We start from the raw sequence: 72,089 nt of genomic DNA, 5'->3' as shown, positions 1-72,089 counted from the left end.
CTTATTGAGTGTTGTTAAAAGAAAAGGTGATGTAACACAGTGGTTAACTCTGCCTCTGTCCAATCTTTTTATTAAAGTTTATCAGTTTGAACATTAAATATCTTGTCTTTGTAGTGTATTCAATTGAATATAGGTTGAAAAGCATTTGCAAATCGTATTCTGTTTTTATTTACATTTTACACAACGTCCCTACTTCATTGGAATTGGGGTTTGTATTAAATGTTTAAAAAATGCATTATTTGTGATTAAAATAATGGTTGTTGGTAATGTATTAGATTAAAGACCCACACAGATGGGAGCTCAACTCCCATTGGCTACCACGTAACTTGAGCCCTGCTCCTGTTTGTAGGCTTTCAGGGACGCGATGCACCGCAAGGCAATCTCCATTTACTGATTCATTCGTTTAGTCTGTCTGTTAGATCAGCGGTTCCCAAACTTTTTAGGCAACGCACCCCCGTTGTACATCCTGGTCCTTCCGGCCCGACACATCTCTCCGTTTCTCTCACTCTCCGATTCTCTCTTTCTCGCGCCTCTTTCATGACTTATAACTTTAGATGTCCCACCTGACAGTTTCCCTGATTATAGCCAGTTGTGCATATTTGTGTAAATAAACTATTTCAGCTAGCTAGTAGACGTACATAGGTAACGTTGAAGCTAGTAATGTTACACTACACGTACGTTACGTAACTGACTGACAGGAACTGAAGTGCATTTTGGGTAAATTTTTTCATTTGTAATGAAAATGTAGTTTTTAATTTAAAATTGATAAAGCAAAGTTTAAAAGAAAATTTTAGGTTTTTATTTCATGAAAAATACCACTAAAAAAAACATGATGCAACATAAGTTCAGCTGTTTCTTTAGCAGATGGTAATTTGGGCAATCGAACAAACTAAGCAGATTGAGGCCACGTCCACACGTACCAAAACAATCTTTTTCCCCCTGTCTTCCCTGGCATCGTTTCAAGAATAGTTGCGTCCAAACAGATCCATTTGTAAATGACTCAACATGCTACTTTATTTTCACTAGACACACATTATTATAACATTATATATTATAACACTATTATAATATTATAACACTTTCAAAATGACAATCAGTAAACTATTCTGCCTAAATCAGGTTATGACCTACTGCTAAAAAGTGGAGTTCAGAGGAGAGCAGCAGGTAGGAACTGATGACATGTTTTATGGAAAGACTTGAAATATGTTTCTCACTGTATCTGGTACATTGAGGGAGATTATTTGATAGGTACTATATATATATATATATAGTACCTATCAAATAATCTCCTTCTCACTCTCTTTCCTTCCCCCTCATTACAGTCTGTGATGTAGTTGTTGCGTTGTATTGGTGGCTGCAATTCATTATCACATTTATTGTTCCCAACACAGAGTGATCAGCCACAGTCTCCTTACTGTCCTCACATAAATTATGGAGAACAAAGCAAGCGTAAATTACATGGGGCAGGTCCTGCAAATTGATGTCCATCCCCTTAGAAAATCTATCCATGATAGTAGGAATGGTGGTGTTACCCTGTGTGGGAGGCACTGTTGACAAAGTTGTGTGAGATGTGTGACCATGGACGATGAGGATTGGGCAGTGGCTGAAGAAGGCCTGAAGGGGAATGGCGAGCGGTCTTGTACTGAGAGCTAATCTGGCAAGCAGTGAAAAACTCCTTGGTGTCCTCTAGGATGCACCATACACCCGGGTAACAGACTAAGCCAGAAGAATTTCTCCACTGGAGAACCTGAGAGATGATTATTAGGGCAAGCACTGGGAGCCGGGAGGATACTCTCAGGTTGTGTGGGACAGTTGTCATACTGGAACTGAAGGGAAAGGATCTGGTTTGATGTTTCTTGAACCTAGGCAATAGGACAGGGTAAAATCGAAATAGTTAAAGAATAATGCCCATCAGGCCTGACGGGAATTCAATGCTTCGCTGACTGGATGTTTTCCATGTTTTTGTGGTCTGTCCACACCAAAAAAGGATGCTTCATCCCCTCCAACCAGTGCCTCCACTCCTCAAGAGCCATCTTGGCAGCCAACAACTCATGGTTTCCAACATCAATTTCAACAATTTCTTTCTGCTGGGGACAACTTGCGGGAGAATAAAGCAAATGGATGTAACTTTTGGTCCTTCGCTGACTGCTGAGACAGGAGTCTGATGCATCCACTTCCACAACAAACTGACATACTGGATCTTGAAGGAAGAGAATGGGAGCAGAAGAAAAAAAAAAGTATTCAGTCACTCTCCGACTCCCCTGAGCAGGTTAAACAGTCCGTGCGCAGTCTCTCGACGAGGCGTGGCATGATCAAACACCTTCCGTCAAGAGATAGTGAGGCAAAAACAAGAAATATACAATGAAAAACTAAAGCCTGGCTGAAGTTGTCACACTTTCTATGAAATATTTGTAGTCTATAAGACCAGGTCATGATTATCCTGATATCATTGATATGACATAATTAGGGCCCGAGCGCCGACAGCGGCAAAGGCCCTATTGAAACTAAAGGAATTATTATTTCATCAAATGAATTGCCTTTTTGAGGGGCTTAACATATTCAGAAACTCACCAAATTTGGCGGTCGCATCAAGTCTGGTGAAAATTTACGTATTTTAAGGGTTTCGCGAATAGCTGCCCAAAAATGCCACGCTAGCGCCCCCTACAAAGTAAAAAAAAATTGAGCCTGCGTGCAGTGCGTTTAACGTAGACTCACAAAGCTTGGTAAACATTTGTAACATGTCAAGACGTACAAAAACCGTCATTGGAGCCATACCCTAAACCCAACAGGAAGTCCGCCATTTTGATTTCAAAGTTCAAAATTAGTGCGATTTTGGCCATTTCCACATGTCGTACTTTAACGAACTCCTCCTAGAGATTTCATCCGATCAACTTCAAACTCGGTCTGTGCCATCTTAAGACGAAAAACTTTTTGTGATAGGGCGAGGCCGTGGCGGGGCGGCCATTTTGTGCGTTTCGCCGCTGAAACAGGAAGTGGGTGTAACTCCAGTGTACATTGTCCAACTGGCTCGAAACTTGTCACGATTCATAAGAGTCCAACCCTGAGGAAAAATAAAGGCTGATATTTACTTAAAGTCATAGCGCCCCCCCTAGTGGCAACAGGAAGTAGGCCTAAAAGTCAAGGTGCTATACTTTAACGAACTCCTCCTAGAGATTTCATCCGATGGACTTCAAACTTGGTCTGTATCATCTCAACACCTTAACGATGAAAAGTTATTAAAAGAAAAACTTTTCGTCAGACGGTGTGGCCGTGGCGTGGCGGCCATTTTGAGTGTTTAGCAATGAACAAAGAAATTGTTGTAACTTGAGTGTACGTTGTTGTATCTGCCCGAAATTTCTCGCGATTGACAAGGGTCCAGGCGTGAGGACACCTACAGGCAAAAATTGACTTTTGGTCATAGCGCCCCCTGCTGGCAACCTGAAATGCGCCTTATATGACAAACGTCATGAAACTCAGAATGTGTGGTCTACATGTGATACTGAGCCGCCCCCTATAATATGGCCACGCCCACTTACTCAGGCCATGCCCCCTTTCATAACATTTGAACCGTTTAAGGTATACCCTTTTGTGAGGTGTCATTGAACACAGCACAGACTTCCTTCTTCATCGGTGATGGTTTGACCCATCCCCACAGGTTTATCAATTTATTATTGACACACACAGAGGTTCCACAATAGTCTTATAATGAATGGTCGCCATTAGGACTGCATGTTTATTCACACAAAACCAAGCAAAAGCAACACAGTGTTTGATTTCACATAGCATGCCAGCATTCTGGAAGCAAAAGAGACGTGACGTTTAACACAACAGCGTCAGCATCTGTGTGTGTTAGCTGATCCGCACCATGTCGGTTTGGCTCTGTGACTTCCAAAGCTGCCGGCTTAAAGGCGCAACAACTCTGTCCCCCGTTCCATCTTTGTAACTTTCCTACAGACTTCAAAACACAACAGTCCCATCCTGAACAGGCTGTGTAAAAGGGGCTAGTGTTTCTTCTAAGTTAGTTCTGAATTTTTACAATTTGAGTGCCGTGAGCTCCACGCACTAAATTCAATTCAAACTTGGACAAATAAAATCGAACAATCGGCATGAAGAGATACCACTAGAGGGAATGGCAGAAAATATATATAAAAAAAATTGGAATTGGAATGATGATCGATAAATTAGGAGAACATGTGTTTAATCCTTAACAGTGAAACCATGTTTCATCTCTGTTTAGCCTCATCACCACCTGCCACACCATGTCCCACTGTGTAGACACACACAAACACACACACACACACACACACACACCACTCTTTCTTCTTCTTCTTTGGCGGTCACTCGAAACGAGTATGACTGTCCTCTCTGTCAGGTTGTCTTATTTGTGGATCCTCAGGTGGCTGTAAAGGCCGATCCGTGATCCACAGATTCTGCTGCAATGTGGGCATTGGAAGGTTGAAGTGGTGTGTGGTGGTGGTGGTGGAGCCTGTCTCTGTTTGTCCTTGCGGTGTTGCCGCTTTGCTTCTGCGTCACGGCGGAGTTCTGTTTCATGGTGTGCTGCACCTTCCTGCACAGCTTTTCTCCAGTAGTCCCTGTTCAATGCTAGATTCTCCCAGTCGCCAGACATGATGTTAAACTTTTTCAGGCTGGTCTTAATATTGTCCTTAAAGCGTTTCTTTGGCCCACCAGGGGCTCGCTGTCCTTCTTTTAGCTGGGAGTAGAGGATCTGATTTGGGAGACGGTTGTTGGGCATGCGGATGACATGTCCTGTCCATCGGAGTTGGTACTGCATTATGGTGGTAGTGATGCTGGGCATATTAGTTTCCTCCAGAATGCTGGAGTTTGTGCGTCTGTCTTCCCAGTTGATCCTCAAGATTTTTCTTAGGGCTCTTTGATGGAATAGTTCCAGGGTTCTTAGGTGTCTGCTGTAGGTGGTCCAGGATTCTGCTCCATACAGCAGAGTTGGGAGAATCACAGCTCTATAGACCAGGAGCTTGGTTTGAGCCCTCAGGTCTCGGTCATCAAAGACTCTTGTCCTGAGTTTGGCATAGGCTCCGCTGGCACAGCTCAGGCGATGGTTAACCTCAGAGTCTATATCGGCTTTGGACGAGAGAATGCTGCCAAGGTAGGGGAAGTGTTCCACGCTTTCCAGAGTGGAGTTATCCACTTTGAAGATGGGCTGGAGTGATGGCTGGTTGGGTGATGGTTGATACAAAACCTGCGTTTTCTTGATGTTCAAGGCCAAACCCAGGGCTCTGTATGCCTTGGCAAAGGCATTCAGAATGCCCTGGAGGTCTTCAGGGGAGAGTGCTACAATGGCGTTATCATCGGCATATTGCAGCTCCATAATGGTGGTATTTCTGACTTTGCTCTTGGCTTTGAACCTGTTAAGGTTGAATAGCCTGCCGTCAGTCCTGTAAAGGATTGGAATCCCCTGTGGCAACTCTTGACCAGTAAGGTGGAGTATGGCTGCAATGAAGATGGTAAATAGGGTGGGAGCAATGATACATCCCTGTTTGACCCCAGTTTCTACAATAAAGGGCTCAGATTCAAAGCCACTGTTGAGCACTGTGGCTGACATGCCGTCATGCAGTAGCCTCAGTACACGGATGTATTTGTCATGACATCCATACTTTGCTAGTATGCTCCACAGTGCCTGACGATCCACGGAGTCAAAGGCCTTTGTCAAGTCTATAAAGGCCATGTACAGAGGCAGTCCTTGTTCCCGACACTTTTCTTGTAGTTGGCGAACAGAAAAGATCATGTCAGTTGTTCCCCTAGATGGGCGGAAGCCGAACTGTGATTCAGGAGTACCTCATCAGATAGTGGTAGCAGGCGGTTGGCAAGGACACGAGCGAGAATTTTGCCTGTTGTTGACAAGAGCGAGATACCCCTGTAGTTACCACACTCAGCCTTGTCCCCTTTCTTGAATATGGTAACAATTTGGGCATCCCGGAGCTCTGAGGGGAGCTCTTCCCTTTCCCAGACCTTGATGAGTAGATTGTGAATGTGGTGCCAAAGCTTTGGTCCTCCTTCCTTTAAGATCTCCGCGGGGATCCCATCAGGACCAGCGGCCTTGTTGTTCCTGAGATTCCTGATGGCATTGTGAACCTCAGTTAGGGTAGGAGGTTCCCCCATGTCTTCTTTGATGGAACTCTGCGGGATATGGACGGCGATGTCTGGTTCGGCTGAGCTGTTACGGTTTAAAAGTTCCTGAAAATGCTCCTTCCAACGTGCGTTGATGGAGTCATTGTCTTTTAAAAGAGTCTGTCCATCTTTTGAGCGCAGGGGATTTAAGCCGCGATGGCTAGGGCCATAGACAGCCTTAGTGGCAGTGAAAAAACCTCTGGTGTCACCTGAATCTGCCAGTCTCTGGAGTTTTAGAGACTTTTCTGTCCACCAGTTGTTCTTGAGCTCCCTCATCAATCTCTGAACATCAGCCTTGGCTCTGGAGTGTGCTTCCCTTTTGGCCTCACATGTTATATCATTTTGCCACACTCGGAAGGCTTTTCGTTTTCTAGAGATAAGTTGTTCTATCTCAGTGTCATTTTCATCAAACCAGTCCTGATGTTTCCTGGACTGATACCCAAGGGTGGATTCACATGAGTAATGTATGGTGGATTTGAGAAGGCCCCAGTGCTCTTCAATGTCATCAGGATATTCTTGCTGAAGACTTTCCTCAAGAGAGTCCTGAAGTAGCTGCTGGGTGGCAGTTTCATTCAGGCTGTCTAGGTTCAGTCTTCGCCGGGTCTGCTTCGCGGAGAACATGTGTTTAATCCTTAACAGTGAAACCATGTTTCATCTCTGTTTAGCCTCATCACCACCTGCCACACCATGTCCCCCTGTGTAGACACACACAAACACACACACACACACACACACACACACACACACACACACACACACACACACACACACACACACACACACGCACCACTCACAACTACATTACACACACCTACATTCAGAGTGTGTGTGTGTGTGTGTGTGGGGGGGGGGGGAGATGCAGGACCTACACAATGCCATGTTCACCCCTGGCAGTCACCTAGGGTGACTGGCACAGGCTCATTTTACCTCTCTGTTCACCGAGACAAAGGAGTCTTTTGTGCCCCCCCCACACACACACACACACACCCCACCTCCCAACACCCCTCAATCTTTGAGTCTTTACCCCCCATACAGCAGCACAAGCAACGCACAGACAGCAGATTATATGGGTGGGCTTGGCACCAAGAAAAACATTTTATACAAAAAAAGGCTACTACTCTGAAAAGAAAGGACTACTTTCTCTGACTAGGTCTTAAATACAATGTGAGCACTGGCCTGAAACTCCATTGGTGCATTGTTTATGAATGTGTATTGTACAATAGGAGAATTGAGTTGAGGATTTATAAAACTGAACACTGATTGTAATTTAAGAACCCACAGTGACACAGGTTACCACCTAGAAGAAAAATCAATTTAATAAAACATGCCTACAGGCTGCAGTATGACTCATATCAATTACATAGATCACAATTATTAGGCTGATTAACTGGCCTGTCATTAAACAAAACAATATCTCGATGAGACAACACATATACCAAACAGGTGAACTACCAGGGCACCCCATGTCTTAAACTCTTCATAGAATAGGCACACACCAGCCAAATTACATTTTTAAATGACTCTATGGCCATATTAACCTAAGGGCCCAGGACCCTATTAATCCCCCATTCCTCCCATTCTTTGTGCATTGTGTGCAGATTTTCTTCGCTGGAAAACAACCCGGCCCCAGATGTGCTGGGTGGTTATTGATTACCGCAAAGCAAGTAAACTTGCATTACATTCACATGGCTTCTCCTACCACTGCTATGCTGATGACACCCAGCTTTTCCTCTCATTTCACTTATTTGATGTTCAGGTGGAGGTAAGCAGCGATGCTTTCCAGAAATGTATCTGGATGTCAGGGCACCACCTAAAACTCAACAATGACAACACTAAACCTGTGTTCCCTCAGAGGAATGGATGCTTGCTTCAAGACCTGTCCATTGACATGACAACATTATGGTGATGCAAACTCAGTAACAAGAAACCTTGGTGGGACCTTTGACAATAGCCTGTCAATCTTAGCAAACAAGACAGCAGTAGACCGCTGTTGTAGATCATCCTGTACAACATCAGGAAGATCCCTCGGTCGCCCGGATAGCTCAATTGGCGCGCCCATATAGAGGTTTACTCCTAGATGCAGCGGCTGTGGGTTCGACTCTGACCTGCAGCCCTTTGCTGCATGTTGTTCCCCCTATCTTACCCCTTTCATGTCTTCACCTGTCGTGTCAAAATAAAGGCCTAAAATGGCCAAAAAAATAATCTAAAAAAAAAAGATCTGCTCCTTCCTCACTATGTAGGTGACCCAGGAGATCCTAATAATAATAATGATAATTAAAGCTGCAAGCAGCGATGACGGGCCCTCGCTTCTTGCCCCGGGGCGTACTGGCAAATGCAACATTACATGTAGACCACACATTCTAAGTTTCATGTAAATCGCAAAACTTTTGCCAAGATAGAACCGTTCATGTTTCCACACCCACCTACAGGAAGTTGTTCCTCCATAACTTGCGCATTGTGTTAGCTATCAAAATTCTTTTGATAACTTTTAGTCACGAGGGTCAACCGAGTCTATATCCAAGTTTTCAGATTGGACTCACGGCCCAGGAGGAGTTAGACAAAGTATGTTTCCCATATATCGCGATGTGAATAATTAATAAAAAAATTCTAACAGCGCCATCTAAAGGCCGATGCACTATAAATTTGGCGTGGATGCTCAAACCCCTATACGGAACAACTTTGTCATATTTGGTGTCAATCGGGAATAAATCTTGTTAAGATACGCAACTTCCTGTTTCGACAGCCCCCTACAGGAAGTTGGTCCTCTGTAACTTGCGCATTGTGTTAGCTATCAAAATTCTTTTGATATATTTTTGTCATGAGGGTCCACCGAGTCTACGTGCACATTTTTGTACAGATGGGACTCATGCTCTAGGAGGAGTTAAAAAAAGTAGGTTTCGCTCAAAGCAAATTAGCTAATTAATTAAAAAAAATTAAAACAGCGCCATCTAAACGCCAATTGACGACATATTTGGCAAACAGCCTCATAGTCACATGAGGAACAACTTTCTTAAGTTTTGTGTCCATTGGAATAGCCGTTGGCAAGATATAACCATTCCTGTTTCCACTCCCACCTACAGGAAGTTGGTCCTCCATAACTTGCGCATTGTTTTAGCTATCAATATTATTTTGATAACTTTTTGTCAAAAGGGTCCTCCGAGTGTATATCCAAGTTTTCGTGCCGATCGGACTCACGTCCCAGGAGTAGTTAGACAAAGTAGGCTTCCCATATGTCAATATTTTGATGATTAAATAAAAAAAATTAAAACAGCGCCATCTAATGGCCGATTGCAGCCAACTTTGGCACAGTTGCTAAACCGGCCAGGAGGAACATCCTTGTCAAGTTTCGGGGCAATCGGAATAATTGTTGTCAAGATAACGCAACTTCCTGTTTAGACAGTAAGTTGCTATAACTTCCGCATTTTTTCAACTATCAAAATTCTCTGGATAACTTTTCATTATGAGGGTCAACAGATACTTCCTGCAAAGATTCAAGAAGATTGAAGTCACGGCCTAGGACAAGTTCAAAAGAATGTAAAACACCTGAAAAATGCATAATTAAAAATGGCCGCCTTCCGGTTGGGCGGAGCTAATGAATGTAAATAGGAAATATGTCTGCAATGATTAGAGCAATATGGGTATTAAATCTGGTGAAGATCGGAGCAACTATGTCCAAGTTAAGGCCTTCTACGCATTAGGGCTGCGTTGAGCCCGGCTTACAGGTATGGGCCAAATTGCTGTACAGTCTCGCAAAGCACCCAGGTGTTTATGTGGGCGCCAATTTTTGTGAGTTTTCGTATATATTGAGGCCGTCAAAAATGTGCCCAAGTGCTAAAACCAATTAGGGGGCGCTATAGAGCAACCATACCACTCCCACGCCTAAATGTTTTTTCAGATGAAAGAGTTTAATATTCTGCACATGGCTGCAAAATTTTTAGAGTTTTCGTGCATCCTAAAGTCCTCAAACAAGTGTTCGTATAATGAAGATTTTTGCACGAAAACCAAGATTTTGGAAATTTTTGAAGTTTGTAATTTTTTCTAAAAATAGCTCCATGGAGTTCAAGATGAGACCTATGTTCCCTCAAAAGTCGGTATATTAACTTCTTACTTTTTTCGCTATGGCGCCCTCTGGCAACACCCGAGGCCAAGCACTACAGAACTTTGCAATTTTCACCAGTTGTGACAGGTATGCAAATTTTTGTGAGTTTTCGTGCATGCTAACGCCCTCAAAAATGCGACAAAGGACTCGGAAAAATAATAATCTGATGAAAAACAATAGGTTCCTTCGCACTTTCAGTGCAAGGCACCGTTGGGGCCTTGCACTTTCGTGCTCGAGCCCTAATTAAAGCTGCAAGCAGCGTTGGACGGGCCCTTGTGCCTCTGCGCCCGTCGGGGTTACTGGCAGACGCCACTCCTTGCGACCGTGCATTTGCGCGGCACTCAGACACTGCAAATCATCAGCAATGAAAAGTGAACTCCCTGCTGAGTTCAATGATACCTCACACAAGACTCTACGTCATACAGTTCATTAGCTGTGAGAGGGGGCGTGGCCAAAGCATAGGGGTCGGGGCAAACCTTTACCAATGAAAACTCTGCTGAGTTCATTGATACCTCACATAAGATTCTACCTTAAACAGGTCACCAATTATGAAAGGGGCGTGGCTTAAGCATGGGGGGGCGTGCCAAGCCATCACCAATGAATAAGGAACACTGCTGAGTTCAATGATATCTCACACAAGACTCTACCTTAAATGGGTCACCAGTTATGGAAGGGGGTGTGGTTTAAGCATAGGGGGCGGGCCACACCAATCAACAATGAAGAAGGAACTCTCTGCTGAGTTCAATGAAACATCACACAAGGGTCTACCTTAAACGGTTCGAATGTTATGAAGGGGGGCGTGGTTTAAGCATAGGGGGTGGGCCAAACAATCAACAATGAAGAAGGAACTCTCTGCTGAGTTCAATGAAACATCACACAAGACTCTACCTTAAACGGTTCAAATGTTATGAAAGGAGGCCGTGGCCTGAGTAAGCAGGCATGGTTCAAGTATAGGGGGCGGCTGAGTATCACATGTAGACCACACATTATACGTTTCATGTAAATTGGATGTTTGTCATATAAGGCTGATTTCCATGCAGCTTCGCTGCTCGGCCCCTAATAAATGAGGCAATAAATGTATAAATGAGTCAATATAGTTCAGTAAATAGGGGACTTTTATTTTCTCAGGCCACATTTATTTCACTCTTTATAATTCCATTTCTTATATTTAAATGAAAGGGCATGGTTATCTCATAGATTTAGACCAGACCAAAGCAACTACAGCTTGTAGCGTGGCATCACCAGCATATCACTGCTCTGCAGACGAAGCAGAGCCAGCGCTAACTGGGCTACGACAAGCCAGTGGTTAGCTGCTAGCTGGGTGCTACTGGAATTAAACGGCAGCAGCTAGACCCAGCACTGGAGGTCTATAAAAAGAGAGAAATAAAAAGAGTGAAATAAATGTACGGCATTATGAAATAAAAGTCCCAAGAAATAAATGAAAGCAGTTCTTTGAAAGAAAAGTTGACTGATTTGTAATTTATATTTACATTTATTTATATATTTCAGGATTTATTTCATAGCCATCTTTATTTATTTCATATAGGGCTGTACCATATGTGTATTTGTCCTGCACCGTTTTGGTACAGGACGTTCTGTTTGGTATGGGACATTGGTTCTATATGCCCTGTGACCCAAACACGTCAATAAAGTATTTATGTCGCCTACTCGCACACGGAACAGAAATTCTGGAGTGCTTTTCACCCAGAAAGGTTTGGCAACACACAAGTTGTTGTCTATCAGCTGTAGCATACTTGTAGCCCGCAGAAAGACATAAGAACCAAGTTCTTTACAAAAATAAAACACAAATATCACAAATCCAAAACTCAGTCCAAAACAAAATCCGTTCGCTACTGCAGGAAAAGACTGACATTGTAATGGAAGCAGAAGAATGTGTCAGAGCCTGAGGGGAAACTACAGAGCTCCTTCAAAATCAGACTCAACCTTTTGGTTATTACCATCACAGTAAGTATTTTATTTAGGGCTGGGCCACGATTAAACGTTTTAATCGCGATTAATCGGATGATTTCCCTGATTAATTGCGATTAATGGCATTGTCATACGCAAAATCCAATAATTAATTCAAAAGTAGTATATAGCGCAATTTTATTTTAAATGTTCTGCCATATGAACAAGTGCCATAACATTTGTTCTGCAAACACTTAACATCAGCATTTTGTTTATACAGTAGCAATTAATTAAAATATTTAGTGTAAATCTCAACTTAAACAATGTAATCAAAGCAAATACAAAATTAAAGGTTATTGCCACTGCCAGGGCATTAATGCTATCCTGTTATCCTGCTATCCTGTTATATATATATATATATATATATATATATAAACTGGCCACAAAATCCTTCACACACATTCCACTGCTGTGCAACTTCGATAAAGTGTATGGAATGCCATTTTATTCACAATTAAATAAATGAATAAATGCATAAATAAATAAATAAATAAATAAATACATAAATACATAAATAAATAAATTAATGAATAAATGAATAAATGAATAAATACATAAATTAATAAATTAATAAATTAATACATAAATAAATAAATAAATAAATACATAAATAAATGAATAAATACATAAATAAATACATCATGAAATAAATAAATGAGGCAATAAATACATACATAATTAAATAAATGTAATTATTTCATGGTACTTTTATTTCATAAGTCCATATTTATTTATTTCAAGAGACTTATTTCATAAGTCCACATTTATTTATTTCAAGAGACTTTTACTTTCCTAATACCATATTTATTTATTTCAAGAGACTTTTATTTTCCTAATGCCACATTTATTTATTTCCCTCTCTATTTATTTCCAGTTCTTATATGCAAATCAGGGGGCGTGACTATCTTTCACATTCAGAACAGAGCCTTGGGCAAAAAAAGGCTGGCGTGAGAGTGCAACACTGTACTCTTTACCCAGCGCACAGTCACCTATTCTGGGGTAACTAGACGACCAACTAGCGTTGACCTGACAGAGCACCACAACAGGCAGCTCGTGGTACTCTGTCCACTGCGGTTGACACGACAGCTGAGGCGTTGTCAAAGTGTAAATTGCAGGTCACATTTTTCATGAAGTTAAGCATTGTGCTTATTAAACATAACGATTATTGTTTTGTATGGCTTTTTATAACAAATTGCTGAATATAATATGAAAAGTTGGAACTTTTTACAGTGGTTTTAAGCACTCCCCCTCCCTTCCACTAAGACTAGAGTTACCGTTAGTCTAACCCACCACGGGTAGGCTAGCAGTTATATTGGAGACCTAGCTAGTTAGCTAAAATGGTGAACTATTGTGTTTGTGCGGGATGTACGATACATCAGAAACAGGGCAGAGGGTCCACCAGGACAAACGCCTGATTCGTGCCTTGGTGAGGTTTGTGGCTACAAAGTGGGCTGATTTTACTGCTGTGAATGTGAGAGATAGCCACGCCCCCTGATTTGCATATAAGAACTGGAAATAAATACAGAGTGAAATAAATAAATGTGGCATTAGGAAAATAAAAGTCTCTTGAAATAAATAAATAAATAAATAAGACATTAGGAAAATAAAAGTCTCTTGAAATAAATAAATAAATAAATAAGGCATTAGGAAAATAAAAGTCTCTTAAAATAAATAAATATGGACTTATGAAATAAAAGTACCATGAAATAATTATTTATTTAATTATTTATGTATTTATTGCCTCATTTATTTATTTCATTATGTATTTATTTATTTATGTATTTATTTATTTATTTATGTGTTTATTCATTTATTTAATTGTGAATAAAACGGCATTCCATAAAAGTGTTCCGCGCATGTTTCAGCATAATGTCCTGCTGCAAGCAATTAGCTATCTATGATTGTTTGATTGCTAACGTTAGGTCAAAACACCATTCAAGTGACAGCCTTTGTTGTGTTTGATTGCTAACTAACCAGCAGTGAACGAACTTTGTTATGTAGGTCCATTTTTATTGTATTGACATTACAGAAGTCTTTTGTTAGCATGTCCTTGAAGACTACTTCAGCCTCTAATCTAGAACTGACATCAGGGGTCATGCCGTTACGCTAAATAATAAATTGCTGCTATGTAATGTACCTATCTCCTTATTCTGCGGCTAACAGCAAAACAGATCTGCGTGAAATCTGTCTGGTCTCGCCTACCTGTATGAGACTGTCGCAAAGTGACGCTTGCGCAACTCACATCTGCCAACATGGCATCATGACTTTGCGTAAATATATACGCCACTTTCATAAAGCCAAATGGCGTGTTATTTTACGCCATTTTCAGCTATCCACGTGTATGATACACACTGGAAACAGCTGATGTAAACAGACCCACCATAGTGGCCTCGCCACGTTGCGCGTTATCGCGAGAACGCGATGTACTATCGCGAGAACAACGTCACACGCCTGTCAAGAAAAGAAAAAATGGTTGAGTTTAGGAAAAGAACACAGGGAAAGACTTTAGTAACAAAACAGTGACAAAAACACGGAAAATAACGACTAAAACACGCTTACGACAAAAACAAATGGTTGGGTTTAGGAAAGAAACATTGTGTAAGGCTTATTAAAAACAAAAAATTAAAAACAAAAAACGGCAAAAAACAGCCGAAAAATCGCCACACGCGGGGCGCGAACCCGGCTCTCCCAGGTGAAAGTCCTGTGTTTATGTTTATTTATGTATCTGTGGTTTTGTTTCGTTTTGATCACTCTGTAACTGAAATACACTTAGTGTAGTTCTATACAACTCCTTATATTTCTATAGATATTGTATAAATTACTATTTATTTTTGTACTTACGGTATATGCTGCTAAGCTAAGTGGAATGCTGTCAAACCAAATGTTGTTGTGTTTAACATGCAATGACAATAAAGCATCTTAACTTATATCTTATTATAAGCCTACTTACACTGTAACCTTATAACTTCCTTTGCTATACTGAGCTCAGTTCAGCAGGAGCCAGAGAGAGGGAAAGGGAGACAGAGAGAGAGATAGAGCGAGAGAAAGAGGGAGGGAGGTAAAGAGAGAGAGAGAGACACACACACACACACACACACAGAGGAGAGAGAAGACTGCAGACAGGAAGGATCACGGAGACCGTCGCAGTGGGACTTTGTCGGGGTTTTTTGTTGGGGTTTCTGAGAGATGCTGTCCCCACCGAGGAGATGGATCAGAGACCAATGTCCGAGCGCTGTAACCTCGTAAGTCCACTCATGTTCTTCATATTCCGCTGTTCTCTAACTTATCATTTAGTTACAGCCTCAATAGTCCGTACGACACACACATAGTAGTTTATTTCAAGTAATCATGTTTGTTTCTAGTAAAAAAACAGCTGAAACAGTGACTGACTGACTGACTGACTGACAGCCCGCTGTAAGAGAACACCTCCTGCAGGGAGTAACGTTAACGGGAAACCAGCCGACCGTCGGTCCGAGGTGACCTCCTGTAGCCTGCCTACACTAAGAACACAACAACTTGATGTCGATGTTAGCCTATATTTTGCTGAAACACTAAAAACTGAATTTAAATGCCATTCATCAAGGTTGGCTTTGGTATGATGATCCACAGGTTTATATCAACATTAAATATTTATTATTATTAGTAGTAGTAGGTAGTATTAAATCAGCATTTGAACTGAAATTAGTTAAAAGTGTTTTTTGTATCTTTGGTCACTAAGGACTACTGTTTTTAATCGTAGAAAATATCCAACCCAGAAAAAAAATTGTGATTTCTATCATTTTTGGTAGGCTACAAGCATGCATGCTCATTGTCTAGTGTAACCTAAATAGTGAGACATGAGCTCTAGTGACTCAATGTTGTTTAATTGATTAGTTGATTGTCAGTAAATGAACAGTTTGTATCATTTAAGGTGGAGAAACATGGAACTTTTCTCTGTTGGTTGGAGCAATTTGTTACCTTGGACTCTGGGCAGTTTTTCACAATTTTTCTGACTTAAACTTAAGAAATACACTAGATTGTGTTGTCTTCCCATCAAGCTTGAAAAAGACGTTCCATCGTTTTAAATTGTTAAATTTTTCTTCTACACATTTTCAGCGCTTATTTCTACGTCCCATACTTTCTGATATAAAACAAAAATTGAAAATTGGTCAATTTGACCTGAAGTCAACACAAGGGTTAACAATTAATAATAAAAATAGCGAAATTATCAATAATGAAAATAATTGTTAGTTGCGGGCTGAATATCAGTGAAGACGTAATATTATAAACAATTGCATTTGATTCAGTTGAAACAAATGAACCATATTAGATCTCTGTTGATAAAATTATAACCACCATTTTAATTTGACCTACTTACCATTTCCAGCCCACAAACAAACGTAAAGGTGCAATATATAATACTGACAGCTAGTGTTTAAAATAGTTACTGCAGTACAAATTCAAAATACTGGAGAGGGTCGTCCCCCCCTCCTCCCCAGACTCGACGTTCACGTTGGTTGCCTGGCTGAGACTGGAGCATCCAACAATGTTGCTAGATGCTTGTCTCACATAGCCAGACATTACTCCACAGCACAGTGGCGTAGCTAACGTTAGATGCTGGCTGTATTGACATAAAACATAAAAGCCTGTGCTCATGCGGAGCTCTGTACCCAACTGACAGACACACTTTTTCGGCTTAGAATTACAGTAGGAACCGCTAAAAACCCCACAACCTCGCCGTCCTCTCCACACGCCAGACAGACACACTTCCTCGGCTTAGAATTACGATAGGATCCTCTAAAAATACCACTAGTCTCCGGTAACATTAGCAGTTAGCTGGGTTGGCATGGCGGCGTTAGCTAGGACCAGTCGGGATCACTTTACTGGCTGTGTCTCAATTGTTTTTGCGAGTAACCAACTCGGGTACTCTAGCTACATAATTCAATGTGAGTAGCTACACAAATGTTGAAATGCCAAATGCCCGTCCCTAGTAGCTGTGATAAATTAGCCTGAAGCTAATGCTATTCAGGAGAAAACTAGATTTAAAAAAAAATTAGCCAACTCTGCGTCCTTTTTGGGCTCTAAGCTGTCTCCATCTTTCAAATACATCTTCAATATTTACCCGTTTTTTGTTACGTCTCTGGTCACGCAACTGTTAGAAACATCCGGGGTTTTTTTATGTTACAGCCGTAGTGTGCTGGGTTTAAGTTTTTACAGGTATATCTGGCAACCCGGCCTGGCTGTCAAACAATTGTTTACAGTTGTTAACAGTTGTTAGCAGTTGTTAACAGTTGTTAACAATACACAGGCCAAAACACAAACAGAAATTCTGTCACGAAACGGAAATTTCAAAAGGAGAAAATACTGGCATTAGCATTGTCAGAAAAGATAGTATTTCAGCATGTTTCCTTAATATCTGATGACGCATTTGTGTCATTTTTGGATTTATTACAGTAAATATATTACATATTGGACCTTGAAAAATGTAGCATGATAATCTAAATGTAGCATGATAAAAAGGGATATCAAACGAATAATAAAAAAACATGACAAAAATAAAATGTCCCCGACATCACTGCAAGTTGGTTATCAAATATACAGTATTACATGCAGCTCAGTGACAAAATAAAGATTGTCTAAACTATTTAAAATGTTAGAAAAAGCAAAAACAAACTGTTAAAAGTTGGGAAAAAAAATTTTTTTTCAAGGTTGACGGGAAGACAACACAAGGGTTAAGTCTAAAAATACTAGAATCAGCTGATAAAATAGCCACAAATTATAGGCTGTTATTTGCAATTTATCACTATGAATCTAGGGGCCAGTGTGTCAGTACCAATTATACTCATTTGATATACTTTTATGCACAAATGGGTGTATTTGCTAAATATAAAATTATGTTGTTTTCAGTTCCTATCACATTTCAAATGTGGACTGTACTAATGGAAGATCACAATTAACTTATTCAATGGCCATTCTATATTCTGTATTATCTGAATGTTTGTTTCTTTGGTCTTTGACTCATAGTAGTAGCTAGTTGACTACAAGCCCTTATCTTATTCTGTGCTATGTCATAATTATTACAGGAGAGAAGTGTGTTTTTGAGGCAGATGGAGAGTATAAAAAATGACTCGTACTGCTGCTTTGTTGAGCTAAAAAATGTATTTGTAGGACCTGTAAAGACTGAGCTATAGTGTATCACCTGACTCAGACTGTCTTGGTTTATTAAAGGGTAACTACTATTTTTACAATGTAAAAGTGACTAAGTGACTGATGGGAACAACAATCTCTGAAATTTGTCCAGTATTAAGCAAGATCGGTACAGTCGGCAACCACAAAACAATCTACAATGTAAGTTATTGGACAATTGCACACCTTCTATTTACTAATGCATGGGATAATAGGGTCCAGGTTGAAAAAAAGCCTAATTAGCCTTTAAGTATTTTATTCCCTTGGCAATAAATACCAACTCACTCAAATAAATTAGGGTAATTTCCTGTGAAGCAAAATTACTGTCAGGAAGTGTGTCAGAATGAAATATAGGTTACATGTGTCATCATATCATCCTCTGTTGAAATCCTCTTTATATAAGATTTCTTAATTATTCAAATATTAAAAGATTTAGGTTTTCTTTTTAAAGGAACAACAAACTATGATGTGAACAGCACCCAAATCAAAAGGCCAAATCACTTTCTGCAGGCTAACGTCTCTCAGCTCGGTGCTGATAATGGTATCAGGTACCAGCCGGTGTGACATGGTAGCTTGTCAGCATCAGATTACAGTCTGCTGATAGACCTGATAAGTGTAACAATATTCCAGGTTGCTGTTGTTACCTTGAGTCCAGTCCAAGGGCAGACAGGGCTACAGGCTTGACATAAAGAGTTTGTTTTGCAACATGTCAAAGGCAGAACCGACATTTCAGGTTGCTTTCGTGTCATCTGGCACTGGTTGCCAATGTGACACTCTGGACTGGACTGTTCAGTGATGTTTTCCCTTTAGTTAGATGGAATGTCATTTACTCACCGAGACTGATTTGTTAATAATTACAGTATGTACTAGTAATGTAACTGTCAGTCTTCCTCTATAATACCATTTAAATTCCATTGGTTATTTTTTTGGGTGAGGCTATTTGCACCCCTGGTACAATTAGCAGTATGCTATTTGTACCCTGGTGCAATTAGAAGTGTATGCTATTTGCACCCCTGGTACAATTAGAAGTGTATGCTATTTGCACCCCTGGTACAATTAGAAGTGTATGCTATTTGCACCCCTGGTACAATTAGCAGTGTATGCTATTTGCACCCCTGGTACAATTAGCAGTATGCTATTTGTACCCTGGTGCAATTAGAAGTGTATGCTATTTTCACCCCTGGTACAATTAGAAGTGTATGCTATTTGCACCCCTGGTACAAATATCAATGTATGCTATTTGCACCCCTGTGCATTTACAGTACCTTGGCATATATTTACACACAGTTATCCATACTACTCATGTATTACACCTTTTTGGAATATTATCGGCCTGACATTCTTACCCTAACCATAACCATCCCACTCCTCTTGCCTAAACCTAACCAACCCAACCAGGGCAGGCATATTCATGAGTCTTCCCCTACCACCCTGCAAAAAAAAATAAAAAATACGCGTTCGCGGGTCCTGACTTGCGCAATTGCATGCAAATTATCCAATCCAAATTTTAAAAAATAAGATCACCACACAGGGGAATCAAACACCAAACTCCCATACCAAAGGCAAGTGCACTAACCACTCACCTAGCAGTTCTTTCAGGAAGTTGAATAACTTTTTACCACTTGGTTTCTTCAAGCCTCGGTTGCTAGGTAACCATACTGTATACAAAAAAATAGATACTAACTAACAAACTAACGGTTGTATGCTTTCACTGAAGACAGAAAGCGCAACTGTAGTATCCATTTTCTGCTAGAAATTCAGTTGTTATAAACTTTAGAGACAAAACTTCCCTAATATGCCAGTTTCTGCGGTCATGGAAGATGAACGTCCGCCATGATTTCGGTGCACGCGAGCAACGTTTTTTTGTTGTTACGTCACAGGGTGTAAATAGCTCAGCTGTGTGGCCGAGGCTATTCGTACCGGGGGTGCAAATAGACACTCCGTATTTTTTTTAATATTCAAATAATATTACAATATAAATATAAGTACTACACTACTCAGGCTTATGCATTGTCAATGTCACTCTAAGCATGTGGTTGTTGTTACACATTCTGTCCACTAGAGGGACTTCCAACATCAGCCCGGCCTTGAAGGGGATCTACGTCATGGTGCATTGCATCTCTGGCACGCCGCTCTCTGTTTACATTATTTTCCACCACGCACACAGTGACAAACACAAAACGGAGAACTCTGTAATGAAATATTATCTAACAGGTGTATTGAAGCGGCTCTGTTGTAAAAGCTAACGTTGCTCAGTTAGCACAATGACATCATGTGTCATAAACTAAGTAACACTAAAGGCCATTTTATAGTTGTGCGTAGCCCCGCAGAACCCCGCAGACCCCTCTGCGTCTACGCCAGACCCTGCGCCGTAGCCTGACCTCTTGAAAAATGTAACTACACGTCGCAGTGATGCACGTCGCTCGGCCATGGCTTGGTAGCGTTGCATTTCCCCCGGCTCATTTCCTGGTTCTCCTTCTCCATAACCAACGTGAAATCAAGGAGAGGGTTAACCTTTCCTGCTACAGATTTCCCACCTTGGTCAGAAAACACAGGCGAGACACTTTGTTTCTCTCACTGTGACTCTAGAGTTGGTACTCGCTCCAAAGCTAATCCCCGTCACTCTCTCACTTCTCCCTCGCTTTACACTCCCCCCACACAGCAACCTACAAGAATTAAATAAAATAATTTCTGTTTGGCATTTTCAGGAAACAAAATACCCTCCTCTTTAATTTGATCCAACAAACCTTAGCTTAAACATGACCATCATCAGCGTTTTTTCCTGATCAACCAGTATACCAAACTCATTGAAAAATCAAAAGTGTATCATGTTGTATAAAGGTCTGTCAACATTTGCCAAAAATGGCATTTAAATATTCATCCTAATATAAATACACAAGTTGAAATATATTTTAATTTCTGTTAGATGTTTAATGAACGTGTTGAAAATGTTGATAGTTTTGACAATTATTATTATTATTATTATTATTATTATTATTAGGCTTATACAGAATTGGTGGAGATTATTGATGTCCCTGTAGTTAGTTGCTGAAGTAGCAAAGACTATTAGCTGTTGCCACATTACAAACAAGTTTAGTTTAGCTAATCAAATCATAACAGAAAACAAAGCCTAGTAAAAACCTACACCATCTAGGCATAGACCTTACGTTACTTTTATGAATAAACAGCAAATTTGATTCAATATTTGCTACTGTAGTTCAATTCAATTGAATTCCCTCTGGTAAAGAGTGTAGCACATGTTTAGGGATTTTATTGTGAAAGATAAGAATGGTATAAGTGTCTCTGGTAAACGCTGCCTTTGTCAAAGTTCTATACAGCCTGCTGTTGTATTATGATCCTCTTATGTAAACACAACATGATTGGTTGATGCCTATTTTCGGTGCGAAAGCTCAGAAAAATCTGCCTCTTTCCGAAAAACAATTACGTGGCTTTATCACCGTACTTGCCTTCTGTGTGAAAGTACTGATGGCAGAAAATTATATATAAAAAAGCGATTGCACAAAGAAATGTCCCCAGTGTGTAAAGACCTTAAAGTAGAGATATGAAGTTGCAGAGTTTTTTATATAGCTCTAATCATTTAGCAGTGGCGCTAATGGCACTAATCATTTAGCAGTGGAGCTAATGCTGCTAATCATTTAGCAGTAGTGCTAATGCCAATAATCATTTAGCAGTGGCACTGCTAAATGCATATTACACTGGACTTTCATGTTCCTCACAGGATAAATTATAATAACTCTGCTGCTCTGAGTTTCGTTCTCTCGTATAAAGAATCTTTAGTCAACGAACAATCTCATCACAATCCATTAAGTAGCTGTTTGGAGCTTTTGATTGTGCCACATGATCCTCTTCAGCAGAGGGAGTTTAACCTATTCTCGTGCAATTGTAGATGTCCAAATTTATAAGATTCCAAGCACTTTAAGGTTTTTTTGTCTTTGTTGGTTTCAAAATTAGGATTGAAAGTTTATTCTCGACCTTGTTAATAGTAGTTAAAACACAGGACCGACTCAACTTATGGAGAAACGCAACCCCACGTCACGCTGCGGTGGTCAATCATATGTAACTGGAGATCAGACTTGGCTGTGGTTTGAGGCTGTGTGAGAGTCCCGTACAGTAAACAGGAAACATCACTGCCTTTATCGCTGCCACATGAAAGTTTCAAAACACGATGAGGGTAAAAAATTAAACACAAGAACTGAACTGCCCAGGAGTTTTTGTAATAGCTGAATGTTTCCTGCAACAACAAAGCACTCGCTCGTCTATTGTCTCTCTCTCTCCTGTGAAATAAAGCTGCCTTTAAGTGCTGTCGGAAACGTTGAGATCTATAAACGATCTGACAGAAAACAGTAATTGTGAAATATAAAGTCTACTTGTGATACATTGGGGGGTTAAAGAACACAACAGGATGTCACACATGTGGGCCATTTGTGACATTCCCATACCGCCAAACTACCCTTTGGCAAATTGCCGGATCGCAGTTTCCCTGTCTGATCGCAGCCTAAGTGTTCCAAATGTAGATGACTGCTTTCACATTCTAACCAGGCTTCATATCAACAGCACGGTGTTTGTTTAGATCATAAATTGTTTTTTCTTTGCTCATGGTGACCTGACCTGTAGAGGATATCTCTGTCCAGGGACATATTACAAGCTGCACCAGTCCACAGTGAGTTAGGAGGACACATTGATCTGTACTCACACTGACTGAGCTCCAGCCCACTGCTGCCAGAGAAATGCCTGGAATTTCTTTTAAAGACAGAGTAGACTACCTAAAGCTACCTCACTCACACACAGAGGTTAAAAGTTCAGGTTTGTGAAGGCTGCAAAGGGAGGCCTGGAAGAGGAGTAGGCTGGGTTCCAGATGTTGTTGTAGCCCTGGGAAACCTGTGTGCCCCCCCTTTCCCTCGTACGTAATAACAGTCACAATAGGGTCTCACTCACTCTTCTAACCAGTTTTAACATATAACGTGTTTCAGGTTGCAGGCAGCTAGTGGTTACAGTTTATTTCCATACAGTATGAAAATCACCTTACAGATTTAAAATTAGCGTTATTAGTAAAAGTATCTTGTTTAGGGACACATAGGTTGATGTATCACAGTGGGAATTGAACCCAACCCAGATCTCCCACACCAACCATCATATCCACTGCGCCATCTACACCCATTTTCTTTTAATGTATTTTTGCAGTGTGATATGCACATTTTCTTGAATAAGCATTAGAAGAAACATATCAAAGAGGGAATAAAGTACATTACAGTTAGTCATTATTGTGTTAAGAAGAGTTTTTGTGAAATTCCTCATATAAACATAGACATAACACAGCAGCTATAGGCTACAGTTTAGGACTGAATCTTGTAGGTCGAAACTGTATTACAGTAATTAGGGATGTCCCAATCTGATCTCAACGATCAGTATTAGGGTAGATCAAGGCATTTTTTAACTGTTCCGTGTTGCTATATAGTGCCTGATCCTTTGTTTTATGACAGCTGTCGCAGAAAATGCTTAAAGGTCCCATGACATGGTGCTCTTTGGATGCTTTTATATAGGCCTTAGTGGTCCCCTAATACTGTATCTGAAGTCTCTTTCCCTAAATTCAGCCTTTGTGTAGAATTACAGCCACTAGAGCCAGTCCCACAATGAGCTTTCCTTAGGATGTGCCATTTCTGTTTCTGTAGCTATTGAGGAGGAGAGAGGGGGGGGGGGGACAAAGTGGAGGGTGGGGGTGTGGCCTTGACCAACTGCCACTTTCAGACTACTTGTTTGAAAGCCATGATGTCTCTCTCTCATGGGTGGGCCAAATTCTCTGGGTGGGCAAAGCAGAGAAAGGGGAGGTAACCTTGCTCCTTATGACCTCATAAGGAGAAGATTCCAGATCGGCCCATCTGAACTTTCATTTTCTCAAAGGAAGAGAAGGATACCCAGGGCTCGGTTTACAGCTATCGCCATTTCTAGCCACTGGGGGACCATAGGCGGGCTGTGGGAACTCATATTAATGTTAAAAAACCTCAATGTGAAATTTTCATGCCATGGGACCTTTAAATTTCTGAAATATTTTAAATTAGAAAATAAAAGCAGTCTAATGGCCACTTAATATAGATAATGGGATGTTTTAATAGTGAGCATTTTGTAAGGCAGCACTGCTGCTACCAATTGGATACAGCACCTAAACAAAATAAACACTCAGCGGAATCCATTGAGTTCACTCAGTCAAAGGCTGTACCGAAATTACAAACCCCAAATGCAATGAAGTTGGGACGTTGTTTGGAACATTCCACAAGTGAACAGATTAATTGGAAACAGGAATTGGTTGGGTCATGATTGGGTATAAAAGGAGCATCCCGTTGTCATTCACAATCAAGGATGGGGCAAGGTTCACCACTTTGTGAACAACTGCGTGAGCAAATAGACCAACAGTTTAAGAACATTTCTCAACGTACATTGCAAGGAATTCAGGGATTTTCTCATCTACAGTCCATAATATCATCAAAAGATTCAGAGAATCTGGAGAAATCACTGCACGTAAGCGGCAAGGCCGAAAACCAACATTGAATGCCCGTGACCTTCGATCCCTCAGACGGCACTGCATTAAAAAACAATATCATTATGTAAAGGATATTACCATGTGGGCTCAGGAAGACTTTGGAAAACCATTGTCAGTTAACGCAGTTCATCAATACATCTATAAGTGCAAGTTGAAACTGTACCATGCAAAGCAAAAGCCATATATCAACAACGCCCAGAAATGCCGCCAACTTCTCTGGGCCCAAGCTCATCTGAGATGGACTGACGCAAAGTGGAAAAGTGTGCTGTGGTCTGACGAGTCCACATTTCAAATTGTTTTGGGAAATCATGGACGTCATGTCCTCCAGGCCAAAGAGGAAAAGGACCATCCAGATTGTTATCAGCGCAAAGTTCAAAAGCCATTATCTGTGATGGTATAGGGATGTGTTGCACAGCTGTGAAGGCACCATTAATGCTGAAAGGTACATGCAGATTTTGGAGCAACATATGCTGCCATCCAAGCAATGTCTTTTTCAGGGACATCTCTGCTAATTTCAGCCAGACAAGGCCAAGCCACATTTTGCACGTGTTACAACAGTGTGGCTTCGCAGTAAAAGAGTGCGGCTACTAGACTGGCCTGCCTGCAGTCCAGACTTAGACTGGATAAACCCAGCCTGATCTGCCGGCGATTTGATTTCGCCCTGCAGCTCGGGCTGGAAACCTGTACGTTTATCTATCCTGCTTCCGTTACAATTTTTCGGGGTCCAATCACAAACTGAAAAAAAAATGTTAAATATCCACCTGCTATTGGCAACATAACCATTGTGTCTGTTGGTTCAATATATCAATTATAGAAATCATTTTATGCCTGTTGATCACGCCTCTTGTCCAGTAGAAAATACAGAGCAGACTCCCCAGACTAATGTTCAATCTTAAAAGATTGAGCTTGGTCTGGTGAAAAAAACAATAGTTTATTAGTTTGAACATTAAATATCTTGTCTTTGTAGTGTATTCAATTGAATATAGGTTATAAAGGATTTGCAAATCATTGTATTCTGTTTTTATTTACATTTCACACATCCTAACTTCATTGGAATTGGGGTTTGTAATAAGAACTGTATGTGAAGACATCTTTTAGTTTGTGTACTTGGTTATTTAGTTAAAAAAAAGAAAACCAATGCTGCACAAAGTAAAAAAATATAAATAAAGCTTTGTTTATTTTGTTATATGGTAAAATAATAATTAGGAACAGCGTGGATGCAGGCTTTTTTGTTAATGCATTGCAGAGCTATTCACTTGTCAAGCATATACAAACTACATTGATTGATTTTATTTACTTAAATGTACTTACAGTGCGATTAAAACTATAAAAAACATCTATGAACCACACTGTTGAACTGGGAGACATGTCCCTTCATTACCATTGACACACTCTTTATTTTGACTCCATCCCACATACACCATCTTGCTACTCCAAATACTCGCTACCAAAAGGTATTAATCTGCTGCTGAAAACAATTCCCAACAAATGCTATTTCCTCCATCTTAAGTAATGTTTTGTTAAAAACTACAGTAAGAGGGAGCACCCTGGTAGCTCACCTGCTTGAGTGCGCTTCCCATGTACCAAGGCTGAGTCCTAACCACAGCAGCACAGTTTTGATTCCAACCCACAGCCCTTTATTGCAGGTCATCCCCCTCTCATTCCCCCCTTTACTTGTTTCCTTGTTTCTAGCTGTCCTATCCATTAAAGGCCAAAAAGTCCATCTTTAAAAAGTTTTTTTTTTAAATACAGTGAGAGCTGGGTTTTTTAAATACTGAGCCTGACGAAAATTCAAAATTATATTATATATTATAAAACTATATTTGTGAGCTGTTTTTAAACCTTACCAATGGTCTGAGCCACAGTGTGGCTGAGTCTTTTCCATCTGGAGCTGTGGTTGGAGCTGTGGCTGGCTGCTGAACTCTGTTTATAGAAAACTCTGGCTGTGCTAAAACATCAAACCAACAGAACATGACGAAACCAATGGCCACTTCTCTCTTCTGTGGAAACAAACATGACTATGAACTGGCCCCCAGCAATTCCTTTCTAAGTTTAAAAAACCTGGACTTTTGGGTTATTGAAGGCAGACACTGATACTCTTGGGCTGCTGGTAATGTCACTTTGATTAATGTCAAGTTGTCTGTCTCAACATTCTGGTCAGTTTTTTCAGCAACAAAACATTACGCTTTTGTCTGTTTTTTCAACATTTTTGTGTATATTTTAACATCCCATATTTCTGATATAAATTTTTTTTGAAAACGGGTCAAATTTCCAACAAGCTCTTGGGAGTTTTTTTGATGCAAAGAGGGAGAACTATGGCGCCAAAAGACAGCAGTGAGTAAGCATTCACAGTCCCTGCTAAGGCCCTGGCAGATTCATATAAAGTGGCATATCTGGCTGGTCAATCAAAAACACCTCGTACTATTACCGGAAACCTCATCCGCCCAGCAGTCATAGCAATGACAAGAGCTATGCATGACGAACAAATAGGTAACATACTTCACACTGTTCCGCTGGCAAATGACAGAGTGAGCTGGCGCATTCATGGCATGGCAGATGACATAAAAAAAAAACTGATGGACAGAGTAAAGAATAGCGGAATTTTTTTCAATGCAAATTAATTAATCGACAGATGTGTCTGGTGCTGCGCAGCTGCTTGCATTTGTGAGATACGGATACATTTGTCTTTGAGTTACCTGGCTGCAGTTCTTTTCCTGGTGAACAAAAGATGGGGCAGAGGGTGGAGCCTAGTTTTTATGCAGAGGCCCCAGTCTTGGACCTTTCCAAAAGATCTGACAGCAGGGAGGGATCAGGGTTTCTTCCTGCAAGTTGTAGTTATTATTCGTGTTGTCCTCCCCTCTGTGTGGTTATTTGTTTGGTCAGTTTGTATATACTGTAAGTATCCCTCCCATTTCATTTGAGAGGTCTGTTAATTGAGTTAACATTTTGATTTTGTTGGTCTTATTTTACAGTAGAGTTATGTTTTGTTGACCCATTTTAAGGGCCCTATAACTATTTGCCTTATTTACTTGAGAATCTTTTTTTTGGGGAAAATAAACCCAACCTTTTGAACTTTAAACCTGTGTTCCTATGTTCCTTGACTGCATGGTCCATGACAAACATATTGAATTGAATTGTTTCCGTGTGTGTATGTGTGTGTGTGTGTGTGTGTGTGTGTGTGTTGGTCGGAGCTCCGCTCTGTGTCAATATACAGAGAGGACAGATTGCTTGCGCTTACGCGCTCAGACGCTTTTGGAACCGAAATTTGGAACCGAAATAAAAACTTTTTCGGTGCCATAAAAGTGTCGATGTTCGGTACCCAGCCCTAGGCATAATCGGGTATATAATCATTGTAAACAGGCTATTACAAAAAACACCAAGAATGCTTTACTTTTAAGTTAATACCTGTAACATGAACATACTGTACAGTTCAGACTAAATATTGAGGGACTAAAGAAAAAAGGACTCGCATTTCTGTTTCTGTAGCCTCCAATTGTGCAGGCTCTGTGGGGCCATAAGATCAAATACAGAAAATGACCAACTTATGACATGTAACTTGTTACAAAATGGTTAGAAACAACAATTCAGAGATCAGAGTAGGTAACCTTTCTCTTCTTTTAACACAGTGGGTATGGGCTACAACAAATTTCTGGCTTCTAGGTGCCCTTCAGTGGCTTAAGAGGTAGAAAGGTTTATGCAACAGAATGGATACATTTCAAAAAGATGATCTCTTAAATCTGGTAAATAATGTGTGTTCACCTACCTATTATCTCCTTCACCTCACTCTTGACTTTATCTGGTGCAAGGACATCTTGCTCTAGCCAAAAGAGGCAGAAGGACGGGTCTAGTACTGCTGAAATTTAGACCATATCTCCAAAGGGAAGCTCTATGAGCTGTTTCATCCATTTTGACATTTGCAAAGATCCCCTGAAAACAGCATTGACTTCTTCAGTGCTTTTACTAAACCAACCAGGTGACGAGATGCATTCAGCATATGAATGAGGTGGCTGTTGAGTGAGAGTATACAAGGGAGAGCCACACTAACAGTCACCACTTTCTCCACTTTATTGCTTGAAGAAATGGGACTAAAATTTCCACAAGCTCTTTCAGCTGACTCCATTCTCTGGCTGATAAGCACAAGCCTTCATGTCCTTGGGCTTCCAAGAGAGAATTTAGGCTTTGATGATCCAGGTCAGTGACTGCCTCCACAAGCGGAGAGAGTTGTGTTCCATTTTGTGGATACAGCTAAAGGGATAATGTGATTTGCTCCATACTCTGCCTCAAATGTTTCCTCCAGTCCACAAGTAGAATGGAGTAAACTACAGAATTTTGTCACCTTTGCTATTGCACTGTTCAGAATTTTTGTCTTCTTTGGTCCATGTCTCACAACAAGCTGCAATGAATACGCAAGGCACTGTAGCCACTGCTGCTGGCAGCTCTTCTGGAAAGATTCCACATCATCTTGGTAATCCTTACATATTTCCTCCCACAAGTTGGTGTTTTCAAGCTGCTATGCTCAAACTTCAAACTTATTCTCTCTCCAGTGTATGATCCAGTAAAACGTTCACAACTTAAGAGAACTGTCTGCAGTCTTTCTCCTCCATTTCCATGAAGTGGGTGTTACCCCTAAAAATGCTTATGATTTTGGCCAAGAACTTGTAAGGAACTTAAGGAAGCCTTGACTAAACCAATACTATGCAGGCTTCATTAAATGCCATTACATTATCTTCTTTGCACAGTTTTGCAGTGTTATATATTTATATGTTTTACAGTTTTTTTTCCATTTAAGCATTTCTCATATTGCACATTCCTGCAGTCGGACATTTACTTTTACAGTTTGTTTACATTTTCCATTCTGATTGCACTGTTTGAGCAGCCTAAGCCACCGATTTATGCCTTTGTATTTTTGCATTCAGTGAGGCCTATTATTATTTTTTTTTAAGATAATTTTTTTGGGCTTTTCCCCCTTTAATTTTGACAGGACAGCTAGGTGAGAAAATGGGAGAGAGAGGGGGAAGACATGCAAGAAATCATCATAGGTCGAATTCGCACCCTGGACCTCTGTTTCGAGGCATAAACCTCAACATGTGTGCACCTGCTCTACCCACTGACCCAACCCGGCCACCAGTGAGGCCTATTTAATACATTTTGATATGTTTGCTGTTCTTCATACAGTTTTAGTTTTTCAAGTTGCACTAGCATTAGTCCAGTCATTTTAAGCCAAAATGGGGTCAACCTTGAACAAATTACAACAGAAGCAAACTCAACTGATTTTGTATCCTCAATATGACCTGAGTAAGGAAAAAAAGCCCCAAAGAACCCCATTAGGGGAAAGTTTAGAAAAAGACCCAAAAATAGCCTATTCATATGCCTATTCATTCTTTTTTTCACGTGAATAGGGTAAAAATTTTAACCTTTAGATATCAGAGTAGAGTTGATTACTTCCATCAAGACAAACAAAACATGTATTACAAGTTTTTTTAAATTGTTTGTTAACATGGGCAAACGGTGCATAATCTAATTACGTATGTGCTAATTTGCATAAATACCACAACAGATCTAAACATTGGGTATAGCCAGGTGAAAATGTCATGTTGAATCTTGTTGACATATAACAGACTTAATGTTAAGGTCTGAATGCAACCCATTTAGGCTACCCATGAGCATTAATACATAGAGGCAGGAAGAAGTACTTTAAACCAGCCTTTATTAATTATTATTGCAGAGATGGGGAACAGGACCTACCTTTTGTCTTCTGCATTCTCCTTACACTTGTATTAATAAAGGGTGGGCTCTCTCATACTCATTACGGTTTCACTCTGGAGCAGCTGCTGTGGCACGTGCAACACCTAGTCGTATACCAGTCTGGGTTTTGGCTTTATATCAAACCAGTTTGATGAATGTTTTACTGAAGCCTTATTTGCAGTAAATTAATTTATGTATGTGTGTGTGTGTGTGTGTGTGTGTGTGTGCTCTCCCTGCAGGTGTGTGAGGAGAGGGGTGTGCAGCAGGCGTCACTCTCTGTGGATACTGCTAATCCTGCTCGTGGTCTGTATTGCCATTCAGATGTTTGTCGCCCGCCAGGCCAGGTAAAGTCTGCTGCTGCCCTGCCCCACCTCCACCCTGTATCCACTTCTACAGCTGTTTCATTCCGAGGGCTCAACCATGGTTGAACCTGGGTTGACTGTGTGTTTGAAAGGGTACTAAACCAGTCGAGGAGGGTGGACACAGGTTTATTTCAATGTGAACTGTGCATGACCAGGGTTGCTAAGAAATGGGGCGGGACAAACTATGTCATTGGTTGGAAATCGTGGGGGGGGGAGCATAGTCGTCACATGTTGCCGCAGACTTTAAAAAAACAACACCACACTGCTGTACTTTGGGTTTGACAGGGGTTTTTACCATAAAAAATTAAAAGATCTGTCTGGAGCCACAAAACTTATTTGAGCCTTATAATGAAGGTTACAACCTATTAAGTCTAAATTAGTTTGATTGAAATTTTATGTAAATGGAGAATGTAAGACTCATTTAAGGCCTATAACAATGATAAATGAAAATTAAATAACCGTTACTCATTTCCATGTAACATTTTGTCAAAGCCACAGGAAGCCACTGGAGAGCGGCTAAAGAGCCACAGGTTGCACACCCTGGCCTATGAGAACAGCAGTATGAGCAAAGACTGCTGATATGGTGAAAGTGCCCGGACGTCAGGAACACAAACGTCGGTCTGCAGCCTGCAGTTCAGTGTCTGCTGGCTCACGCCCTCTTTTTCTCAGTCATTTTTAAAAAGCCTAACTTTACTTTCAATGTAATCAAACAAAGAGAAATGCTCTCCCCTCGTCCTCGTAACAGACAGAAATATAACTGCAATGCTTAGTAGTGCCACAAGGTGGTGCCTTTCTTTGTTACTATGGTGGTGTACAAACCCCAATTCCAATGTTGGAAGGTTGTGTAAAACATAAATAAAAACAGAATACAATGATTTGCAAATCCTATTAAACCTATATTCAATTGAATACACTATAAAGAAAAGATATTTAATGTTTAAACTGATACATTTTATTTTTTTTTTGCAAATATTCACTCATTTAGAATTTGATGCCTTTCAAAAAAGCTGGGACAAGGGCATGTTTACCACTTTTCTTTTAACAACACTCAATAAGCGTTTGGGAACTGAGGACACTAATTGTTGCAGCTTTTGGAGGTGGAATTCTTTCCCATTCTTGCTTAATGTACGACTTCAGTTGCTCAACAGTCCGGGGTCTCTGTTGTTGTATTTTATGCTTCATAATGCGCCACACATTTTCTTAATTTTTTTCCAAATTTTTTCATTTCAATTTTGAATTTTAACAAAAGTGACACAACATAGTGAACAAAGTGAACACAGCATGGTGGAACTGATATGTCACTTCCCCTCAAGTCCCCCTACCCACCTGGTGTCAAATGGAGCAGTAGAGAAGGAGCTCGGTCCTCCAAGTCAGGAAGTAAGCTGAGGGAGTCAAGGAGTTCTAAAATTTTCGTGCACCTCTTTAATCCAACGGCCGTGTGTAGGGGGGCGGGAAAGCTTCCAGTTGAGCAAGATCAGTCTCTGAGCTGGCAGAGATGTAAACGCTAGGGCCCGCCTCAGTGCAACAGGGAGGATAGCATCAAGGGAAATTCCAAAAATAGCTGACAAAGGGTTAGGAGGGATAATGTGCCCATAGGCTCTACTCATGGAATCAAAAATGTTTGTCCAAAAAGTTGTTAATTTAGATATGGAGGATCAGTGAACCATAGCCAGAGCAAGGTCCCATTGTTGGTCCGTAATAGCCATGTTCAGATCGCCCTCCCATGCTGCTTTTGTCAAAGTACGAGGGCTCACAGAGGTCAAGCACAATAGATCATACAATGCAGAAAAGATTTTTTTCCAGTCGGGATCTATCGCCAGGAGGGAATCAGCCAGGGTTTCGGGGGGCAGTTTGGAAAGTGGGGGAATGTCTTCTTGACAAAGTCCCTAATCTGGAAAAAGCGAAAGAGGTGCGACTTAGGCAAATCATAAAGGGAGGAAAGCTCTCTGAAGGATGCAAATATGCCATCCTTGTATAGGTCTCTGACACTGATGATACCATTACTGTTTCAAGCTCTGAATGCCAGGTCTGAAGTTGAAAGCGTAATGACATGGTTTTTAAGCAGTGGGGTCAAGACGGAAGGGCCCTGTAAGCCAAAGTTTTTCCTAACCTGACTCCAGATCTTGAGCGAGAGGGATACATTTGGGGATGTGCCCACAGATGTTGAAGGCAGAGGGAGTTGAGAGCAGAGGACCGGCCGCAGTGAAAGTTGTGAACTTGCCCTTTCCAAATATACCCAGACAGGTAGTGAGACGCAGTCATCGCTCATCCAGTATAGGAGTTTCTGCAAATTAGCTGCCCAGTAGTATCGTCTGAAGTTAGGGAGCACCAGGCCCCCCTCAGCCTTCGGAGACTGCAGTATCGCCTTTCGGATCCTAGCAGGTTTGCTGCCCCCATAGAAATTTAGATATCACCCTGTCCAGCTTGTCGAAAAAAGATTTAACAATAAGTACCGGGATGTGCTGGAAAAGATAAAGAAATGTGGGGAGGACAACCATCTTGATCAAATTTATCCGGCCCACAAGGGAGAGCGGTAAGATCGACCAGCGGTCAAAATCGCTTTCAGTTTTTTCGACCAGAGGTAAGAAGTTCTTGCGGAACATGTCTGATACAGCCTTTGTAATAAAAAACCCTGTTCAACTCACCGGTTTCTAATTAACCTGTTCACCTGTGTAATGTTTTTTTTTAACATAACTTTCCCAGTCTTTTGTTGCCCCTGTCCCAGCTTTTTTGGAACGGGTTCCAGGCATCACATTCAAAATGAGTGAATCTTCGCAAAAACAATAAAGTTTATCAGTTTGAAGATTAAATATCTTGTCTTTGTCAATTGAATATAGGTTGAAAAGGATTGGCAAATCATTGTATTCTGTTTTTATTTACGATTTACACTACGTCCCAACTTCTTTGGAATTGGGGTTTGTACTAGAGTGAAGATGTACGGCTGCAGTCTGCTCTCCTCGGACCAACACACATCAAGAGAGACATAACTAGCAAGTTGGTGCAGATTATGCTACATGTTCTACTGCTCATTTATGATAAGTAAATATAGCACCGTGGAGACCTGGCATTGTATGGTCGATGTTGTAGAATAAAGTTTCAGTGTTGAATCTTCATTCAGTTGTCTGTCGACTGTTTGAGCTAACCGGCTAGCTGCTAGCTCTCTCTACCTACACCATTCACGTTACAACCTACAATGACTGAAATGAGGAGGAGAAGAATAAAACTATAAGATTGTCTGTCTCCACAAACTTAATGGGCCCTACCTTGCACCTGGCGCAGCGCAAAGTCTGACGCAAGTGTCAATTTCCAGTCCAGCGCCCATGTCGTTTAAATAGCAAATGCAGCTGCGCCCATCGGTGTGCCCATGAAGGTGCTGGTCTTACAGGGAGATGTGTTCAGGTGCATTCTTCAGTCCCTCCAGAAAAACACGATTATGCGATAGCATAATTCAATGCATACTCAGCCAAAGTCTGCATATTTATGCAGGGGGCGCATTTTTTCAAATACGCCGCATAAATTGCAGATTTCCGCGCAAAATATGCAGGGCTTGCATGATTTCATAATCCCCACATTATCGTTGTAAAAAAGTCACATATATCTTAGCAGAAAGTTGAAAAATGTTGCATTTACTTCACACATGAGCAGCCAATTTCCCCTGTTGCCATGGGAACTATGAAGTGACGTAATTATGCGATGTGAACATCATTGAAAAGCAGGGTGTTGGGAGAATCACTTTTTTTTCTCTTGTTCATCAAACATTTTGCAAGTTCCCCCAATTTTTGCAAGTTCCCCCAATTTTTGCAAGTTCCCGCAATTTCATCGCATAAAATTCCATAAATATCCCGCATATTCCATCGCATTTTTTAAGAAAACGTGCGCATAATCAAGGATTTTGCCCGCAACAATCACAAAAAAACTCTGCTTTCTTGAGGCAGCAGAAAGTGATCGCGCCATTGTCTAAAGTCAATAACGCAGCATTTCATTGTTATTTTAACGCCTGCTACACCTCATGGAGTTTTGGTGGCATAGTGCTCGTGCCATATATAATCTGCTTGCGCACTTTCACTTCACACACATGCAGATCAGGTTCTTCTCCTGAAAATCTCTCCTTCCTGCTTAGCAAATCCGCCATCATAATAGCCATGCGCCAAGGTGCCTGGCTTATTATTTCTTTTGTTTAAAGATAATTTTTTGGGCTTTTCTGCCTTTATTTGATAGGACAACTAGGTGAGAAAGGGGGAAGACATGCAGGAAATTGTCACAGGTCAGATTCAGATTCTATCCACTGAGCCAACCCGCCACAAATGCACCTGACTTTTAAAGGGAATGGGAGATGACACTCTGATTGGTTTATTGCATGTTACGCCCAAAACACACCTATGATTAATTAAGACAGTAGGTACAAGCCTTTTGAACCATGCGTGTGGCGCACAGACCCTTTTTTCCGCTGTTAAACTTGCAAAAGTAGATTCATACACGCCCTAAATGCACCTGCACCAGGCACTTCACACCGTGCGCTTAGATAATTAAAATAGGGCCCAATGTGTTGAGTGTTTGATGGTAATTTATTTGTGCATTGGAACGTAGGCGAGAGCATACTTTACACTGAGGAATTTAAGTACAAAACATTAGTTCTGTTGGTGTACGTACAGCTGGACTGGATTATGTGACGTTAGCTGATGTGTAAAGCCCTGCCAATTTCTAGCATTGGTATGCATTGCTCCGCAGATGTGACCTAGGTCGTATTTGAATTGTCATGATCAGGGATCAACCCTTGTTGACTGGTTTGGTTTGAATTGACAAAAGAAGGATTGAACACAGGTCAGATAACCCTGGTCTGACCCTGGTTGTTGGTGTGAAGGAGGTATTAGACTCTACCTGCTGCACTGAGCTTAATGTTACTTGTGGAGAGCGACAAGGTCAGAGCCTTGGCGACAAACATTACTGCTGTCATTTATACATTCACATAATATTCTGTTCCACGTTGGCTGACTGAAACTATAATAAAATTCAAATGTCATGTCATGTCTAGCATATCTTATCATCAGAGTTTTTAAACCATGGGTCAGAAATAGGGTTGAATAAGATCCCAAAATTTACTGGGAATTCTTGCAAACCTCTGCTTGCATTTCCAGGGACCAACACCTGCAGGAAGCCAGGATCTTTAGAGTGTGTTTGTGTCCAGACTCAGGGCATATTTACTGAAACCTAAATGCTTTCTCCAAACATCATTACTGTCATAGCTTGAAACGCAGTTATTATGATAATGAATTATATAATTTATACATGCAGGCCTTCATATGGAAGTAAATCTGTTTCATCGGATTTTGAAATTAAAATGCCATTGAATTTCTAGCACTAAATATTTATGCATTACAATTATGTATCTGAATTTCACCTTTCATTTTTTTTAAAGTTCATAAATTCAGAATCAAAAATTCAACATAAAAAATTTCAATATATCAAATTCAGATGCAAAATACAATGTTTAAAATTCAACTAATATATTTTCAACTTGCTAAAATTCAACAGGCCAAATTCAGCTGCAAAATGTAATGTTTAAAATTCAGTATTAATGTCCGGGAACCCAAGTAAAAGCAATCGATTCTACAATCTAGAACAGTAGTTTGCCATATTAGCAGCAGCCAACAACTGGAAACTTTTTATAATTTGGAAATAAAATAGCCCCACATCATCACATGCCCTTCACCATACCTAGAGATTGGCATGAGGTACTTTCCATAAAATCATCTCTCAATGCAAATTAATCCAGCTATTAGGCTAACCGACATAAAACCATGCCAATCTCTAGGTATGGTGAAGGGTATGTGATGATGTGGGGCTATTTTAATTCAAAAAGGCCAAGGGAACTTTATCAGGATGCATAGTATCCTGGATCCATGAAATAACTGGCCTTTAAAAATAAAAATCTGCCAGCCTCTATGGGAATATAACATAGGGGTGTACTCACTTTTGTTGCCAGCGGTTTAGACATTAATGGCTGTATGTTGAGTTATTTTGAGGGGACAGCACATTTACACTGTTATACAAGCTGTACACTTAATACTTTACATTGTAGCAAAGTGTAATTTCTTCAGTGTTGTCCCATTAAAAGATATAATGAAATATTTACTAAAATGTGAGGGGTGTACTCACTTTTGTGAGATACTGTATAACTGCCCTGTCAGATGCTGCTCTCTCTTGCCGTGTGTGTGTGTGTGTGTGTGTGTGTGTGTGTGTGTGTGTGTGTGTGTGTGTGTGTGTGTGTGTGTGTGTGTGTGTGTGTCAGCCGACTAGCTTACATATTACGCCCGCAACCGCTTGTGGAGCTTTTGCGAAAGGCAGATAACTACAAGTTGCTGTTTATCTTGTAATGGATTTTTGTGTGTTTTGTTATTTAAACAAACGATTGAGCAAATAAACTTGTCCATGAGTCTATTGACAGACTTGCAGCTGACAGCGAGGTCTGTGAGCATTACTGGTCAGCCAGCGAGCGAGCGCTCCCGGCCGCCTGGTGCTGACTGTCAGGTCAGACTGGAGCTTCTCACGTCCGACAACATCGGAGCAAATGTGCAATTGGCCATCAATTTCCGTAAAACTGCCCATATTCAAACTCTACACAGTTGATTTCTCTCTAAACATTACAATTAGCAGCTGGATTTGGCCTGTTGAATTTGAGGAAGTTGAAAATATATTAGTTGAATACATTGTATTTTGCATCTGACTTTGGTATATTGAATTTGTTTATGTTGAATTTTGGATTCTGAATTCATGAACTTTAGAAAAAAATAGAGGTGAAAATTTGTTTTTTGAAGAGTAAAATTTAGAGGCAAAAAATTCAGATACATAATTTCAATGCATAAATGTTAAGTGCTAGAAATTCAATGGCTTTTTAATTTCAAAATCCAATGAAATAGAACGGCTACATGCAACAGATTTTCCCAAATGTTCCTTCATCATTGTATGATCAATTATTAACAGTGTTGTGTTTAAAATCATGTTTCTTTTAGGGTTAAAAATTCCAGGAATCTTTGGAGTGATGTATTCAGGGCAAGTCAAGAATTTATAATCACAGGAAACCTTACGTTTATAATATATCATCTTTTTTGTGTTATCTTTAAGGAACATTCTAATTCACATGACAACCTAACACGATAACAAGTATTTGAGGACCTAAAAAAACTATGTTGTAAAATATTTCAATGACTTTTCCCAGGAATGACAAGCTGACAGGACTCCCACATCTGAGATTGACTGTCAACAAACCGCACCTGTTTTCTACTGCACAAAATGAATGGGAAATCGTTCATTCTGAGTCTTCACAGGCAGTAAAGACAGACCTGAGGTCACTACAGATTGACAGAACTGCAGCTCGTCATCATCAAAATGAGGGATATCAAAAGCAATCGGTTTATATTCAGTCAAGACCTGTGGATAACCTTGCTACAGGCTCTCAGATGGAGGCAAGAAAAGTTTCACCTGTGACGATGCTTCTACCTAAACTTGTAACAAGCCTTGGACTTCCAGGTTCTTTGGCCCTAGACAGTAGTAGAAAAGGTTTAACTGCAGACACTCCCACCCCAAGTTTTTTAAAGGCTCACATCAACAGTGTTCATACGACATCAACCTGCCACCCAAAGTCTCACATTCTTTTTCTCAAGACACACAAAACAGCAAGCAGTACCATCTTAAATATTCTTTATCGCTATGGTGAAAGCAGGAACTTGACCTTTGCCCTACCTCTGAACAAACACAGCCAGTTGTTTTACCCATTCTTCTTTGCTTCACATTTTGTGGAAGGTTTCAACAGCCGAAGTGTAAGGGAGTTCCACATCATGTGCAACCACATGAGGTTTACAAAATCTGAGGTGAGCTTCATCAGAAAATGTAAAAGTTGGGTAGTTGAAGTTTTGCCCTGTTTTGTACTATATATATGAATTTACAGCCGAGTATACATGTCCATATGGACTTCATATGGGCAAAATGTGGAAACAAATTGTGAAATGTGGGTACGATGGAACTGTGTGGGTCTGGAATAACACCGGATGAAATATGATGCTTTTTGGAAACACATTTTGTCAACCACTCAATTATTCCAGTTAATATAATTTTTATGAATATGGTAGTCGACAAAATTGAAAAACGATCCAGAAGAAATCTGATGGAACCGCTTTACCCTTAAAGGGTAACTGCCGGGTTTTTTCAACCTGGACCCTATTTACCTATGTTTTTGTGTCTAAGTGACTACACTCTTTGACATTTTGATTGTGTATCCATCGCTACAGTTGGCAACAGCGAAACAAGCTACAATGTAAGTTAAAACGGCAATTGTGCAGCTTGTATTTAGGTTCACAAAAGTGCTCGTTTTGACACTGACAGGCTCAGATTAATAAGTGTCTGACAACATTATTGTAAGGATTTCTAAGGAGGTCAACCTTTCTGATAAAGAGTAAGATCCTTTTTTAAAAACAAAAAAAACATCCGCGAAGTTGCATTCACTAAACCCACCAGACTCCATGTAAATAAGCAGTAATTTTAGCATTGTAAAATGCACTTCATTCAAAGTCGACAGAAACAAAATAAAACTATGAAAAGCCTTTTTGGATCGTCGTTCCACTTTTCCAACCATCACAACTCTAGTTTTGGTTGAAATAAACAGTGTAACGATTTACATGTGAAAATATGTTGGCTCTATAAACACTAAAAACATTGACATTGTTTTGTCTGGTTTAGCACTAGCGACCTCAGAGCTGTTTCTGGTTAAACAGAAAGGTCTCAAAGAGGTTTTAAAAAGGTCTATCTCTGTAGAGATCCTTTCCATAATGTTGTCAGACACTTAGAATAATAATCTGAGCCTTTTAGTGGCCAAAAAAGCACTTTTAGTTGAGCAAACTGACGCTGAACATTTGCCCTATAGGGTTACATTGCAGCCAGGTCTGTGGCTGCCGGTTACAGCATTCATGCTTAATACTGGACCAATTTCAAAGATTGTTGTTCCTATCAGTCACTTAAACACAAAAACATAGGAAATGGTAGTTGCCGTTTAAGCCCATGCAACATGTCCATATTGGCCACATTGGTAAATAATGGGCTGGCAGTTTTAAAGGGGTGATAGAATGCAAAAGCGATTTTACCTTGTCATAGTTGAAAAATGACATTTGAAAAATGAAAATAGAACCTCAAAATCCCATTGACACCTCTTTCCTCTGCAAATCTCACAATATGAAACTGCCTCTGAAAATGGGCAAATCTCAATGAGGCTCCTCCTCATTTGGCTCTAGTCTCTCTCTTTGTAATGCCCCAACATTTACATAGGCTACACAACTGACCTGAGATCAGGTAGTCTTCTGAATCAAGGTCGCGCAGATCTCTGCTATTCTATTACAAAATTCACTTCTGAAACTTTTTTATGCGAGAAATCAACTATGTAAAGCTCAAATATGGGCCGTTTTACGAAAATTGATGGCTAATTGCAATGTGTGTCGGAGTTCAGCGGCCGGTGCTGCCTGGGTTGCTACATCGGACTACCAAACGCCGCTGCCCTGACAGAGCTCCAGGGCTTGCAGCTCGATATTCCCCCTCCCCTCTTCCTGCTAAATAGTGTGTGACTGAGAGCACGGTCAGCGAGCTTGTTACGCCCACAATCTCTTACCGCAGGTTCCAGTTAATCTTATAATGGATATGTGTTGAGTTATTTAAACAAACGATCGGGGAAATAAACGCCTCTTGTCCGCGAGTCTCATTGATGGAGCCTGCGGTGAGCTGGAGTCCATCAATGAGAGCTAGCTAGCCTCCTCCTAACGAGACCTCTGAAATTCACAAAAATGCATTCAATTGAAATCGGACAAGTGTTAGCTAAGCTTTGTAAGACCTTTTGGTAGCTGTGATAAACATGCCATGACGAAATTCAAAGTGTAAATATACTTATGCCGAAAGTGTAGCTAGCTAGCCGCTATCCTTACCCATTGGATTGAAGGGACACTGGCAGCTAACGAAACCTCTCATATTCACAAAAATGCATTATATTGAAATCGGACACAACTGTTAGCTTTATAAGACCTTGGGGAACCTGTAATATAAGTGGCGTGACTAAATTCAAACTGTAAATATACTATACTTATGCCAAAAGTGTAGCTAGCTAGTCTCAGAATTGAATTTGGTAATGAATCATTGCAGTGTGTGAAATATGAGACCTACTGTCTCGTCTCCAATGTGTGTGTATGGGGATTCGCTCAACCAATCAGCGCGCAGCTCATCTAAATATTCATGAGCATACCATATTTGGAAGAAAAGCTCTTGTTACAAATAGGGCCAAAACACAGGGATGCATAAGGGCCAATAAAATATCAACCAGGCCATTTTCAGCCCAACCAATGTTACATACCCCATTAGGAGACCTTAAGGAACAGTGTGAAATTACCCTATATAATCATTCTATCACCCCTTTAAAAAGAAAATGTGCTCTATGTGGGCCCAAATGGGCCTGTACATGCTGGTTGCTAATGGGACCAAGCTGAGCTATATCTGGGGCCCATGTGAGGCCCCAAATTAAGCCCCATAAAGCTTAAAAATATAAGAACAGGAACAGGAGCGACCTCTAGCACCCGGTAAAGTGTGGGCCCCATCTAGGCAACGTCCTTGGCAACGTCCTGTGTTTGAATTTGACTTGCAGCCCAACACATGTTGAAGACACATTAGTGGAGCTCTTACTGTACTTTTAATATGTAAAAGTATTTTTAATGGGTCCAAATTTAGTTGCCCTAATGGGGCTTAATGGTAATGCATTACTCAGCCTTGTGGGGCCCCATTGGAAATACTGGCTTGGTGATTACCTGTAACATAGTAATTGTCGAAGGATTGTCGAGAAACAGAAGAGACCTGATTAGCCAGATTACAGATAGTCCTGCCAACATGTCTATGTGGAACCCCCTTTGGTGAGTGATGGACTGGTATTTGGGCCTCATTTAGGCAACCTCAGTAAAGTCCAAAATCTTCCATGTGGGGGCTGGGTGTGCTTTATGTTAGGTACATATGAAAAGTTCCCCACTTAAGGTATGGGCCCAACATATGGTATGGCACAATATAAATTAGTAATGACAGCTGGAACCACTTTTACCCTTTTTTGTCCAAAAGATTTCATTTCTCTTACTTATAAAAAGTCATATTTTTTAAGTAGAACTTAGTTAAATGCAACTTTTGCAACTACTTGTTTTTCATATGTTATGTCCCAGGTGGCAAAAGTGATGCCTGAGGATACCTTCTACTTTTCCATCTTGAGGCATCCTGTGGCCATGATGGAGTCCATCTTTATCTACTACAAGAGCATCCCAGCCTTCCACAAGACTCACAGCCTGGACAGCTTTTTAGACAGCAGCTGGAGAAACTACAACTCATCTGTGAAAAACAACCACTACGCTCATAATATCCTGGCTTTTGACTTTGGCTTTGACAACAATGTTGCAGCTGATACTGAAGACCTGGAGGAGAGAGCCAGCATGGCTATTGCAGCTATTGAGAGGGACTTCCACCTTATTCTTATTTCTGAATATTTTGATGAGTCCATGATCTTGCTCAAGCATGCCCTCTGCTGGTCCCTGGAAGACGTGGTTTCCTTTAAGCTCAACGGTCGCAGTGAACAAACTCGTCACCCACTTTTACCAAACACTGCAGAAAAAATCAAGAGGTGGAATGCTTTGGACTGGAGGATCTACCTGCACTTTAACACCACCTTCTGGCACAAGATGGATAGTCTTGTTGGGCAAGAGCAGATGAAGAGGGAAGTATCTCAGTTGAGAGAGCTACAGGCCAAGCTAGCAAACAGCTGCCTGAAAGATGGCGGGGCAGTTGACCCATCCCAGATTAAAGATGCCGGACTAAAGCCATTCCAGTATGGAGCAGCTGTAATTCAGGGCTATAACCTAAACCCACACATAGACAGACAAACCAAAATAAAATGTCAAAGACTTATAACTCCAGAACTGCAGTACACAGACCGTCTATACACCCAGCAGTTCCCAGAGCTAGCTGCTAAGCATAGACAAGAAACAAGGATGGTTGCTCCGCAACGTCAACGCTCAGACAGAACTGGTATGATGGGAATGGCCTGGGCCAGGGAAGCCCATCACAGACAAATTATAAGAAGCAAATTCTCAAATCTAAGGAACCAAAAGGCCTCCACAAGTGCCATGTTAACACACACAGAAGATAACAACAAAACAAGTATGCTATGACTGGTAACTGTGACTAATAGTCACGGGACAATGTTTTGTTTGTACTGTGATGTATGGAAGCAGCTCTTCCGTCTAATATTTACTTTCTATAATTACACTGCCATTGCAGTATCCATTATAACCCACATTATGAAAGTGTTGATATAAAACAAAGAACATATGGTTTGGCTGTTATCCTTGCTAATAGTGAAGATAAAAATTTAGAGGTTTTCTTAAGGTGGGGGTAAAGGAACTGTCATAGTGTTATAAATGGGGGTTCATCCTGTCAATAACATGAATGTATGTTTTGTGGTAATCAGCCAATTATATTTCTTTTGTATAAAGTGGAAAATTTGGCCTGATGGTGGCACCAAACAAAAATTCAGACTTGCACCAAATGAACATGGTTCATCTTTTGATTGGAGATGCACGGATCCATTTTTCTCAGTTCCGGTTATGATACCTGAATCATACAATCTTGCATAAAATTTAAATGTATTCCAAAGGAATTGAACTGTATGAGTACACATTGCTATGGCAATGTTTTTAAAAAACTTAAACAAATCAAGTGCACAGCTATGTTAATGGTCTTGGCGGGAATTGTTGGCTCTTTGTTAATTATAAAGTGTGGTCTAGACCTACTCTATCTGTAAAGTGTTCTGAGATAACTTCTGTTATAATTTGACATAAATAAAATTGAATTTCAAGTAGATTTCTTTAAATTAGTTCATAATTAATAAGAACATTTCAAGAAATGTGTAGGGAAATAAATATCTACACTATCAGAAAACCCTATTAAAGAAGTTAAAAACCAATGTGTGTGGCTGCTTCTTAAACCTGCTTTGGTACATGGTGTTTCAGCCATAGACTGTATAATATGAATGGACAGAGCATGTGTGACGTCACACATTGGTTTGTGGAGATCTGCTATGAGTCGTCGAGTTTGCCGTTACGCGCAGCCATCCAAGTTGTGTATGTGACGATTTTAGACGAGAGGCATGAGTGAGGGAGTTACACACTTTCACTGGCAATCACATCATAGCCACGCCCTAAAACACCCCCTACTTTAAAACCGATTTTAAAATCAACGAGACCATAATTAAAAAAATGAACATCATTCTGTGTTGCTGAAGACTCCGATAGAATGCAGGTTTAAGGCACTTCTGCATTTGCCGGATGCTTTGTCCATTAATATTATACAGTCTATGGTTTCAGCGCCACTTTTAGCCTGCTTTATTAGGCTGGGCTGTTAGAAATCATAGATGGGCAACAGACTAGTAGCTTAGTTGAAGCTTAGTTGAAATAACAGCTGGTCTGTAATGTGGTAGGCTTCGTTTCAACATTGGTATACATATGAAGCAGGGGGGTCTGGGGGACTTCCACCAGAAAATGTTGAGCGTTATACACTTAATTTCCTGCCTTGTGGTTAATCTGTCTTCACCAATTTATGGTGGAAACGCCTTATTTATGTAAAGGAAAACACAGGTGACAGTTTTAAATACAAAAACATAATTGAATATAACTTCTAATTAAATGTTACAGTATCTCTGCTAAGTCAGCACACATGTAGGCAGATTTACTCTTCCTCTTTGTGTCTTTTGTTTGGGGAAGTAATGTGGCACTTATTCACCTAATCATACATTAATTAATTTATTATCCCCCTTAATAATTTGTTTAGGGGGAATATTAGAATTAGAATAATGTTCTACCCTGCAACGTACCTCAAACACGGGAGGCTTGGCCCTCTACAACCTTAAAGTGTATCACGGAGCCTTTCAGCTACGGGCCCTCAGAGTGTGGATGGACCCCTCATCTACAGTCCCATGGAGAGAAATAGAGCAAAACCTCACTGGAAGTCTAAGACTGCAAGACCTGGCCTTTGCAGGTGTGTGTCCAAAAAGGTGTACGTTAGCCTACGGCCCTGTTATCACAGACACATTGACTAACTTTAAACAGGTCGAGGAGCAACTATGCTACACCAACAAGTGGCATCTGGACACCCCAATTTAGGCACAATACACACTGAGGGCCTAATTTACTAACACTAGCGCAGTTTGCGCTGCGTCTGTTTATGCGAGTTCGGTAATAGCGCACACTATGCTTCCACATTTTGCGTAGTATTTATCAACCCTGACACCCATCAGGCAATCAGCGTCTTTCTCCGCCCACTATACCGTAAATTGCGCTGTAGCAAAGCGGTACTTGTGTATTCAATTTCATCTTTGATTTCTTCCAGTAACTCTAATATTGCATGGCTGCTTGATCTGTAACGCTAAATGATGTTGTGTTCACTGACAAAGTGTGATTCTTGTGTTAAAAATATTTTCAGCCTTGCCTATGTCTTCGTCTTGCTCAAGTTACTGTCGCCATTTCACCAGCGGCATAAAGGTCTATGACGAAACTCAATTGCGGCTGGTTTAGACCTGCTTTTAAGAGGCGGAGAATTTCCCCCGCAGAATAGAGGTGCGCTCTTACTGATAGTCTTTGTAAATACCACGGAATATATAATTAGGTGCACTTTGTGCTTATCCTCCCACCTTTTTGGGTGGAACTCCCACTTTCCCCACGACCCTCCCACGAACGCATATTGAAAGCGCAACTTGTCTCTTCTCACTCATGTGGCAGACAATCTGCGATTTTACCCAAGTGCGCCCTGTTTGTAAATAGCCCGCATCGGTTACGTCCGTCTTTGCGACCAATTAGCGCCTGGAAACAGGCGCAAACGGCTTGATAAATCTAGCCCTTAATGTCTGGTAACAAACCCTTTGATTGTAAGCAGTGGAGTGACAGAGGCCTTTATACTGTAAACCAGCTATTAAATGAGAAAGGTATGTTGAGTTTTGAAGACCTAAGAGCTAGTTTTGAGGTCCCCAGGACATCCTTCTTCTTGTATCTGCGCTTAAGAGCAGCCCTAAAATGTTAAGTCTTGAGCCGCACCCAGTTATTAAATGGTTTATTGATTTTCCTGTGAGAGGATTAGCATCCAAGATCTATGCTAAACTGATGCAAGTATCCATAGGAGAACTCCCAATAGCAAGGAAATGGGAGCAAGAGCTGAGCACTGAGGGGAACACAATTAATTGGGAGACAGTTTGGGACAACATTTTCCATTGTTCCATGAACCCAAATCACCAGCAGATCCACTGCAACATATGTCAAAAGACATACTGGACTCCTCAGAAGAGATACATCTCTAAAGTCATCCCCACTCGCTATTGCACGTTCTGTCAACCTGAACAAACTGGAACTTTCCTGCACATGGTCTGGGAGTGTGAACAGGTGCATGAGTTCTGGAATAAAACATCAATAATATGTGATGTGATAGGATGTCGATTTCCTCTTGTTACTTTATGACAACTCTAAATTACACCTGTTTGGGAGACAGAAGAAAGTTTGGCTAGCTGGCTTAACTGCAACCAAGAAAATGATAGCTCAACGCTGGCCCCACTCGCTTTATATAAAACAGTGGTTGGCGTATTTTCTAGACGTAGATATGCTTGAGCTCTCTACAGCAAGGATTAACAACGCCAAATCATCAACTATAGAACTATGGAAAAACGCAGCAGCACAAGAATTAGAGGGGAGTGACTAGGCAAGGTGTGATCTCTGTTTTTGCTTATTTGTCCGTTTTTATTTCCTTGAGACGACCGCAGAGAGAGATTTTTTTTTTGTTCTTGTTCAATTGTGTTTGTCTGTTCTGTATGTTCAAAAATATATAAATAATAAAAAATGTATAAAAAAAAAGAATAATAGATGTTTTGTTAAAGGTGCAATATGCTAAGCTAGTGTTTAAAATAGTTACTGCAGTACAAATTGGTTGCCAGGCTCTCAGCATCCAAAACAATGTTGCTAGATGCTTGTCTCACATAGCCAGACATTACTTCACCGCACAGCAGAGTAGCTTACGTTAGATGCTGGCTATATTGACAGTCATAAAAGCTCGTGCTCACGGGGAGCTCTGTACCCAATTTACAGGCACACTTTTTCGGCTTAGAATTTATGGGATTATGTTTGTGACTTTAATTCCAAGCAAAACTTCTTAAGTATCAAGCAAAAACACTAGCAAAAAACACTAGCAAAAAAATTGTCACCTCAAAGGTAAACATTTAAAACTTGCAAAGAAAACATTTGTCTAGTTGTAAACTATTGGTATTTTATTTGTTTGATACTGTCCTTTTGTTTACAGATCCCTCTGCTTGTTTCTCAATGATCAGTCTTTTGCTCTCTCCATCACGTTTGCAGTTTTGCTCCCAGCTTTCTCGTTTGCGCTTCCAAACTCTTTGCTTGCAATTCTGACACAAACATCTCACGTGGGCGGGTCTTACAGGGGTGCGTCCCCATTGGCTAATGAGTTTTTGGAGTGCGTTTAAGTGACAGCTCAGTGCCTGCCTGCAACTGATGTTTCAGTGTAGCTAACAATAGACTTTGGAGAACATGGGTTCCACCATCCATTCCGACATACCCCCACTCCGACATTGACGTATAATTGTCGGAGTGGCGGCACTTCCATTGTTTTCAAACGTCCCACCACTCCGACAATTTTTGTTTCCATTAGGGTTAGGTTTGGGTTAAAAGGGGACCGGGCACAAGGGGACCACTGGTGTGAATAAAACACTTTAAAAAACTCCTTAAAAACGGATTCGGTAAAAAAAAAAAAAAAAAGAGGGGGCTGTTTAAAAGACGGCCAGATATTAAAAGGTTAAAAGAACCACTGGACAGGAAGGACAGCGGGAATTTAAAACTTTAAATAAAAGGTCACCTCCACAACTAACCCGGTGTCTCTCCTAGAGAAATAATAAAGTAAAAAAATATATATATATATACACCCATACATATACCCCCACACACACACACACACAAACACACACACACACACACATATATATATATATATATATATATATACATACATACATAGACACACATGCATACAAACATATGTAGTTGTGTAATAAATAAATAAAATTGAATAAAAATAAAAATATAAAAAGCCTGGTGTCCCAATATAAAATAAATTCTATCCCAATATTAAAACCATGTTTTTAAAATTCCAAAGTTTAAGACATTTAAAAGAGGTTATAAATACTGTCTGAATTACTTCCCCTTGAGGTTAAAAATATAAATACACATACCATTAAGAGTTAGTAGTAAGTGCTATGTTTAAAAGTGCTTTAAAAGGTAAAAAAGTGCCACACAATAAATAACCATAAATAATTTAAAATACATTATAGAATAAAAACACACCGTTAGTAAAAAAATGCATCAAACCAATGGCATGTGTATCATTATGTTAAAATCTTAAGGCAAGTAATTCAATTCGTAATAATAATAATAATAATAATAATAAATATTAGCAATAGACAAAAATTCAATCAATTCTTAAAATGTAAATAAGGCAGAATAAAAGTTATAAAGGACAACCAAGGCATCTTCAAAATATTTATTAAAAATAATTAAATTAAAGGACCTCCTCTGCAGGAAGAGATTAACCCCCGAAAGAAAAGAATAGTGAGATTGGAGAAAAACATGCTATGAAAGAAGTAAATATAAAAAAATATTGTAACAATTATTAATCATAAATATAGATTAAAACAATAAAAAGTCATTTAAAATAGAAAATGATGGAAAAAACAAGGAAAAGAAGAGAGGTTGGGTATAATATGCTACAGAGGAGGTCCAGGTAAAACCTAAGGAGAGAGGAGACCAGAGCAGTGGGAGGGAGTATTTCTAAAAATATCCTGTAAAACTTGTGTAACCCTGTACATTTTGACCCAATAAAGCCCTGAAATGATCTTTAATGCAAAGGCTTAAAGGGGTGATAGAATGCAAAACCGATTTTACCCTGTCATAGTTGAATAACGACAGTTCGGTGGGTAAATAGGACATACATAGAAGCTCAAAGTCCCATTGACACCCCTTTACTATGAAAATCTCATATTGTGAAACTGCCGGCCCATGGGTGTATTAAGAGAACGGTCACGCCCCAACATTTACATAGGCTACACAACTGACCTGAGATCAGGTAGTCTTCCGAATCTAGGTCGCGCAGATCTCTGCTATTCCATTACAAAATTCACTTCTGAAACTTTTTTATGCGAGAAATCAACTATGTAAGGCTCAAATATGGGCCACTTTATGAAAATGGAAGGCTAATTGCAAATTTTGTCCGACTGTGTGTCGGAATTCAGCGCCGGTGCTGCCTGTGTTGTTGCGCCTCGCCACCGACCTGCCTTCCTTCACACACCCCGGCCTGCTCTGAGGAACTTGGAGCTCCGTCACGACTGGCAGCCCACAGCACTCCATACCCGCACAAAGTCACCGGTTTTTGGATAATGGACTACTAAACGCCAGTGCTCTGACAGAGCTCCAGGACCTGCAGCTCCCCTCTTCCTGCTAGCTAAATGCCCGGTGTGTGTGAGTGAGAGCACGGTCAGCGAGCTTGTTACACCAGCAATCTGTTACCACAGGTTTCAGTTAATCTTTTCATGTGTGTAATTATAATGTGTTGAGTTATTTAAACAAACGATTGGGGAAATAAACGCCGCTTGTCCCTGAGTCTCATTGATAGAGCCTGCGGCTGGATGTAGCTCTATCAATGAGAGCTAGCTCCTCTTAGAATTCCTCTGAAATTCACAAATATTCAATAACTTGAAATCAGACACCGTTGTTAGCTTTATAAGACCTTTAGGGAGATGTTGTATAAGTGGCGTGACGAAATTCAAACTGTAAATATATACAAATTTTGCGGAAAATGAAGCTAACTATCCGTGATTTGTAGCTAGCTAGCTACACATAGCTGGGATTGAAGGGACAGTCATAGCTAACGAAACCCCCACTGTTCACAAAAATTCATTAATTTGAAATCGGACACCGTTGTTAGCTTTATAAGACATTTAGGGAGATGTTGTATAAGTGGCGTGACGAAATTCAAACTGTAAATATAAACAAATTACGCCGAAAATGAAGCTAACTATCCGTGATTTGTAGCTAGCTACACATAGCTAGGATTGAAGGGACAGTCATAGCTAACGAAACCCCCACTGTTAACAAAAATTCATTAACTTGAAATCGGACACCGTTGTTAGCTTTATAAGACATTTAGGGAGATGTTGTATAAGTGGCGTGACGAAATTCAAACTGTAAATATAAACAAATTAGCTACGCTGAAAATGAAGCTAACTATCCGTGATTTGTAGCTAGCTACACATAGCTAGGATTGAAGGGACAGTCATAGCTAACAAAACCCCCACTGTTCACAAAAAGTCATTAACTTGAAATCGGACACCGTTGTTAGCTTTATAAGACATTTAGGGAGATGTTGTGTAAGTGGCGTGATGAAATTCAAACTGTAAATATACTTTATTTATGCCGAAAATGAAGCTAACTATCCGTTATTTGTAGCTACACATAGCTAGCATGGACAGTCATAGATAACGAAACCCCTAATCTTCACAAAAATTCATTAACTTGAAATTGGACACCCGTTAGCTTTAAGACCTTTAGAGATATGTTGTATAAGGTGTGGCCAAAAATTCAAACTGTAAATATAGCTACTCTAGTTATGCCGGCAGCTGACAGCCAGCCTAGATTAACTGGAACTGTTGTAAGAGATTGCTGGTGTAACAAGCTCGCTGACCGCGCTATCACTCTCACACACGGGCCAATTAGCTAGCAGGAAGAGGGGAGCTGCAGGCCGGGGTCTGTGGAGGAAGGCAGGCCGGGCAGTGAGGCAGCAACACAGGCAGCACCGGCAGCTGAACTCCGACACACAGTCTTACCAAATTTGCAATAAGCCATCAATTTTCGTAAAACGTCCCATATTTGAGCTTTATATAGTTAATTTCTCGCCTAAAAAAGTCTCAGAAGTGAATTTTAATAACGTTATAGCCCGACAACCAATGTATAACTTTGCAGTGAGACCTGCTGTCAAGTCTCCCATGTGTTTCTATGTAGTTTGCTCAAACCAATCAGCACGTAGCTCATTCTGAATATTAATGAGCATTCCATATTTGGAAGAAAAGCTCTTGTTCCAAATAGAGCCATATTCACAGGGTAGTGAAGGGCCTAATAAAATAGCATTCGGGCAGTTTTCAGCCCAACCAATGTTACATACCCCATTAAGAGACCTTAAGGAACAGTGTAAAATATATAATCCTATATAATCATTCTATCACCCCTTTAAACCTAGAATAAAGTGCAATATCTAGTTCGCCACTAGGTGTCAGTGCACAATGAAACGTTCTTCTTCTGCTGCTTCCTGGCATTCGTTCTTCTTCTGCTGTTTTCTGGCATTCGTTTTGCCTTGAATAAAGCCTGAAAAACGGGAGCTCTAGCAGAAGTTAATTATAATGTATCTAGAAGCTGAAATATATCGTCAAGGTTGAACTATATTGAACATTACACGACATCTGTTGTAAACAAAGTTATCTCGGTGAGTGAAACTATTACTTTGTGTTGATTAGCTTGAAGCTAAAATAGTGAAATGACTAAAGAGTTTACATTTCAACGTTACAGTGGATTTCAGTGGATTAAAAACCAGTCTGGCTATCGACAATAGCAGTGGATGTTACCCCACAGGTACATTTTGTTGTATATTCTATGTTTAATACAATGAAAAATGCATTTTGAAAGGAAATAATTTTGTTTTGAGTCAAGTATGCCAATTTTGAGTTACTATGCTATACTGTACTTTTGTTTGTCCAATTCAATTTTATTGATTTTTGTTTTAAGTTGTATTATTGAACACATGGACTTTTTTTTAAATGATGAAAAGATGAAAAAAGGACATTTAGTTGAACATTAGTTAATTTTCTGCACATTTTTTGTGTAGACTGGTTTTTTTGAGGCTTCTTCTGGTCCTGGATCCCTGATGTTCTTTCCATTGAAGCTGGATTCTTCTCTGTCTGCCCTGGTGCCTGGTTCCTTGGTCCACTGCCTCATCTAACAACGCTGCAACGGTCCCATTGGGTGGTTTGATATGGACGCTAAGTATTGAGGGGGTGGTTGGACAGTTAAAATATTTGAGTGCACTCAAGGGCAACTATTTTTCTTTTGAAAGATTTTCCTTTTGTTTTTTTGTTTCATGAGATCTCAAAAATTGTGGCTGATTTGTGAATATTAATGCTGTGAGAACTGAACTAAATATTGAATTTTGAATAAGAAAATAAGGAAAATAATTTTAATAAGAACCTCATTCAAACTTAATCTGTTGTGCTGTGCTTCATTTGGGGTGGAATCTGTGAGTTTTCTGGCCATATCATTAGTACAAAACCAACCTCCTCATCGAATCTAGATTTAGAAAACTCCTGCAATAGATTCTTAGCCTGCTTATAAGCAGAACTATCACCGTAGGGTTACACTTGGATTAAAAAGAGAAGTGGATCCATTTTAGTATTTTTCATTTAGACCCGTAGGGTCTATGGTTTTTAAAATGTGGATCCACTTCTTCTCCGCTGCCCGACGCTGAGCCGTGGTCCAGGCTCTGTTGCTCTCCAGGCCCATGCTCTGAACATTTTGAGAACCATGGAGTTTAAAATGTGCATATAAGACAGTTGTGCCATCGCCCTTATTTAAAATATACTGGTGTTGTTTGATTCTTAAGTATAGTGCATTTCTTGTCTCCCCCACATACAATTTGTGGCAGGCCCTGCACCTAATTGCATAAACCACATTGATGGTTGTGTGCTGCAGGACCTGCCCTGGGTTAAAACCAACTCTGCTGTAAGGGTTAAAAATGTGGGGGAGACTCATAAAACCAACATCCGAGCCTCAAAGCACTTCCCTAGGGTCAGTAATCTTGTTTAGGTTTGTGTGAATTAAAATATCTTTTAGATTTTTAGGTTTAGGGTTAGGGAATAGCAGCATGTCTGAATAGCGGCACACAAACCACTCCTTAGCGGATTCCTACAAGGATACAAGTATTCATCATATATATTGTCTGTGCTCTACGTTGCAAGCACGGTTACTAGACGTTTGTTGTTTCGTTATGTTAAGTTACTAGCTAGCTAGTTAGCATTTAATCTTAGCTAACTGCTAACATTATCTTAAACAAATGCTAGCCAAGCCAAGTAACTTTGGCTTACTGTAGCTACATTACTGTGCTAATTTGCCATGGGAATCATGTAGGCTTAGTGAGGCCTTACTCAATGGAGCTGTATATATTCCTTAATATCTGATGATGCATTGGGGTGATTTATTACAGTAAATATATTACATATTGGACCTTTAAGGTTATTCATCTTTTTGCAAAATTAGAGTGTTAGAATTCCTGTTTTGTTGTTTCTTTACAAGGAAAGTGTTTTATTGTTAGAATTATTTTCCCCTTTATTAGTGCAATTCCACCCGGCAAATTCAAAATCTCAATAATAAATATAATTCTTTGTTAACAATAAACCAAAGGTTTATTTTATGAATCATCAGTTTTGAAACCAGAAACATTACATGAAGAAAGTTCATGCAGTCATTTTGAAATCTTTGTTTGAAATTCTGTGATATCTTAGGATTAAAAAAAGAACCCCTGTATGGAGTGCAGTTTTATTAAATATTACATAAATGAATAAATACATAAATAATGAAATACATCCTAAAATGAATAAATAAGGCTATACATATATAAGTAAAAGTAAATATAAATATATAAATTAGTTATTATAGTTCAATAAAAAAAAGGTTTTACTTTTATTTCAACAGACTTATTTCATAAGTCCACATGTATTCATGTCATGCTAAGACTCTGATTTTACGCCAAATACATTAGATGTAAGATTCAAACTTTGGCGTAAAGAAAGGAATAACATCTCTATGTGGTATTGTAAAGAAAGGCGAAATGAGAGATATTTTTCAAACTCTGAGAGAAACCTGAGAGAAAAACATTTGTATAGATACCTGACATCACAGATGAAGAATGGCAAGGTATCTGTAGATTTCAATGGGAAATCACACATGTGGAAGGAATTTTGTTGGAAATATATAACCAGACATTTTGTGCCTTAATTATTCAAATCACACTATGATAATGGTAACTCTCAGTGTTGGGGTAAATTTGGTTACCAAACTGCAAATCACTATTGGGAATGCCAAATTATATAGACTGGAAAGATATACAAAAAGCACAACAGACTGTCCTGAAAACACAAATACCATTCGATATCAAAATCAGATATTTGGGCTGTATGCCACTGGAATCAAAAGGTCTTGATAAGGAGGATCAAGATCTGAGGATACACATTTTCATCAAACATCTGAGAGCCAATTTTGTTAAGCTAATGAACTGAAGGAACATCCATACAAAAGTCTGTCAAAACTGTCAAAAGACATTCCCGACAGCACACGCACAGTCAACTGCCGGTATCTAATAACATTCAGCTGCAAGCAAAATCCGAACAAAATTGCTTTAATATTAACATCGCAGCTTACCTCGATAAATGAAACAGTGTAATTACCCGTAACAATATGGTGGTCAGTCCTCCTCCTCAAAATCACCATCCTCACCATCATCAAGAACTACAAGTTCATTGTTAAACAACTCCTCTTCATCTTCCTCCTCCTGAGGAGTTCTCCCGGCCCTGCTGTCGGACCTGATCGAGCGCCTCCCGTCCAGCGGCGCAAGGCTGTCCCTCCCTGAAGCAGAGGATGAGGTCGTCTTCGCTCCCGTCAGTTTTCACAGACAGTCCACAAACTTTAAAAGACTTTTTGATCATATTCACGTCCAGTTTGTCCCAGGCGGCGACCACCCAGTCCACAAGCAGGCATCGGGCGGGGGCTTTTAAATTACCTCCGGCTGTGTACTCCTTGTCAGCATCCCCAGCCATCCACTGATCGTAGGCATTGTGCAGGCTCGCCTTGAAGGGTTGGTTCCACATCACATCGGGGGCTTGGATATATTTAGTGCAGCCTCCCGGGATCACCGTTGTTGTGATATTGTAGCCACCTTTTAACTCATCTTTGGTGGCGGCACTGATGTGGCAGCGGTATGAGTCCCACGCCAGCAGCCGCGGGGTGAAGTTGAATTTTCCCACCACAGACTTCAGCCAGTCTGCCGTCAGAGTGTCATTCATCCAGCCATTCACAGAAGTGGCGATTACTGCGCTGGAGATCTGCTGCTGCATCGCTTTCACTTCACGAACAGCCCCTTTGAAAACGATATATGGCTTCAGTTTGGTGCCGTCGGCTGCGGCCCGCGCAGGACAACGGTAAGATGGCTTTTCGCTGTCCTGTGGTTTTCAGAGCCACACTCTTTGCTCCTCGTGTGTCAACAGTAGTGGGAGACACCATATCAAACCAAACGGCAGTCTCGTCCATTGCAATTATGTCCTTCTCTAAAATCTTTTTAGAACTGACAGCCTTGCTAACATAGTCAACGTACGAAACGAGTTTCTCATTTAGTAGATCTGGGTCTTTCTGCGCCATGGTGGTGCGACGTCGAAGTGAGAAACCATTGCGCTGTAGAAATCGTTGTAGCCAACCCCTGCTAGCCACAAACAAATCTCCTCCGTCACTCACGGAATTGTAGATCTCCAACGCTTTATTTTGTATCATTTTTCTTGATACTCTGTTGCGTTTGTCCCGCATGGAGTAGATCCACTCTGGCAGCTTTGATTCTAGCTCAAGGCTAACTTTTTTCCTCCCACCTCCAGCTAGCCGTGCTCTGCTCTGGTCGGCTAATCTTGTCAGCTCATCCTTCTGTTTTTTCCAGTATCGGATTCTTCTGGGGTCAACGTCGAAATGTCTCGCAGCTGATTCACCCGAGTTTTCCTCCGCATACTTTAAAATCCTTTGTTTAGTTTTTAAATCAAATCTTCGTCTGGGTGCCATGCTCCGCTCATCCTTCGTTTTCAATAAATTGTTAAAATGTCCATCATTAGCACGAAATGAGACCCGTGTTACATCCAATGTAGCTAGGTACTGCCATCTATTGGCACCAGTATGTTACTGCAAACTACACTTGGCTGAGTTACACATACAGCCGCTTTGACTAAAATACCGGTAGGACAAAAATACTTTACATACCGTAAGTACCATAATCCAGAAAAACGTGTGGGAAAAAGCATGAATATATTGCTGAATCTGTTAAATTAAATTGGTAGAAATGTACATTACGATGAACTTGAGACATTTAGGAGATTATCCACACTATTTTTTCCCCGGCCTTAATTTGAGACCGGCCTTTATTTGTCCGTGTTGACCACGCCCCCGGCCACGATCAGAGGCCCGGCCTTTTAATTGACTCACGGTTTTTATTTGAGGAAATATATATATATATATATATATATATATTATTTGGTTGTGTTCTTACACTATACCAAATGTTTCCACCAAATTTCAAACCAAGAGAAATGTTATTTTATTTTTGACACGGGACATTTCCTTAGTCGCTTGTCAGTTGGGTCATATAACCTTTCACCCTCTAGTTACTGGTAACTTCCGTCCAGATGATACGTTCGAGAGTAATTGTAAATCATACAATGTCACAGAAACAAATATTCGTAACCATAATACAGCTTTTTTTGAAAGGTTTAGGTTACAACATCGTTCAACACGCTCACAAAGTTATTTTTAGTATGATTGTTTTGACCACCGATAACAGCACTGGGCTAACCCACGAATAAGTTCACCAGTAATGTTAACGTTAGCCAAATAGATGCACGACTAATCTAAAGCTAATTTAGCCAGCTAGCACACCCCGGTCAGTCTGCCTCACTCCCTCGGCGCAGAGACATCAGTCGGGATGACAACAGCCCCGGGACATATAGTTACCTTTAGCCCCCAGCCAGCTAGCAGCAAGCCACTATCATTACAGCAATGCGAACCCGGCCAGCACTAAACTCCAGTGCCGGGTGCTAACAACGCTAGGCAGTTTAATGAAGTCGGGAAACAGACCATATCAGACCCAGACACCCGAGTCAGAACAGCGTCCATCCATTATGTTAGCTATGTCTCCGTTAGCGCTACCGGTGTTCGTGCCGAAAATCTCCTCCTTGCCGAATTTCTCCCCCCTTCGCGTTTAGCTGTCTTTACAGTTAGCTAAATTAACCCGACAAAAGGTGGGTTAAGCACCAAAACGACTAGTTAAGATTACAGCAAAGTGAAGGGCGAGATAATTCCAGCCAGCTGGGAGATCTTCTGGGGTCAGCCCTATGTTCCCACAGCCCAATGATCCCACATTTCTAAGAATGTTTTTTTTTCACAGAAAATTATGCCGTATGTTCCCACAGCCCTATGTTCCCACATTTCTAGGGTTAGGGTTAGGCCTAATTAGGCCTCTGTGCTAATTAGTTTAGTTTAGTTTGTTTATTCAAAAGGACAATGTACATTTACATAAAATGTTTGCAATAAACAAAGAGATGGGCACACCAGATTTAGCTAAAAGCTACTGTACATTCCATCTGTAGTCCATTGCTACTGGATGATAGGTTGGGTGTAATTGATTACCATATTAGGAGAAAGGGGGATAAAATCTGATACAAACTGATGAAAAAGGAAATGTGGGAACATAGGGCTTAATTTTGGAAAGAAATCTTAGAAATGTGGGAAATTCTGTTCTCTCAACTTAATGTTGCAAGTTCACTTTACTAATGACATGTTCAGTCAACTAAGGTTTGTTTGTAAACACAACATTCAATTTAGTGGATCCAACTTCTAATGATTGTGTGGAGTCTACTCCAATCTACATCAATTCAACAACATTATATAGTGCTATAAATGGAGTCACGTGATGTGGTTGACAAGAATGGCTGCTTAAGGAAGAGCTGCGCCCATCCCCGCATGATACTAACTTTGAAACTTGACAAAGACTCCAACTTTATTTGAGTTATCGTGTGAAAAGTTGACGTTATATTGCAACAATGCCAAACAATACCAGAAGTACCGCTAATCCCCCGAGAACTGGCTCCGGTGGAGCGAAGGCTAACGAAGTGGCTAATGCTAGCCAAGCTTACCTGAAGAAGCAGAGCGGGAAGCCCTCCGCCAAAAATTGGACGACATTGAAAATCAGGAGCGAAGGAATTATTTACGGTTCATAGGGTTACCATAGGGCAGCGAGGACGGAGACACCATGTCATTCCTCAACAAAATGTTACCGAAGATCCTGAACCTCGCCTTCCCCGGGGGACTGGAAATCGACAGAGCGCACAGGATTGGAGGTTCGCGCAGGAGCCCTGGTCCTGAACATCCCTCGCCAGCAAGACCCATTATCGCCAGATTTCTCAGATTCCAGGACCGAAACCGCATCTCGGAGGTTGCACGCAAGATTGGTAAAGATACCTGCAAAGAGCATCGTATAATGGTCTTCGCCGACTATTCCAAGTTGGTTGATGAGAAGCGCATAAAATTCAACGAGTGTAAGAAGATGCTCCATGAAAAACGCACAAGATTTTCTCTCAACTACCCGGCAGTGCTCACCGTGAGATCAGCGCAGTGCCCCCGCCGATTTGATGACCATTAAAAGGCCCTGGCTTACATTCATTCCCTTGGATAACTTGGCGTTACTGCGTTTTGGATTAATGGTATTCCGCGCCACAGTTGAAGAGGACCGCGAATAAGCTGTCACTGTAACTTCTACTGGACTATAGTTCAATGAATATCACCATGACCCATGGATCTTCCTGCTTTTGGATCTTATTTGATTGACAACTTCTTTATCACTAATGAACACCTCATTCTCTATACTTGTAGGATTTTCAAGCTGATTATTGACACTTGATCTAAATCAGGACAGGATGTTCCCCATGTTCACCTGTGAACATTTAATTAGGGCCCGAGCGCCGACAGCGGCGAAGGCCTTATTGAAACTGAAGGAATTATTATTACACCAAATTAATTGGCTTTTTGAGGGGCTTAACATATCCAAAAACTCACCAAAATTGGCGGTCACATCAAGTCTGGTGAAAATTTACGTATTTTAAGGGTTTCGGGAATAGGCGCGCAAAAATGACTCGCTAACTATATGGACGAGTTAAAAATAATTGAGCCCCTGCAGTGCGTTTAATGTAGACTCACGAAACTTGGTACACATATGTCACATGTCGAGATGTACAAAAAACGTCATTGGAGCCATGTCCTAAACCCAACAGGAAGTCCGCCATTTTGATTTCAAAGTTCGAAATTAGTGCGATTTTGGCCATTTCCACGTCGTACTTTAACGAACTCCTCCTAGAGATTTCATCTGATCAACTTCAAACTCGGTCTGTGCCATCTTAAAAAGTTAACGATGAAAAGTTGTTAAAAGAAAAACTTTTCGTCATAGGGCGTGGCGGGGCGGCCATTTTGTGCGTTTCGCCGCCGAAACAGGAAGTGGGTGTAACTCGGTGTACATCGTCCAACTGGCTCGAAACTTTTCAGGATTCATAAGAGTCCAACCCTGAGGACAAATAAAGGCCGATATTTACTTAAAGTCATAGTGCCCCCTAGTGGCAACAGGAAGTAGGCCTAAAAGTCAAGGTACTATACACAAACTCCTCCTAGAGATTTCGTCCGATGGACTTCAAATTAGTTCTGTATCATCTCAACACCTTAAAGATGAAAAGGGCAACAGGAAATGCGCCTTATATGACAAACATCATCCGATTTACATGAAACTTATGTGTGGTCTACATGTCATACTGAGCTGCCCCCTATAATATGACCACGCCCACTTACTCAGGCCACGCCCCCTTTCATAACATTTGAACCGTTTAAGGTATACCCTTGTGTGAGGTATCATTGAACTCAGCAGAGACTTCATTCTTCAATGGTGATGGTTTGGCCCGCCCCCTAAGATTTAGCCACGCCCCCTTTTATAAGTAATGACCCGATTGATGTAAACCATTGTGTGAGGTATCATTGAACTCAGCAGAGACTTCATTGTTCATGGTTTGACCCATCCCCTAAGCTTTAACTACGCCCCGTTTTATAACTAATGACCTGTTTGATGTAGACCCTGAGGTATCATTGAACTCAGCATTGACTTTGTTCATCATTGGTGATGGTGTGGCCGCCCCCTATGTTTAAGCCACGCCCCCTTTCATAAATGCTGACCCATCTAAGGTAGAGTCTTGTGTGAGGTATCATTGAACTCAGCAGGGAGTTCCTTTTTAATTGGTGATGGTTTGACCCGCACCCTATGCTTTAGCCACGCCCCTGAACTGTATGACTTAGGGCCTAATTTACTAACACTGGCGCAGTTTGCGCTGCGTCTGTTTATGCGAGTTCGGTAATAGCGCATGCTATGCTTCCACATTTTGCGTAGTATTTATCAACCCTGACGCCCATCAGGAAATCAGCGTCTTTCTCCGCCCACTATACCGTAAATTGCGCTGTAGCAAAGCGGTACTTGTGCTATGATATGGCTGAGTGCAGACTGCGATATTCCCACTGCTGATGCTATGACTGTTTGAAATTATCCTGATGCCAATATTTGTAATGTAGCGAGGAGTTTAACAACTGCTGGAATGGGATGTGAACGCTGAGTGGGAGATTCAATTTCATCTTTGAGTTCTTCCAGTAACTCTACTATTGCATGGCTAATTGATCTGTAACGCTAAATGATGTTGTGTTCACTGACAAAGTGTGATTCTTGTGTTAAAAATATTTTCAGCCTCGCCTATGTCTTTGTCTTGCTCAAATTACTGTTGCCATTTCACCAGCGGCATAAAGGTCTACGAGGAAACTCGATTGCGGCTGGTTTAGACCTGCTTTTAAGAGGCGGAGAATTTCCCCCGCAGAATAGAGCTGGTTCTTATTGACAGTCTTTGTAAATACCACGGATATATAATTAGGTGCACTTTGCGATTATCCTCCCACCTTTTTGGGTGGAACTCCCACTTTCCCCCACGACCCTCCCACGAACGCATATTGAAAGCGCAACTTGTCTCTTCTCGCTCATGTGGCAGACAATCTGCGATTTTACCCAAGTGCGCCCCGTTTGTAAATAGCCCGCATCGGTTACGTCCGTCTTTGCGACCAATTAGCGCCTGGAAACAGGCGCAAACGGCTTGATAAATCTAGCCCTTAGAGTCTTGAGTGAGGTATCGTTGAACTCGGCAGGGAGTTCCCTTTTCATTATTGACGATTTGCGGTGTCTGAGTGCCGCGCCACTTCACGGTCGCAAGGAGCGGCGTCCGCCGGTAACCCCGACGCGCGCCGAGGCGCGAGGGCCCGTCCATCGCTGCTTGCAGCTTTAATTAAAGTTTGTAACTTTTTGTATTTGTTTGTACATTTGACCTCAAAACAAAATACAAAGTAAATGTAGCCTGATAATATCAACAATAATAGTAGTAATAATAATAATATTATTATTTGAATAATAACTGAGTAATTGTTCATAGTTGAAAACAACTATTTTTGCAATATCTAAGCAGTTTCTTCACATTACATCTCAAATCTGAATATGGCATTGAATTGCCAATGTAGGAAAACTTACAAAAGCACATTTATTTCATGTTTGTACCTTCTTTAGTTAAAAAGATATACTGAAAAATAGATTTCAGCTTGGCGGTGGCAGCCATTTAGAATTTCTCAATTTTGAGGCATTTTGGGACATTTTTGAGCTTCATATACAGCAGATTTGGATTCAGCACCCTTAATACCACTAGAAATGTTGTACAATATAACTAATCACAAAATGCCTTCGGGGTTCTGATTTTGTGAATCGTCCCAGATCTTGCGGCAGCGGGCAAGGTTGTCCTGGACTGAAGGAACAGCCAACTCCTTCTCCTGCGACGGGAACAAAGGGGGTTGGTACCCTAATGACGCCTCGAATGGGGAGAGGCCGGTGGCAGACGAGCTGAGTGAGTTGTGGGCGTACTCGACCCAAGGGAGGTGTTTGGCCCATGTGGCTGGGTTCTGGGCTGCCACACAGCAGAGCGCACCCTCCAGGTCTTGGTTGTTTCTCTCAGTCTGGCCATTGGTCTGAGGGTGGAAGCCAGAGGAGAGAGAGACAGAGGCACCCAGAGCAGTACAGAAATATTTCCATAATTGAGAAATGAACTGTGGGCCTCTGTCAGAGACAATGTCCACAGGTATTCCATGGGGACGGAATACATGTAGGACAAAGAGGTCCGCTGTCTCACTGGCAGACGGTAATTTAGGTAATGCAACAAAATGGGCAGATTTAGAGAACCTGTCCACAATGGTGAGTATTGTGTCATTATCTTCTTACTGAGGCAGACCAGTGACGAAATCCAACGCCACATGGGACCAGGGGCAGCTTGGGACTGGAAGGGGGAGCAACAGGCCAGAGGGAGACCGGTGGGATGCCTTATTCCGGGCACAGGTGGAACATGCCGCCACGTAGGCCCTTCTGGTGGCCCTCGATGGAGGGCCACCAGAAGTGTCTCTTGTCAGTGTGAGGGTACGTCTCATACTGGAGTGACAAGAGAAGCGGGAGGTGTGTATCCAGTGGAGAACCTGGGGTCATACGGCAGAAGGAACATAGAGAAGATTAGGGGGTCTGTTGGCAGGCCCGGGTTCTGTCACTTGAGCAGTCCTGACCAAGGACTCAATCTCCCAGCAGACTACCCCCACCAAGCGGGCAGGATAGGTTCGGGAGTGCAGGTCTCATCTGCGTCTGAAAACTGGCGAGAGAGAGCATCAGGCTTGGTGTTGCGCGTACTAGGACGGTATGTCAACATGAAATTGAATCGACAACAAACAGAGCCCATCTGGCTTGACGGGAATTTAGTCTCTTGGTCGACTGAATGTAGACCAGGTTCTTGTGATCTGTCCAAACGATGAAAGGCTGCTCAGCTCCATCCAGCCAATGCCTCCACTCCTCCAACGCCAGCTTCACCTTCAGTAGCTCCCGGTTCCCCACGTCATAGTTCCTTTCTGCTGGGGACAGTTTCTTAGAAAAATAGGCCACAGGATGAAGCTTCTGATCCGTGGGGGAGCGTTGGGACAGTACCGCTCCCACCCCCGAATCGGAAGCATCCACCCCCACAACAAACTGTGAACTGGTATCAGGATGAATCAAAACCAGAGCAGTTGAAAACAGTCTTTTGAGCGTACTCAACGCAGTCTCAGCCTCTGATGACCACAGGAACGGGACCTTGGGGGAGGTGAGTTTAGTCAGGGGGGCTATCACCCAGCTGAAGTCTTTGATAAAACGGCGATAGAAGTTAGCAAAGCCGAGGAATCGTTGCAGCTGTTTCCGTGAGGTAGATGTAGGCCATTCGGTCACGGCCTTGATTTTCTCTGGGTCCGGAGAAACTTGTCCCCGCTCAATAATAAATCCCAGGAAAGGGACAGATTGACGGTGGAACTCGCATTTTTCCGCTTTAACAAACAGTTTGTTCTCCAGGAGGCGTTGGAGGACCTGACGGACGTGGGAGATGTCCTGCTCATGGGACTGGGAAAATATCAAAATATCGTTTAAGTAGACAAAAACAAAACGGTGGAGGAAATCCCTTAGGACATCGTTAACCAGGGACTGAAACACAGCAGGGGCGTTAGTAAGACCGAATGGCATGACTAGATACTCAAAGTGCCCCAGGGGAGTGTTGAACGTCCCCTTGTTTGATGCAGACGAGATGGTAGGCGTTGCGCAGGTCGAGTTTAGAAAATACAGTGGCGCCCTGAAGGGGCTCGAAAGCTGAATTGATGAGAGGCAGGGGATAAGTGTTTGTAATGGTGAGGTTATTGAGTCCTCGGTAGTCAATGCAGGGGCGCAAGGTTTTATCTTTCTTTTCAACAGACCAGCACCGACAGGGGACGATGAGGGACGGATAATGCCTGAAGCTAAGGAGTCACCTATGTAGGTCTCCATAGCTTCCCTCTCAGGCCGGGACAGATTATATAGCCGGCTGGACGGATAGGGGGCGCCAGGAAGAAGCTCTATGGCACAATCATGGGGGTTTTGTCTGGAAGAGCAGGGAGGTGTCCAGAGGGCGGAATAGCAGATCCGAGGCAGACCGAATGGCAGCGAGCGCTCCAACTAAGGATCTTATGATTTTGCCAATCAATGTGGGGATTGTGACAGCTAAGCCATGGATAACCGAGGATAAGGGGAGAGGTAGAGGAGGAGACTACTTTAAACTGGATCGTCTCTCTGTGATTGCCTGACAGAAACAGAGAGACGGGGACAGTTTGGTGAGTGATCCGGGCAAAACGATGACCGTCAATGGCTGTGACTGGGATGGGGGAAGACCGGGACTGAACGGGAATAGCAGCTTGTTTAACAAAGTCGGCATCGAGGAAGTTGTCCTCCGCTCCGGAGTCAATTAAAGCGGTTAATGGGAGTGACAGAGTCCTGAATTGGATTGTGGCAGGAACTGCTAGTCGGGGGCCTGTGGGTATGGAGTCAGATGTAGGGCTCGCAAGGACACCCACCCTTACCTGCGAGCCTTGTCTTTTGGTCGGATGGGGCAGTTGGCGAGGAAATGGGTGGCGTCCCCACAGTAAAGGCATTCACCAGCCTGAAGGCGCAGCTGTCTTTCTGCTGGGGACAGTCTAGCACGGCCCAGCTGCATGGGCTCGTCTTGCTCCTTAGTAGAGGACTCAGAGGGAGGTGAGCGCTGAGCTGGTCGGGCTGTGTAAGTGGAGGACAGCTCCTCCCTACCAGTGGTGGTATCGCTCCTTTCCCTTCTCCTCTCCCTTAGCCGGTTATCGATCTTAATAGCTAGAGAAACGAGAGAATGGAGGTCAGTGGGTTCATCCCGAACAGCCAACTCATCTTTGACAGCGTCACTCAAATCGTGTAAAAATGCCCCCTGGAGTGCGTCATCATTCCATTTGGAATCAGTGGCTAATGTCCAGAACTCTATTGAATAGTCTGCCACACTGCTTGTGCCCTGTCGTAGCTTCAGGAGCCTCTTGGAGGCATTACCGGCATGGTCTGGGTGGTCAAACGCTATCTTAAGCCGTGAGGAAAAGTCATCAAAAGAATACCCCTCTGTGCGCTTATTAGTGAACACGGCCTCTGCCCAGACTAGAGCTCTCCCTCGGAGCAGACCCAGAGCGTCTTGTACCTCAGACGTCTCAGAGGCGAAAGATAGGGGCTTCTGTGCGAAACCAGGCGGCACTGAAGAAGGAAACCACGACACTTCTTTAGCTCACCGGTGAAGGGTTCAGGTGAGGTGACAGGGGGCTCTCGGGGAGCGGGAGCAGCAGCCGAAAGGGTTGCATTAGGAGTTACCAGATCAGCCACTTGTGATGTTAACTTGGAAACTTGATTCAACAACTGCTGGTTGTTCTCCAATAAGGTCCGGATCAGTTGGTCATGTTGCCCTAACAGCAATCCCTGAGACTGGAGGGCGCGCTGCATGCCGTCTCCCTGTGCTTCGTGTGGTGCCTCTGCTGAGTCCATTGTTCGGCCAGTTTGTTCTGTTAGGCTCTCGTCAGACCCAGAACTCAGGGACTGGCACATGAACACAGATGAGCAGTTTAAAGTGTTTATTTAGAACAAGGTAGGTTAGCCGAGGAGGGAAGTGGACAGGAGAGCAGCTCCAGGTTGGGGTTGAAACCAGAGATCCGAAGACGGGTGTGTGGACAGGCAGCGATGAAGAGAGCTGGGTGGAATGGCTAGTTGAGAGCTTAGTGGCGAAGCGAGCAGGCAGCAGGGACGCAGAAGTCAGCAGGTGAGCAGCAGGTCCAGAGATGGGATCTGAACAGAAAAAAAGGAACACGTGACTAAGTTGAGATGAGGAAAACAGAACATAAAACTAGAACTGAGAAAGCAGGAATAGATTCTCTTGAACACTGAGTGAGCCAAGTTACCACGAGAATGGTTGTAACGAACTGGCGCTGTAGAGGTGAACAGCCCGGGTAGATAACTACTGGGTAATTAGTGGTGATGTGCTGCAGCTGAGCTGGAAAGCGGAGCAGGAGAGAGTAGCCACGCCTCTTGACCTAGTTTCACACGGCCACGCCTCTAGCCAGCAGGTGGGAACACACACACACAGACAAACACAGGGGAGAAGGGAAGAGGAAAACAAGCAGGACAGGGAGACAGACACCGATCCACAACAATAGAGGTTCTTTGGTGTCACCACATATCGTTATTGAGCTAACTTTAGCTCACTAGACTGCAATAAATATAACATACAGCACGCTGTGATTATCTGTGGTATTATTATTACTATAATGTTAGCTGAATAGGTGCTTACCTGTCTATTAGAATACATGAGAGATCGGCATCTCTCTGTAGTCCTAGCTTGTCACAAAGCTCCCTCCATCTTGGAAATGCCACCCAATGTTCCATCGTTTCATTTCTTTTCATGCCCAAAATGTTCTTGGGTCGTTTTTTTCACCCCTACGTTTGCGCTTCACAGAGCTAGCTGCAGCAGCAGAACTTGCATGCAATGAATAATCATGCTCCATCACAAGTGAGGTATTCACAAAAAAAGTATAATTGTATAGTAACGTTTTAGAGAATTATGTCTCGGTCAAGTTCAATGCTCAGTGTTGCTGCTTCTTCTTCTTCGCTGTCTTCTTCTTTGGTTTTATTGGCGGACTTCCGGTGTTACCCTTTACGTTTGGTGGTTCCCCGGAAATTAGAGCAACTAGAGGAGTCAAAGGGTATAGGACACCATTGACGGGCGACTACATGAAACGTCCCGTGTCTTTGAATAACATTACAAATCTCTCAGGACGCAGGTGGTGGAATATAAAATATTGACTTGAATGAGTGCGATTACTCGCTGGGCCTGCTGCGCCCTCTGTGGAAAATAGGGGTTAGGGTTATATACATCCAGAATACCTATTACAGACTATGGAAATATGCAAATCAACATAAAATCTCCCTGTTTAACCTACAATTGAAAAGAAAGATATTCTGGTGTTTCAATACAGCTTTTTGTTATTTACAACATTTGGAAAAAAAACAAAATTTCTGTTATAATGGAAAGTAACATGTAATATGTTCAGGGTAAATGTGACACCAGAAAGACATTTAGAGGATTTAAAGGTCCCATGGCATGAAAATTTCACTTTATGAGGTTTTTTAATATTAATATGCATTCCCCCAGCCTGCCTATGTTCCCCCAGTGGCTAGAAAGGGCGATAGGTGTAAACTGAGTAGAGGTCGACCGATATGGGTTTTCTCAGGCCGATGCCGATCTTTTGAAATCAGGGTCGGCCGATGGCCGATATATGCTGCCGATTATTTTTGGCCGATATTTGCTTGTTTTTAGACCTCTATTTGAAAGATAAAATGTAACACTAATAAGTACTTAAGATACACAACATTTCTCAACAAAAACATTTATTCAACACTTGAACACCAATCTGCACTTGTATACTTACATTAATTAAACATGTATAATGTAAAAACATATAGTATACATAAACAAAACGGGTAAGAAGAAAGAAAGAAAATAAATTTAACTTTGTCAAATAAACTTTTCAATTAAAAGATAAAGTTTAGTGCACTTAGCAGCATTTATCAAACAGCTGAGAACAATACAATAAATTGACCATTTTAACAATAGTAGTGCTGACACACAGTAGCAACCAGCAGCATTTCTTTGTTTTGGTGTTGGCTGGGTGAAGCGCTGCCATAAGGGGGTGGTTTTCTTTTCAGCCATCAGACTTAATGACTAAAAAAGGGGGAAAATACAAGGTTAAGTTAGTATTTTTGTATAGTATCTTCTTCAAGTCATTTTATAGATAGGTATAGATATAAAATCTAACATTTGTTTTATAAATCAGCTAATAATTCAGTGCATTGTAAGTGATACAAGGCTAAAAAGTTTCTATCATCTTCCCAAAAACTGTTCTGAAACATGTATTTTTGGTTTGTTTTGTTTGTTGACAGACAAAGCCAAATGGACAAAACCTAGCACCGTCTGTGTTGTTCTTCAGACAAGTAGCTAAACAATGGCAGCATCACACTGCTTAACATACTGCTGTTGGATCCTATACAGTGAAATAAATCACACTTTACACCGTTTAGCTGTCAGCATTTTAATCGTGTTTAATCCATCTGCTAGCTAATGGTAGGCTAACGTTAGCTGCTGACGAGTGTAATGTTAACTAGCTTCACATGCTGCGATGTTTCTGTTATTCTAACATTCGTTTTCGGAGCATCAGAGAGCAACGCAGGCATATCAGTGGCGCTGCAATGAGGTACAGAAATCCGCGTTGCTATTCGGTCCGGTAGATACGGGTCGTTAAGGCACAGGTGCCATATTAGCACCGGGTCTACTCTGTACCAACCCTAGCAACGACGCTAGCAAAGCAAAGCCAGTCCTTCACTAGCCTATGGTGCGGTGGTCTCTTTTAACTACAACTTCTTTCTCTGCATTGAGTTGACAATCCTCTCAAATATAGACACACAAACAGAACAAATAATAAAAGTCTCAGATCCACTGTCTGTGATTGCAAAATTCTAGCTTAATTATCGTGACATGACAGCATGACACGACAGCTATCAATATCCAAAGTAGCCGAACGTCATATCGCCTGTTCATGTTTTTTCTCGAAGTTGGCAGTAACATGTCATACGTTTTTCATTAAATATATACGACTTATAAGAATTTAATCTTTACCGTTTTTTCCGAGGAACAGCTCCTTCCTTAGGCACTGAATGAGGTCTGCTCACTCTGCTGGTAATTGACTCTAGGGGCAGCGTGCGTCGAACACGTGTTCCACAACAACAACACCAGGCTGCCCGCAGATGCGCCTGCCTATTAATCGGCTTGATATTGGCCGATGCCGATTATGTAAAAAAAGCCCAAAAATTGGCCGATTAATCGGTCGACCTCTAAAACTGAGCCCTGGGTATCCTGCTCTGCCCTGAGAAAATCAAAGCTCAGATAGGCCGATCTGGAATCTTGCTCCTTATGAAGTCATGCCTGATTTGTAATGACGCATTTTGGTACGTTTGGATTTTTCCAAGGTGAAAAAACGAAACCGAACCAAGGGGAAATCGCTCCAAGTTTACAAACTCATCAACTGATTCAGGCCAGAGTAATGAAATATAGGTGTAAAAAAAAACGCCCTTAGAGTCTTAGAGGCATCTGCCACATTTCCTGCCTGCAGTTTGAACTACTTGAGGAGTTGGATGCGTGTCTCCATTTGGATGTCCTGAGCAGTTGCAGCAGCGCCGATGCTCGATAAGAGGTTTCACCAGCGTGTAACACAGCTCCTTCGATTCCGTTCTCCAGTCCTTGTTTATTTCGCTCAAAATCATTGTAGGCACTCTCATCAATGAAAGAAAATGACCAGGGGCCAACGGGCAGTCATGCATCGGCAGCTGTATGTGGCTGTGACATTGTGCATGTTATCAATACCTCCTTTTGACTTGTTGTAGTCCAAGACCATTTGTGGTTTTCTGTTCTCTGGTGCTCAGGGCAGGTTTTTTTGCATGATGCTCATCATCAGAACATTTTTCCCTCTCTTGGGGGTAATAGGAGATGACAGTCCGTAAAGGCAGAGATTAAATATATTACTGTCCCAGTGTGTCCCCTAGTTTTTATATTACATTTTATGGTATAGGGGGGCCTTTAGATAACACACTCGACTGTCCTGCTTTACAGAAGTGAACTATCGATCAATTGCTGTCTCATTCAGTGACTCACAGCAGTGCTTCGCTGCACTTAATGGCAGTTCGCAGCCGCAGAATGAATATAGGGGAAACACTAGATATTTAGCGTTATTTTGGCATAAAAAAATAATTCAGGCCAGGCAAGGGTTCCCGTTGGCCTGTCCAGTTATTAGGGAAACTCTGCTTCCTGTTCTTTATCTATCCAGTTCCTTGGCCACCCCAATGCCTTGATTCTTTTCTGGTGCTTGCCCAGGGGATTTCCCAGTGTACACATTTTTATACCATATTTGGCTGGTTTACTTGGTATATATTGTCTAAAAGGACAGGGACTAAGAAATGTAACCACAGTCACGTGGGGTCCTGGATTGTAAAGAAAGGGTAATCCGTTCACTCACTTTTCCCATACATCCTGTATTGCTGCCAGTTTAACACGTTTCTCTGTCATCAAAGCGTATGACACGAGAGAAAACATTGAATGTTTCAGAGACATAGTGGCTGAAAATATTGTCCTTCCAGTGTCAGCATTCCAAATGCTTGCTGTTGCTTCATCTTTTGACCTGTTAACTCCTGCCAAAATGAGCAACCCAATGTAGGGTTGGAGGTGGGTCACATCCACATCTTTCCAACTCTCTACATACACTCCCCTCCCCTTTTTAAATTGATGGTGTTATGAAAAGCTCAAATGCTGATTTTATGTGTTGGACACATTAGCAGCACTAAGTCTACCCTGTCATTTAAGTGGGTAGAGGAACCATAATAATTTTCCATTTTGGAAGGTAACGTGTCTGCTGGTGGTTCAGTGACAACAGAAGGGTCAAACCAAACTCATTTTCATCAGAGGAGGATGCCTTATAATCAGGATCAACATTATCCTCAGTCTCAGACACATTCTCCTCTGTCACTTTCAGTGTTGAAGAGCTGTGACAAAACTTTACTAACATTCAATATGGCGCAAAACAATGATCAAGCACTTATTTATAGATGTTTGTTAGGGAAATGATGATACATACTTTCCTATTATACAGTTATTATTAAACTGTTTGCATAGAATAATATTATACTGAATACTCTAAACAAGATAACATGGAGCCATTGTGTATCCTTGTCTAAGCACGGTGTGTTTCTGAGGTCATACATGCCCTCCCAGACCAGATAGGGGAGACGTAATCGACTCTGACAAGATAACAATTGACGACATCTACTCTGTATCATGATTTATTACATTTATTATAAAAAGCAGCTGTAGAGAGCTTTTCGTTAGGTCATTTCTGTATTCATGCTGTGAGTACTGTAACTACCTCCTTGTTGGGTTCTCAAGTAAAATGAACTTTGATATATCTTCAGTGGCCCTGTCTATTATTTGATAATGTAAAAACACTGAATGGGGTCAAACTGACCCTAAGGATAACAGGAGGATTAAATGACTATGTACCTTTTTACAATGGCAATAAAACTATAACAACAATATCTAGACAAACTAGAATGAATTCCTTACAATAGAAACAATCATTTAAGCCTATTGCTTTTTAGAAAGAATGAAATTATAAATTGTCCTCTGCTGCCACCTTCAGAGCAACAACAGGCAAACTGGTTTAGCCCAGTCAGCAAGTACAAACGGATGAATGATTTATAAATGATATAACTACACTCTACTTACATATTTGAACATACAATCATAGGTATATAAAATGATAAATAATAAAATAACACCCACATACTTAGATTTTCTTTAGGCTTCTCAAACAAACCGCAAAAGAGATCAGTGCTTTATTAGTGTGGCGTGCCCTTCTTCTTTACTGACTGATTGCTAGGGCTGGGTATCGTTCAAAAATGTTAGATACCGGTCCCAATACCGTTACTTTGCTACCGGTTCCTAAACAATACTTTTTCCGATACCAATTTTTATAAAACAAAAAAAATTACAACATTACGGCACAAATCTTTTTATTTATTTTTCAGAGTTTTTCCTGCGTGTCTCTATGACATGTAATGTTAGATAGCCAATCACGAACATTATTAGATCTTGGTAGAAGCATGTTGCATGGTGATTGACTCACTGAAGCTGGTAAGATGTACTCCTTAGGTATTGAAATTGGGTATTGAATGACGAGGCTTTTTTTTGGGGGGGGGGGGCTTTTACGCCTTTAATTTGACAGGACAGCTAGGTGAGAAAGGGGAAAGAGAGGGGAAAAACATGCAGGAAATCACTTAAACCTCTCAGTATATGTTCGCCTGCTCTACCCACTGACCCAACCTGGCCACGATGACGAGGCATTTTTCAATACTCAAGCAGGGGTCTTCAATGTTTTTTAAGCCAAGGACCCACTAACTGAGAGAGACGGGTTTGGGTGGCCTAAAGCCTTTATACATACCTTTTTAG

General features: G+C 41.2%; 1 protein-coding gene and 1 long non-coding RNA gene across 2 annotated transcripts; both read left to right on the top strand.

Annotated features, from left to right (window-relative positions):
- The first annotated feature begins 15,307 nt into the window (after positions 1-15,307).
- gal3st2 (galactose-3-O-sulfotransferase 2) lies at positions 15,308-44,238 on the top strand. Its single transcript, XM_039791142.1, has 4 exons — positions 15,308-15,456; positions 30,920-31,024; positions 38,259-38,910; positions 42,274-44,238. The coding sequence occupies exons 1-4, from the start codon at positions 15,401-15,403 to the stop codon at positions 43,270-43,272; spliced, it is 1,812 nt and encodes a 603-aa protein (XP_039647076.1). The 5' UTR covers positions 15,308-15,400; the 3' UTR covers positions 43,273-44,238.
- A 7,252-nt stretch (positions 44,239-51,490) lies between these two features.
- LOC120553091 lies at positions 51,491-52,455 on the top strand. The gene is made up of 3 exons (XR_005638096.1): positions 51,491-51,682; positions 51,766-51,828; positions 52,082-52,455. It is a non-coding gene; the product is annotated as an uncharacterized LOC120553091 (long non-coding RNA).
- The last annotated feature ends 19,634 nt before the right edge of the window (positions 52,456-72,089 follow it).

Source organism: Perca fluviatilis, chromosome 2, assembly GCF_010015445.1.
Source record: "Perca fluviatilis chromosome 2, GENO_Pfluv_1.0, whole genome shotgun sequence".
In the NCBI taxonomy this organism is placed as follows: domain Eukaryota; kingdom Metazoa; phylum Chordata; class Actinopteri; order Perciformes; family Percidae; genus Perca; species Perca fluviatilis.
Note: the sequence above shows the minus strand (reverse complement) of the source record. Positions and strands in the feature narration are given on the sequence as shown.

Excerpts from the sequence above, each read along its gene's own strand:
- gal3st2 (XM_039791142.1), top strand. The coding sequence starts at position 15,401 with ATGCTGTCCCCACCGAGGAGATGGATCAGAGACCAATGTCCGAGCGCT. Across the intron at positions 15,457-30,919 it reads TGTCCGAGCGCTGTAACCTC|GTGTGTGAGGAGAGGGGTGT; the intron begins GTAAGTCCACTC and ends CTCTCCCTGCAG. Across the intron at positions 38,911-42,273 it reads TGAGGTTTACAAAATCTGAG|GTGGCAAAAGTGATGCCTGA; the intron begins GTGAGCTTCATC and ends GTTATGTCCCAG.